Below are 72089 nucleotides of genomic sequence, written 5' to 3' on the forward strand. Positions count from 1 at the left end.
TTTAATAAAACTCAGAGAGCAAAAAGATTTCACTTGAAATACTGTCAAGATTAACCTCCAAGGTACACTTGCTGCTTGTGAGACAGTGGATTGATACATTTTCCATCCAGATGTACCCTCAAGGTATCATTCTGGCTCCACAGCTACATGAAGCAGAAGAAGAAAGATAAGGAAGAATACTGGGGTGAAGAGAACAATGGAGGAGGAGGGAAATGAGGGGAAAGGAAGTGATAGAACATTTGGGATTCTAGTCAGTAAGCTGGTTGGAACTATCAGATAAATTATATCTTGTTTCCTCTTATTTATAATATGAACTTTACATGTACATCATAAACTCTCACAACATTTCAGGGTAACATTGCCCTCAGTTAATATATGGGAAAACTAAGCCTTTATATGATTAAATTGTATTCTGAAGTTTCTATTAAGAGCAAGGAACAGCAATGATCTTTAAATCCATTTATCACTGTCAAAGCCTATGTTTCTTCTAAAAGGATGTGCTTTCTCCCCAGAGCACATTTCCCTCACCAGTATACATAAATCAGTGGACTGTTTCCAAATGTTTTTAAATGTTTAAATTGTTAGAGTAATTTACTTTAATTGATCAATGAAAATCACTCCCAGACTGTGAACTTGAGTGTCATTTACCTGAACCATAGTAATAACTAGCAATTATTCAGTGGTTATTATGCATTTGGCACGATTCTATTTATGTATATGAACTCATTTAATTCTATGAATCATAGAATTATCTAGATTATCTAGATAATATTAGCATTCCTGTTTTACAGTTGAAGAAACCAAGCCCAGAAAGGTTAAATAAATTACTAAAGACCACACTGGCATAGATGTGATCAGAATCCATGCAATCTAGCTACAGGACCCAAGCTATGTTTTACTGCCTCTCAACAATCAGAATAATTGTGCCAAACTCTTCACTTAACTTTGCATGTGGAAAAAAATGTAGAGATCTAATCAATTTCTTTGATATCTGAAGCTACCAAAAACCATTTATGGAAAGCTAAGAAGTGGCAAGTTGGTTGCAGTTAGGCTCCCTGATTACTCATCATGCTGGATCTTTTCCTCCACAAAGATTGAAGATATAAAATCCTGCATGTTACTGTAGATGTCACACTTATCTAAAGAGGATGTATTTGGGGATAAAGTGGAACCACTTCCAAGAAAATAATTTCTCCTACAATAAAGTTAATATTACTTCTCTTCTATCTTGGTAGAAGTTTTAAATTCTGGCAGGAATGGAGTACACTGGAGTCAAAGTTTATCATCTAACTTTACAATAAATTACTTTGCCTACCACTTTGAAAATTTATATGCTATATACCCCAAACCCCATACATTATAACTTTCTGTAGTGAATAACAATAATAAATGAAGTATTTAAATTCTGAAACTCTGGAATGTTTTGTTTTTCTATTGTATGAGTCAGTGTCTGGCACGTGTAAAGTAAAATGAAGAAAGTGAGCTTATAAATCACAGTAATCTCCCTGATAATCGCTACTCATTTACTGAAGGGACAATGTGCTCACTACATGAGGCTTTCTTATAAAAGATGCCAAGCTACAATTAACAATATAGAGATCTCATTTGCTCTGAATTAGTTAGTGTTCTGATTGTAATAAATTCTTGATACCTAAGGACATTATTATTCTGATTATTTTTATCTGTGTTCTTTGCCTGCAGAGAATAGAGAAGGAAATAATTTCTTTCCTGAATGCCAACTGAATGTGTTCTTTTTTCTACATTTCTCATATATCTACATAGGAAGGTATTTTAACCAAAACAATGTCAAAGCACATTCATTTCTTAAAGAAACTGACAATGTTCCCACAAATGTCTTAAACAGAACATATACCCATCATGAAAATTACATAATAAAAGATGTTTAAATTGCCCTTATCTAATAAAAATATCCTAAAGGAATTCTAAATGATAAGAAAAATTATTGCATTTGGCCTTATTTCAAATTATTTATATTATATTATGATCCAAATGTATACTGTGATATTTCAAAAATATTACCTGCCTGCAACATGAATTTACATAAACATAAATGTGATTACCCTAAAGATATGATTTCTTGGGCAGAATAGAAAATATCACTTCATTTCCCATAACAAAATAAATATTATTTCACTATTCCTGGCAGGCATTAAGCCTTAATAAATGCAAAGTGTAAAAATTGCCAAAGGGCTCAAGCTTGAGACACAGAAGAATGAATCTAAAATGGATTTCAGACTCATAACATTCATTAAGTTAAATTCAGAGAAAACCTTTTTCCATGTTGTATGTATATATCTCAAGCAAAGATCCAAAGATGAAGTATTTAAATTAAAATAATGCAATTAGCTCTCTGCCTCAGCACCATCTTCCTTGAAACTCTGGCATCATGAGAGTGAAGTGAAGGAAGAAGGAGCAAATATGCAGACTGAAGTGCAAGAAAGGAAAGATGAGGCCAAGGTCCAAATAATTTACCTTATGTAGGCATCAAGGCTGAATAAGCAGAAATTAGGGATGTTGAAGGCCTGGACACTGGTACAAGTTGTTGGACTGTCTACTACTGTTGGTAATAAGTCTCAATGGATCTGGGACATCACCATCTGTTCAATAAGACCACCTGAGAGACTGCCTGTCTTCTGTACAAACAAAACAATCACACTTGTCCTCTACCTGGAACCTATGGCATTCTGAACTAGTTCTGTTCTCACTGATGGCCAAGTGTAACTCAAATACAATAAATCGTCTTTTTCAATATCTGAGCTGGAAAAAAAAAGAATACTTCTACTGGAGCTCAAGACTTAAAAGATTAATCTTGATAAAGATTTAGGCAGGATGGAGTTCTCATCCTGAAAGTATCTCTCCCTTTAAGTAAGGCTGAGAGGAACATAACCTTAAGTCTAGGTCATCCTAGGCATAAGGCAAAGGTCATCCTAACTGTAAATCATTAGAGCCAAGGTCTTTAATATAAAAACAGAATAAGGACTTAGTTGAAGATCTCTCAAAAATTTCTTAGAGTAAAAAATGTCACTTTGGAAAGTGTCCCAAAACTTAGTTACTGCTGACTGGAGTCTCTAAAAATATAGTTGATGATTACCTGTACCCAGTTATGGGTGTCTCCATCTAGCACACTATAGTAGACACTAGGGAGAAATAAAGTCATTATACAATATGGAAATTTAAGTTTCATCCTGACAAAAGTCCATTCAAATCCTAGAATGGGCACAAAGGACAAGGGACCATGTGGATAGGCAGAAAGCCCAAGTATATCAACACATGGGCACAGCACAGATAAGATCACATCTCTGGGCTTATGAGATAACTGGGAGGGAAGACAATAAAGGTGATTGTTTTCAAGCCTGAAGACATGAGTTCTATCCCAGTGCCCACATGGTAAAAGGAAAGAAGAGTCTCCTACTAGTTATTCTCTGGCCTTCACACAAGCATGTGTGTGTGGGGGGGTGTCTGTGTGTGTCTGTGTGTGTGAGTGTCTGGGTGTGTATGTCTGTGTGTGTGTGTCTGTGTGTGCGTGTCTGTGTCCATGTATGTATTGTGTCTGTGTGTTTGTGTGTGTGTGTAGGTGTGGAAGCGATAGAGGGAGGGGAAGATGGAAGACTGAAGAGAGGGAGAGAGAAAGAGAGAAAACAAATGTAATAATTTTTTAAAATCCTATCTCACATAGTGGGAAGACTGCTATGAAAAGCCCTTCTTGTGGCACCTGTGACATTAAAAGGCGTTCTTTGCAGAACACTGAAAGGCAGCAGTTCATTAAAGACATTTTTTTTACCACACCCTACCAAACAGCAATTAAAATGCATCTGCCAGGCAGATAAAGAAAAGACATTTTTTCGTGGTTTTTTTTTTTGTATGAGATGTGAGCTCACATCATAGTAAAAGTAATTGGAGCATTGAGCAATTTCAGTCCCAAACAAAAAGATACTCTTTTTCTGCTTTCTCACATAAAACATTAATGAAATGAATTTAATCTAGTCTTGATGAAGAACATTCTGAATATCAAGAGTCAGTCTTCTACTTCTTTTAGGCTCTCCTATATCTTCCTCTAACATAGAAAGCAAATGGTCACTTCTCACCACTGCTGTTTTTATATCTCTATACCTTCCAGAATAGGCTTCTCCGTTACCATATGTAAGGTAAAAACCATATGCAAATGCATTAAATTAGCATATTTAAATACATCAATATTGGAATAAAGTTACACATTTGTTTTGACATTATGCCCTCTATTTTCCTTACTTGTTTCTTTGCTTGGAGGCTTTAAAATTTCTCATTACCAGCACTGGTTTGTTCTAATGTTTTAAAAAATGCATGGCAATTTGCGCAGCAAAATAAGACAAAAATAAAATTGAAAAAAGGACAAAAACACATAATAACACCAAATAAAATATAAATTAGATTTGATGGATAAACTCAAATGTACAAAAGTGTAGAAAACATCCAACCAGAAAAACAAACAAATTGAAACTCAATGACCTGTCAGATAATACCATGTGGTAGCTTAGTACATTAACATTAATTGGCATTCCAAAAGAAAAGTCATAGGGGGATAAATATAAAAATCATTCAAATTTTTCCTGGACAGACCTAGGCACTCTGGATATATTTTAATTTAAATTAGAAACAACTTGCTTCACATGTCACTCCCAGCTCCTTTTCCCTACCCTCTTCCCAAGCCCCCCCACCAGCCCTGTGCCCTCCCCAACCAATCCCAACTCCATTCCCCAGGGATGGTGAGCCTAGGCCCTCCCCCAAGAGTCCAGGCTGAGAGAGCATCCCTCATTGTGGGATGGGCACCCAAAGTCCATTGGTATGCCAGGGATAAATACTGATCTACTCCCAGAGCCCCGTAGATTGCCAAGGTCTCCACACTGACACCCACATTCAGGGGGTCTTGATCAGTACCATGATGGATTCCTAGCCATCAGTCTGGGGTTCAAGAGCTACCACTTGTTGAGGTCAGCTGTTTCTGTTGATTAAACAAGCCAAGTCTTGACCCCTATGCTCATCAATCCTCCTTCTCTGTCACTGGATTCCTTGAGTTCAGCTCAGTGATTAGCTGAGGATATCTGCCTCTGTTTCCCTCAGTCATTGGTTGAAGGTTCTGTTTCCCAGACTCTCTGGCAGTGGGATTGTAGACTGGCACGCCCATGATCCATGTCTAATATCAATATTTGAGTGAATACATATCATGTTTGTCTTTTTGTGCCTGGGTTACCTCACTCAGGATGGTTTATTCTTGTGCCATCAATTTGCCTGAAAACTTCAAGATTCCATTGTTTTTTTTTTCCCTGAATAGTACTCCATTGTGTAAAACTACAACATTTTCTATATCCATCCTTCAGTTGAGGAGCATCTAGATTGCTTCCAGGTTCTGACTATTACAAATAATGCTGCTAAGAATACAGTAGAACAGACGTCCTTGTTGTATGAATGTGCATCTTTTAGGTATATGCCTAAGAGTGGAGTTGCTGGGTCTTGTGGTAGGTTTGTTCCCATTCTCCTGAGGAATCTCCATACTGATTTCCAAAGTGGCTGCACGAGTTGGCACTCCCACCAGGAGTGGAGGAGTGTTCACCTTTCTCCACATCCTCTCTAGCATAAACTGTCATTGGTGTTTTTGATTTTAGCCATTCTGACAAGAGTAAGATGGTATCTCAGAGTTGTTTTGATTTGCATTTCCCTGATGGCTAGGGATATTGAACACTTTCTTAAGTGTCTCTCAGCCATTTAGACTCCTCTATTGAGAATTCTCTATTTAGTTTTGTAGCCCACTTTTTAGTTGGATCCTTTGGTGTTTTGGAGACTTGCTTCTTGTGTTCTTTGTAAATTTTGGAGATCAGCCCTCTGTCAGATGTGGAGTTAGCGAATATCTTTTCCCATTTTTTTGTCTATATGACTGTGTCCTTTGCTTTAGAGAAGCTTCTCAGTTTCAGAAGGCCCCATGTATTAATTGTAGATGTCAGTGTCTGTACTACTGGTATTGTGTTCTGGAAGCATACTTCTGCATAATTTTGTTCAAGGGTACCTTGAAATTTCTCTTCTAAGAAGTTCAGTATGGCTTGATTTATCTTGAGGACTTTGATCCATTTAGATTTAGCTTTTGTGCATGGAAATAGACATGGATCTATCTGCAGCCTTCTACATGCCAGCATCCAGTTCTGCCAGCACCATTTGTTGAAGATGCTTTCTTTTTTCCATTGTACAATTTCAGCTTCTTTGTCAAAGATCAGCTGTTTATACATGTATGTGTTAATATCAGGGTATTAAATTTGATTTCATTGGTCTACCTGTCTATTTTTATGCCAATACCAAGCTGTTTTCAGGACTATAGCTCTATAATAGAGCTTGAAGTAAAGGATGGTGATGCCTCCAGATGTTGCTTTGTTGAACAGGTTTGTTTTGGCTATCCTGGGTCTTTTGTTTTTCCATATAAAGTTGATTATTTTTCATTCAAGGTCTGTGAGTAATTCTGCTAGGATTTTAAAGGGGATTGCATTGAATCTATAGATTGCTTTTGTCAGGATTGCCATTTTTACTGCATTGATCCTACCTATGCAAGAGCAGGGGAAATCTTTCCATTTTCTGAAGTCTTCTTTAATTTCTTTCTTTAAAGACTCAAAGTTCTTAAGATACATGCCTTTCACGTGGTTGGTTAGCATTACCCCAAGGTATTTTACGTAGTTTGTGGCAATTGTAAAGGGTGATGTTACTCTGATTTCTTTCTCAGTCCTTTTATTGTCTGTATATAGTAGGGCTACTGATTTTGTTGAGCTGATCTTGCATCCTGCCACATTGTTGAAGGTACTTATCAGCTGCAGGAGTTCCTGTGTAGAGTTTTTTTGGGGGGTCTCTTATGAAAACTATTGTATCATCTGCAAATGGTGAAAGTTTGATCTCTTCCTTTCCAATCTGTATCCTCTTGATCTCCTTTTGTTATCTTATTGCTCTAGCTAGAACTTCAAGTACAATATTGAAGATGTATGGAGAGACTGAAAAGCCTTGTCTTGTTCTTGATTTTAGAGGAATCACGTTGAGTTTCTCTCCATTTAGTTTGATGTTGGTTGTTGGTTTGCTGTATACATCTTTCATTATTTTTAGGTATGTTCCTCTTATCCTGGATCTCTCCAAGAACTTTATCTTGAAGGGGTGTTGGATTTTGTTATAGTCTTTTTCAGCATCTAGTGAGAGGACCATGCGATTTTTGTTTCTCGGCTTGTTTATATGGTGGATTACATTGATGTATTTATGTTGAACCATCCCTTGGATGAAACCTACTTGAGCATGGTGGATGATTTGTTTGAGTGTTCCTGGATCCAATTTCCCAGTATTTTATTGAGTATTTTTGCATCAAATTTCATGAGGGATATTGATCTTAAGTTCTCTTTCCTAGTAGATTCTTTGTGTGGCTTGGGTATCATAAAAAGTGTTTGGCAAAGACTCTTCTGCTTCTATTGCATGGAATATTTTGAGAAGATTGGGATAAGCTGTTCTTTGAATTTCTGGTATAATTCTGCAATGAGGCCATCTGGACCTATGCTTTTTTTTTGGTGGGGAGACTTTTGATGACTGCTCCTATTTCCTTGGGGGCTATAGGTATATTGAAATTTCTTATCTCTTCTTGATTTAATTTGAGCAAGTGTTATCCATCCAGAAAAATGTCCATTTCCTTCAAAGTGTAACCAGATAATTCTCTGGATTTTCTCAGTGTCCATTATTATGTCCCCCTTTTCATTTTTGATTTTGTTAATTTGCATGTTCACACTGCTGTTTGGTAACTTTGGATAAAGGTTTGTCTATCTTGTTGATTTTCTCAAAGAACCAACTCTTCGTTACATTTATTCTTTGTATTGTCTTCCTAGTTTCTACTTTATTGATTTCAGCCCTTAATTTGATTATTTCCTGGCATTTACTCCTCCAGGGTGAGTTTGCTTCTATGTCTTCTAGAGCTTTCAATTGTCCTGGTAATTCTCTAGTGTGACTATTCTCCAGTTTCTTCATGTGGGCACTTAGTGCTATGAACTTTCCCTTTATCACTGCTTGCAAAGTGTCCCATAATTTTTGGGTATGCTGGGTCTTCATTCTCATTAAAGTCTTGGAAGTCTTTAATTTCTTTTTTATTTTTTCTTTTACCCAAGAATGGTGCAATTGGGCATATTCAATTTCCAAGAGTTTGTAGGATTTCTGTAATGTGTGTTGTTGTTGAATTCTAACTTTAATGTATGGTGGTCTGATAAGATACATGGAGTTATTCCAATATTTTTGTACCTGTTGAGGTTTGATATGTTACCAAGTATCTGGTCAATTTTTGAGAAGGGTCCATGTGGAACTGAGAAGGAGGTATATTCTTTTGTATTTGGATGGAATGTTCTATAGATGTCTGTTAAACCCAATTGGGTCATAACTTCTATTAGTTCCTTTGGTTCTTTGTTAAGTTTCTGTCTGGTAGTCCTGTCCAATCATAAGAGTGGAGTTTTGATGACTCCCACTGTAAGTGTTCGGGGCTTTATATATTATTTGAGTTTTAGTAATGTTTCTTTTTACATACATGAATGTCTTTGCATTTGGGGCATAGATGTTCAGAATTGAGACTTCGTCTTGTTGGATTTCTCCTGTAATGACTATGAAATTACCTCATTCATCTTTAGTGATTGATTTTAGATAAATTCTAATTTATTAGATATTAGGATTGCTACCCCTGCTTGTTTCATGGTTCCATATGATTGGAAAAATCTTTTTTCAACCCTTAACTCTGAGGAAATATCTGTCTTTGAGGCTGAGGTATGTTTCTTGTGTGCAGCAGAAGGAAGGCTTCTGTCTTTGAATTCATTCTGTTAGCCCATGTCTTTTATGGGCAATTTAAGACCATTAATATTGAGGGATATTAATGACCATTGACTGCTCATTCTTGTTTGTTTTGGAATGGTTGGTTGTGGTGGAATTATATGTGGATTTCCACCCCTTTTTACTTTTGTCTGTTGGTAAAGTTGGGTTTTTTTATTCCCTATGTTTTGCTGGTTGTAGTTAACTTCCATGGGTTGGCGTTTTCCTTCCAGAACTTTCTGTAGGGCTGGGTTATTGGATATGTATTGTTTAAATCTATTTTGTCATGCAATATCTTGTTTTTTCCATCTATAGTTATTGAAAGCTTTGCTGGGTATTGCAGTCTGGTCTCTTGTGTTGGCAGAATATCTATCCAGGACCTTCTGGAGTTCAGAGTTTCCATGAAAAAATCAGGTGTAATTCTGATAGGTTTTCTTTTATCTGCTACTTGACATTTTTCCTTAGCTATTCTTAATATTTTTTCTTTATTCTGTATGTTTGGGATCTTGATTATTATGTGCCGAGGAGATTTTTTGTGGTTCACCCTATTTGGTATTCTGTAAGCTTCTTGTACCTTCATTGGCTTGCCTTTAGGTTGGAAAAGTTCTCTTCTATGATTTTTGAGTATGTTTTCTTCTCCTTTGAGGTGGTTTTCTTTACCTTCTTCTATACCTATTATTCTTAGGTTTGGCCTTTTCATGATGTCCGTATTTCCTGGATATTTTGTGTTATGGATTTGTTGGACTTAAGATTTTCTTTGGTCAATGAATGTGTTTCTCCAAGTGTATCTTTAACACCCGAGATTCTCTCTTCCATCTCTTGTATTCTGTTGGGTATGCTTGCATCTGTAGTATCTGATTGTTTGCCCAGCTTTTCTATTTCCAGTATTCCTTCAGACTATGTTTTTTATTGTCTCTGTTTCAGCTTTCAACCCTTGCACTGTTTGAAATGCTTCTTGCAATCTTTGCTTTATCTTTTCCTCCATTTCTTGCATTTTTAAAGACTTTTTGGTTTGTTTTTTCTTCCATTGCTTGCATTTTTGATTTGTTCTTTCTTCTAACTCTTTAAGGGATTTTTCCATATCTGCTTTGAGGGCCTCTATCATTTTCATGAAGTTGTTTTTAAGGTCATTCTCTTCTGCTTCATTTACATTGAAATGTTCTAGTCTTGCTGTTTTGGAGTTTCTAGTCTCTAGCAGTGTCATATTTGTTTCTCTGTTACTGAGTGTATTTTTGTATTTTCTCCTTCCCATCCTGTCTTTTGGTGGGTGCAGAAAGAGCCTCTTCCTGCCTTGGTGGGTAGGGAACCAGGGTTCCCTATCAGTGGGTGCAAGCAAGTCCAATATTCTGGTAGTTCTCCTCTTCTTGGTCCTAGTCCTCATCCCTGTGGGTGGAGAAGGAGACCAGGAAGGTGGGGTTCATTGACTTCCTCAGGGAGGGGAGACCCTCTTGTGGGACTCTTAACAATGGTAACAGGGGCTGTCTCTGATTCTGTTACCTGCTTTGGGGACCCTATTCCTCATACTGGTCACCTTGCCCAGCCTTAATACATCAGGAGGTGCTTAGTCTTAATGCAACTTGATATGCCATGTTTTATTCATATTTAAGGGAGACCTGCCCTTTCCTAAACAGAAACAGAGGAAGAGTGGATTAGAGGGTGGGAACAGAGGGATTTGAGGGAAGGGACTGGGAAGAGAGGAGGGAGGGGAAACTGCAGTCAGGATGTAAAATAAAGAAAAGTATCTATTCAAGCCTAAACGCAATAGAAGTATGTCTTTAAAGCATTTAAAGAAAAACCTAATAAAGATATCTTTCATGAATCAAAATGGAAGTGATCAAGTTTCAGCTCCAACATGTAAAGAGCTTAAAAGTCATCATTTCTATCCTTCCAACAAGACAATGGTGAACAAATTAAAAACCAAGACTCTTTGTAGCTCCATCATTTTTGCTGAGATCACAAGGGCAAGCTAGCACTTTGAAATATGGAGAAAGGGGTACCTGCAAGAGATATTGAACCTCCAAACCAGTAGGAATAATGGTAGTCTTGACAGGTTGAGGTGGTACTAAGTGTTGGACTGAGATGAGAGCACAAAATTTCTGGGAGTTAGGAGTTAGAGAAACTCACATTCTTGTGAGATTTTATCTTCAGCAAGCTCACCCACTTCTCACATGAAAATTCAAGATAAACCCATTCATGACTCTAGCAGAAGGACAGAGGTACAGACAAGGTTAGTATGAGAAATGTCTACAGTCCTCCCAGTAATGAAAGCCTACTCTCAGTACATAAAGGTATTTCCAGAGCTGCTCCCTGCCACCCCTTACTGAGACATCTCTAGCTGTCCTGGAACTCTCTCTGTAGTCCAGGCTGGCCTTGAACTCACAGAGTCTCTGCCTCCCGAGTGCTGGAATTAAAGGTGTGTGCCACCACTGCCCAGTTCCTTTCCAGAGCCCTAACACACCTAGGCAAAGACATTTCTCCAATTTCAACCCCTTTTATTATCATATCTCACCTAAATGATGATCTTTTTTTGCCCGAAAGGCCTTATTTTCATTGGGTTCAACTCTGTGAGGAGGCACCAATCTATTTAAAAATTTGTGTAGTGCCTGGAGACAGAGGCTCAGACCAAGGTCCTAGGACCAGCAGCTAGAGGACCCACTAAAGGTTACTGGGGTTCAGACCTCCTAGTGATGTATGAGTGTGAAACTTTTTAAAAGACAAGTCTAGTCTATAGTGACAAAAAGCAGAGATGTGTATGAGTGTGAAACTTTTTAAAAGACAAGTCTAGTCTATAGTGACAAAAAGCAGAGATTCAGAAATTTGATGCAAAAAATGAACACAAGGAGATATTTTTAGGCACAGAAAAAAATTAACAATTAATATTGCTGTATTTGAACAACATTTAAGCAGTGATTGGGTATTGAATATTGAACATTTTAAATATAAAATTTGTTTGCTTATCAAGCAATAATAGTTCATCTTATTCTTTCTTTTAAAAACTATTCTTCATTATGCTTATCTCTCCTTAACCAAATGATTTCTAGACTTAAAGATACTAACCCAGTAATCCCACATCCCTCTCCCCTTGAAGTAAAGCAAGGGGAGTTACATTAATCTTTGTTATTCCTTGCATTTTCAAACCCTTAAATTATTTTGATTGCTTTCTTTGTATTACCACCATAAATTAGAATTTGTGGAGCCCACGGGGTGCTTTGAAAATTCCTGTCTATTGTTTTTTCATACCAGGAGTAGATATCTTATTTTAAATTATTTATTTAAATGAACACACTATAATTTTTTAAATGATCTTAAATTATATGTAAAAGTACCAAGAGGCAGCCAAGATATTGTTCTCTGTCATGTCTAAAAGCATGTATTGTTTTTTACATTAAGTTAAAATTCACAATTTTTGTGGAAGAAACTCATTTCATCTTCACCAAAGAAACTTTATAAGCAATCCATTTTAGTTGGTTGATTTGGATTTTTGAGATGCCTAGACCAAAGCCCAAGGCCTCTTACACTCTAGGCAACTAAGTGCTCAATGCAGAACTGAGCTATACACCCCCAGCTCCTGCTAAACAGTCTCCTACTTCCTATCTCTGGATTCTGTTCCAGTATTGGGTTCTTTTGTTCAGCAAAAAAGAAATTAAGAGGAAAAAGCAGTTTTTGCCCACAAAGACTTTATCTTTCCTTTTGAAATCAAACCTTTCCCTAACCCCTTTCTTGCCTGTTTATTAAAAGTGAACAAGTGGGAGCTCGTGGACTCCAGACTGACAGCTGGGGAATCAGCATAGGATCGAACCAGGTCTCTTGAACTTAGGTGTCAGTTGGGGGGTTGGGCAGTCTATGGGGCCTCTGGTAGTGGAAGCAGTATTTATCCCTAGTATATGAATGGACTTTGAGAGCCAGTTCCCTATGGAGGGATATTCTCTCGGCCTAGATACATGGTGGAGGGCCTAGGTTCTGCTCCAAAGGATGTAACAGACTTTGATGATCCTCCAAGTTAGGCCTCACCCTCCCTGAGAAGTGGATGGGGGTGTGATGGGAGAATGGTGGCCAGAATGGCAGGACAGGAGGGAGAGGGAACTGGGATTGGTGTATAAAATAAGATTGTTTTTAATTTAAATAAAGTTAATTTTTAAAAAAGCAAAAAAAGAAGGCCCCTTAACTGAAGAGACTAGCTCTTTACCTGCCACTACATTTATCACTGCTCTTTAATTTATTTTTTCATAAATAATGGTAATGAGTTAATGGTAATGAGCTCATAAATAAGGGTCTTCCCTCTATTCCAATGACTGTATGTCATTTATGTTGAGTCAAAGGCAACTAGTGATTATCTACTGCTTGATGTGTAAATGACACTTCTTAATGAAGGTGATGATAAAAATCAAATGTCCATTCCATATCCTAAAGCCAACCACATGTTGCATGCTCTTAAGGCAATCACTAGTTACCATTAGCTAAATAGATACTAATTTATATAATTCTTATAGTCACCTCGCTACATAACTGTGTATAGTGTCTTTATAGAGCACAATGTACATCCAGAGCCTATGAAAAGAAATGAAAGTAACCCTTTATTCAATCTGCCAAGGAACTATGGAACCTTGTAATTATCTGGCTTTAGATAGAAGAGATACATTGCAATTGGGTACACACAAGGGCACAGGTTTATGCCTCTGATGACAGATGATGGGGAAGAAACTCCAGAGTGCAAGCTTTCTACCAGACCCTTTTAATTTATTTTCCCCAAATGGATCTCATTTTAATGCTGGCTCTCTGACCCAGTATGTTAACTTTTTTATGAACTTATGATTAACTAGTAGCATAGTTATAACAGTGAAATTTTCTTCCATTTAAAACTAAATTTTACTCATAAAAGTTATAACCCCTAAACACTGGGCGACAACAACCAAATGAGAAATGAAGGTATTTTAAAAGGACAAATGAGAACAGAAAAATGTAGTCTAGTACTATAGATACTGGAATATCTTGTATTCCATGCACCAAATTTAGTCAGTTTTAGTACCGGACAATTCATCTGAAAAGCAAGGTTCAAGAATTCACCATAGAACCTACTGCCAAAGAGCTTCATCCCCCAAATACAGATGATATTCTCAAGCCTCTCTTTCAAACCACATGGTAGCCTAAGTTATAGTGATAACATAGGGAACACAAGAATTACTTTTACATTCTATGAGATGAAGTACTGTGACTCAGGTGCCTAAATTATGTCAGTTGAATGTGTAGTTCCAAATACATGGCAAGAATTATGGTTTATCATGAAAAAGGAGCTGGGGTAAGTTGTCAAACATAAGGTAGGCTTCTGGCCAGACAGTTTCAGTCATTTTGAACACTCTTTCTAGTTACCATGAAAAGAATTTGGAAAAATGGCTGATATATGTCACAAATATAGCATGACTAAAAATCTTTCCATGTGGGCAACAGATTATTGCATAATTTTAAGGAAAAACATTACTATTGAAATTGAACAAAGGACCCGTGATGTGCCTCAGTGGGTACAGGTGCTTGCTGTCAAGGATGATGACCTGAGTTTGATTCCTAGATCCCACATACTAGAAGGAAAGAACCAACTCCTACAAGTTGTCCTCTCTGACCGCCACAAGTATACTATCACACACCCACACACAAACACACACACACACGCACATACACACTGAACAAATAAATAAATGTGTTTATGTATGTCAAAAAATGAATGAGTTCCAAATGAACTGATCTTTCACTATTTTATTATCATTTTAGTCTGTTTGCTAGTGACAGTAATATACACATCAATGCCTCAATCAATGCTAGTCCCTACCATCAATTCCAGTACAACTCATTTCTCAACCTATTTTCTTTTTTTTAAAAAAAGTCCTTTCATATAATTATATTTTTATCGCAAAACTCAAAAATTAAGGTCTTTTCATGGGTTAGTAAATGTTTTGAAATTAAATTTCCTCTCAATAATAATAACAGTATCATATTAAAATTTAAAAGAGAGTTCTATCCTAGAATTCCTAAGAATATTTAACAAGCTTTGGTATTTATTTTGTAAAAATTTTCTATCAGGCTTTACAAGGAAGTTAGATATGTTCAGTGTTCATCATAAATGAATTATCTCAAATTCTCTTATGTTGCTCAGTTTTGCTGTGATCTCTACACCCACAGAATTCAAACAATATTTACTATAATTTTATCATTTTCGTGTAAATTTAAATATATAATAGATATTAAATATTTTTGTTTACCAGGGGTATGAAAATAAATACATGGTTTCTGTCTTAAGTAACTCTCTATCTTAAAGTACGTAGCAGGTATAAACAATTAGGTATTTATGATACTACATAGTGGTGCCATGTCATTCTCATCATTGCTGCCATGAGGTATTCAGTCCTTGACTGCATACCAGGCACTAGTCTAAGAACATTAACTATACAACTTTTAGCTGCACGCTCACTCTAGTCTTAAGACATAGGTTAACATTTCACAAAGACGTGAATGAGAACATGGACAGAACAAGTAATACATTGAAAGAAACCTAATTGGTGCATCCATTAGAGCCTGACTTTAAACTCTAAAAGCCATGATTACAAAAGTCCAAATTCAAAACTACTAGACAATTATGTGTCTCATAACTCACAGTTAATTCTGTTAGTGGCTTAGGATAAGAGTTCCAGAAAAGGTGACATTTGTTATGGATAATTCAAGGACAACCTGGACCTTGAATCTGCAGCCATATTTTTATATTCAACTAACTTCTTAAATTTCATTTTTGTTTTGTAGTGTTTTTAGATTATACAAATAATTAAAAATTAATTAATTAAAGTTTTAAAATTTAAATAGGAAAAAAGATCAAAGGGAAGTCATATTGTATTCTCATTTATTTCTGAAGAAAAATAAATGGACAGAAGTGTAAGAGGAAGAAAAGCATGATGTATGATGTCCCAATGAAATCTACACTAAATAAAAACTTCTGTAGTATGTGAGGATTCATAATCAACATACTTTAAGAAGGCAATATTTAAAACAGTTCACCTTAATTCTATATATACGTTCCCAGCTGTTCCACTGTGAGGTCTAATATTTGAATGTATTTCCATGCCTACCTGTTCTTACAGGAATATTCTCTTTGCCTGAGTCTGTCTTCAGACTCTCTTCTCAGTTGAAGATCTGGGACATGATTTGTATTCATTCTGAAATCACTGGCAATAATTGCTTTACTGCTTTCTGATTACTGTGTCAGCAAAGTAATATAATTTAAATTCTAGAAGGAAGGGATTCCTACTTGGCAAGAGTTAACTAATTCAGGGTGAAAAATGGAGAGGAAGGGTCCGTGTAAATTATATGGTAAGCTTTTAATAAAGATCATCTTAAATTTATTCTTGATTTCTTATTAATAAGCTGAGTTTTAATCCATAATTTAAAAAATTAATCTCACTTTTTTCATACATTAAAAATAATAATTGAAAATACCTGTTTAGTGGTAACTTAACATTTTTATTATACAGAGAACTATTGCTAACTTGACTTAGAAATTATATTTCATTTTCCTTGTTTTAAAACAAAACCACATGAAAAACCACTAATGCAGAAGTTTCTTAAAATATAAGCATATGCATATATAAAGATAATTTAACTTGAGTTACTCTAAAATGGGGCAACAATTTTCCTACTAGATGTCACACACTAACAACAACAAAAAATTTTCTGATATCAGAAATGGGTTACCTCTATTGGAGTTCTTGGTCAGTGATGCCTGCTGGTCTCTCAGATATTACATGCTATTTCCATTACTATTGCTTACTCACCAGAACACTAAGACCCTAAGTCTGAAGACACCACATACTTGATTCATAGATCATGGAGAAATCAAGCTAGTATTGATCTGGAAGGTTCATCCCCTACTGGCTAATTTTCACAGTGCTGGGAAGTGCTTACATGCTACCAGAAAAGGAATTTTCAGTCTTACCAAATGTGAACACTATGAGTGACAATTACAATATGTCTGCTAAGATATGCCCACTGGTACAATAGTGACATGAATATCATGGGAGTAACCAACTACTGGTTGAATTTAAGCCCTGCTCCACAACATGTAATCACAGCTCACACAGTTATTGGGGCCAAGAACATAGGGGCAGATAGGTTATAGGTGAGAACCAACTACAACTACTCTGCAAATGGGACATAGTATTAAACTAACTTATTGCACATGTAGACTAATTCATCTTTCAAACCTGATCATAAAAATCTTCCTTTTGGACTAGATTGTGATTGAAACAGAAACCCAGAACTGATAAAGGTGCTAAGAATAATGACTGCAGAGTGTTAACATATTAATTAATAAGACATCTAGATCATACCCCATCAGCCTAAGGTTCGGGGATCATTGTAGAAGAAGATAAAGAAAGAGCCAGAGGAGTTGGATAACTACAGGAAAACAATGTTTTCTGAACACAATAGTATGTAAGAACTCACAGCAGTTGTGACAGAATGCACAAAATATGCACAAGTTCAAGCCAGACAAAAATACCAGTATGGAAGGGTAAGGAATATTAGTTGATGATGTGCTACATTTGTTTATGATGTGGAACATTTCTTTAATGATGCAAAGATGGGTTTCATTCTTTTATGTTGCATTTGCTTAAATGTATGAAGCTGTGTTACTTTGCCTGCATCTGATTGGACTAATAAAGAGCCAAATGGCAAATAGCTAGGCAGGAGAAAGGATAGGTAAGGATGGCAGTCAGAAACAATAAATAGGAGAAATTTGGGAAGAGAGATTGATGAGCAAGGAGAGGAATATGTCAGGTGCCCGCCACCCAGCTACACATCATGCCACGACGTAAGAAGTAAAGATAGTTATATTAAGATACAAGCCCAAAGGCAAAAGATAGATGGAATAATTTAAGTTAAGAAAAGTTGGCAAGAAATAAGCTAAGCTAAGGCCAGGTATTCATAAGTAAGAATAAAACTACATCCATGTGTTTATTTGGGAGCTAGGTGGCAGCCCCCCAAGATCAGAGAGCAAAGAGTATATAACCAACTACATAAAAGCCTCACCCACAACTGAATATTGGTAATTGATAGTCACCAGAAAAAGAATAATTATTTTTCTTTAAAGATGTGGTTCCTGTGAGGTCTAACATACCTCAGTTGATGTTCATGTACCTAAGAGTACGCAGGTAACACCAATAGGAATCAATTGATTTTCAAAAATAAAGATACAAACTTTGTTAAGTATGGATATGAGAGAAGATGGGTACGAAATTAAAATGTTCAAAATACAAAATATGAAATTTTTGAAGAATTAATAAGAACATTTCTTTATAAAAATCCAGATAGTTCCAGAAAGAAGACTCAGTGAATAAGAATCCAAGCCTGATGAGTTTGATCTGAGTTTGATTCATGGAACCTACATATTAAAGAAAATCTAAATCTAGTGGTAAGTTTCTGTCATCCCAACACTCCCTCTCATGTTGGTTGTGGGAAGTAGAGATAGGCAAATCAATGGCAAGCTCGTATGTGCAGTTCAACACCATATACAAGACAGATCCTTCCTCAAAGCTGAGGTAGAAGGAGAGAACTAACTCCCAAAATAGTTGTCCTCTGACCACTAGACACATAGGGAAAAATAATCATTTACAAAAATTCAGGTTAACTTACCTTTGCATTTCCATGATATATTTGTCAAAATGAAAAGACCAACATAGAAACACTGCTAGTTATTAAAAATCTTTAAACATCCACTGCATCCATGAACTGTTGGAGCATGTGAAGGCGACAAACATACATATCCAAAACAGCAGGATCTCCAGGACACAGGACAACAACAGGTCATCCAAGAGGAGCCCCAGTGAGAGTCCATTATCTGTGGTGTGTAGCAGAAACCAGAGGTCCTGAACCAGACGAATGACTCATAACAATGAATTCATAACAAGTAAAAGTGAATGGAATAAAGGGTAAATTGTGTGAATCAAGAGGCCACGCTACAGCTTCCACAATGAGATTCATCTCCTTTTATATTTTTGGTTTGTTTGTTTGATTTTTTTCTTTTAAAATTTCTTTGTTTTGTGGAGAAGTTGCATGGGCAGAGTGCAGATGCGAGGGATGGGAGATAAGTGGGATTGGGATGCAAGATGTGAAATCCACAAAGACTGGATAAAAATTAAATAAAAATTATTCAGATCTTATTACTATTTCTGATAATAGCCTCGTTCTTTTCCAGAATCATCCCCTAATACCAAGCTAAATTAGTTACTTGCCAACTCTTACCAGTCTCTGGATTCTTAACAGCTATTTTATTCTATTTTGATTTTTTCTTGATTTCATATTGGCCTGATATCCTATAGAAAGCACCTCAAAGAAGATTTGTCTGTTTCTCTCATGACAAGACTAGGGTTAGGTATTGGGGGGAGGACTATCATAATGTCTTCAAAATTGTGATCAAACTTCTATAGACCACAGTGAAGTCAAAATATAAAACACTGCTGATGATTTACCTTCATATCACAGTTGTTCTCAGAATCAAAAACTGTAATTTATTTATTTACTTTTTGGTTTTTAAAGACAGAGTTACCCTGTAGCTTTGGAGACTGTCCTGGAACTCACTCTGGAGATCAGGCTGGCCTCAAACTCACAGAGATCTGCCTGCCTCTGCCCCCCAAGTGCTGGGATTAAAGGCTTGGCCCAGCTTTTTTTTTTTGAAAAACTGTAATTTGTACAATGAAGTACTATTCAGCAGAAAAAAAAAACAATGTAATCTTGAAATTTGCAGGCAAAGGGACGGCACTAGAAGAAACCATACTGAGTGAGGTAAACCAGTCACAAAAAGAGAAACATGGTATTTACTCACTAATATATGGATTTTAGGCAATCTATGGAGCCTTGGATAGTATTTATCCCTGGCATACAAATGGACTTCGGGTGCCCATGCCACAATGAGGGATGCTATCTCAGCCTGGACTCGTGGAGGAGGGCCTAGTCCCTGCCCTGGATGAAATAATAGACTCTGGAGATCCCCCATGCAGGGCTTTGCCCTCCCTGGGGATAGGAGTGGGGATTGGGAAGGAAGCTGGGAGGCCTGGTGGAGGGGATGGGGGAGGAGAGGAGGGAGAGGGAGCTGGGACTGACATATGAAGCAAGCTTGCTTATAATTTAAATAAAAAAGAATAGAAAAAAACAAACAAAAAAGAAAAACTGTAATTTTTTAATTCATAAATTAAATAAGAGTTACAAGCTCTTTCTCATTAAAATATATGTAATATGCATAATTTTTCAACTATTGGTAAAATTCTCACCCTTGAGTCTCCACACTCATATTCCTAAAATGTTAAGTCATTACTTTTAATGTTTGACAGTTTTTCAGTGAAGTAAGCTTCCAGAAAAGCAAAGCAAAACATAAGAGGCTTATCTCAGTTTGCTGAAGGCCAGCCATTATGTGAAATCACAAAAATTTATGAGTCCATAAAGGTTGTTATTCCAAACTCACCTAACCCATCAAATGTCTAGCCTACAAACCCATACCATTATGCAGTGGTTCTCAAACTTCCTAATGCTTTGACCATGGTGTGGTGATACTCAACCATAAAATTAAGTCATTGCTACTTCACAATTATAATTTTACTACTGTTATTAATCATAATGTAAATGTCTGCTAAGCCACCTCCAAAGGGGTTGTGACCTAAGGTTGAGAAATGCTGCCATAGTGGCAGGTATTTGAGTATGACTGGGTAAGAAGTGAGCTCATATAGACAAAAGGACTGTAGTTGTCTTGTTTCCAGAATTTGAAGAAATGTAGGCGATGCTGATGGAACCACCACTACTACTACTGCATGATTTCTTTTGTAAAACATGTGGGATGTATGTGTTGTCAGGACATAAAGTATGTGAAACTATTCTATGTGGTACTATAATAATGCGCCCATGTCCAAACCCAAAAGACATGCTGTCTCAGGAGGAAGCCTTAATGTAAACCGTGGACTATGGGTGATAATGATGTATCAGTTTAAGCTCAGACAATTATGATAAAATACCATTCTAGTGTGGAAATGGTGTTAGTAAGAGGAGGTTCTGCATGTTGGGGAAGAGGATCAATGGGGGTCTCTGACTCCCATTCAATTTTCTGGCAATCAAAAACTGTTCCCTTAAAAAGAAAATCTCCCCCCCCCAAAGAAAACAAAAGCCTGTGGGCATATAATACTGTATGAGATAAAGAGATTTACTTTAAATTTTACTTGATAACTGTAATGCCTAATAAACCCTTCTTTTCCAATTTTTTTAAAAATTAATGTTTGTTATTCTTTAGACTCCGCCCATAGAGGGCATGCATTTTAAGACTTCATCTGTCAATGCCTGTCTGATGAATTCATTGCATTTAAATACTAACAGTATATTTATTCTGACATCTTCCTCCCCACTATTCTTCCACCTTCTTGTCTCCTCTTCCAAGCCAAGAAGGTCACTCATGGTCTTTTTCTTTACCTTAGTGTTAGTCACTGTATTAGTCATTTCCATTCCTTGAAACAATATTGAAACCTTCATTACCATATCCATTACCTGCTATGACTAGAACTGAAATCATCACATCTCGACTGCTAGGCCTGCCAAATTCTCAACCCAATAACTTACTAGATATATATGTGAAATGGAGTATGCCCACAGGACAGAAAATAGCATATAGAAACAAGTGACACAGTATACTATTGCAACGCTGCTGAGCATAATCCCTCATCAGGAAGAAATTTTCTTTCCTCTGCACAATTTTCTCAGTGGCTAAGCTACTATTTTGCAAAATTAAATAAGAGTTATGCTTTTTTAAAAGAACAAACTGAGCGTTTCATTGATCAGCAAGATATGGGTATTGTGACACACAGTGGCATTTAAAAAAAAAAGAATCATCCCCATACCACTCCCTCTTCCTATAACCCCAAACAATATGATTGTTTCAGAGGAGATGTTTGCATTTCAATTTCTTCCCAAGACACAGTGGAAAAAATTGTAAAACTGGAGCCTGAAACCAGAAATTCATGCAGGGCTTTGTGTGGGCTTTGAAGGGAAAGGGAAAGCGATGAACAGAAAGGAAGCAGAAACCCATTGTGCTGCTCTGGGCTGCAGCCAAACCACCCCACTTTCTCCTGTTTCTGGTGCCTCAGGGAGTTTGTTTTGTTTTGTTTTTTCAAGCCTTTGTGGCAAAAAGAAAAATGTATTTGGAAATAGGGGAAATCTATTTTGCAAAATAATATTATTTAGTCCAATTCTAGCAATTGGTGATACTACAAAAGTGAAGGCACGAGACTTGACTTTTAGAAAATGGTATATGAAAGACTTTCATGTGTAATTGTTGTATCCACTAAAGATCAAATAACAGTTATTTACACTAAAAATTAGCTTTTAATTTTTCCTCAACAACTAAATGAGAGTCTTTTGTCCCCACTTTGCATATTTTCAAGTAGAAGAAACGGTTTTCCTGGACTTTCTAGGAGTGAGTCACATGGAGTTACTTGCTTTATAAATTCATAGTAGGACACAGGAGTGCCATGTTGAAATACCTAAGGCCAGCAATGAGCATGAGCATTACAAAAGGTCATCTATCAGCCTGCTGATTCCTCTAAAAGCCAAGACCTTCTGTTTAGGACAATTCTGTAATCCTAGAAAACTGAGACGTTTCAAAAGTCATCTAGCTCTGTCATATATGAAACTAGGGTTTTTTGTAGGAAAAAATAATGGATTAGCCATTTACACATTCCAAATAAATGTTATTAGAAAATAACAATAATATAAAAAGAATCATTTCTTTAGTCTTTCCTACAGTAACCTCTCTGGAAAGATGGTAAATGTACAAATATATAAATATACATATACATGTATATATGTACTCAAACATTTACCTATATGATAATTTATAGCAAATATCTGTTATAATTTATAGCAAATATCTGTTATATACCGCCATACAATCTACATCCAACTTGGTATCCATTATTCATACATATATATACATATAATTGCATTTCAAGCATCTAGCAATAATTTAACAACTTCCAATTTTCTCAAATGTATGAAAATGTGGACAAAATTATGTGAAATATGACTAAACTATAACTTGGTGGTAGAGTACATGCCGAGCATATATGAGGCTGTGGGTTCTATCCTCAGTATAACAAAATTATGCAGATCATTTCTAGTGAGCACAAAAAAACACTGATGGAAATTTACTTTGTATTTCTATGAATGCACTATTATATAACGAGCAAATAAGAGATACTTTACATTTAGGTAAACAAAATAAGGTAAAACAACACAGAATCTCTACAGATGAAACATTTAATTTGTATATGCTTATTGTCAGAGAGCTTACTGTTATTCTAACAGATGCTCCATTGTTAGATAAGTGGAGCCTTCCTATACACAAATGAGTTAGCTACATTTCAAAACATCAACTGTCCAGTGTGCACACTTTCACATAAAACACCAGGAAGTAGCTCAAGATAATGTAGACAAATATGTGTCATTTTGAGTAGATTTAATTAATGACAGTATTTTCTTTTTAAAATAATTTATTTTATGTGCATTGGTGTAAAGGTGTCAGATCCCCTGGAACTGGAGTTGCAGACAGTTGTGAGCTGCATGTGGGTGCTGAGAATTGAATCTGGGTCCTCTGGAAGAGCAACTAATGCTCTTAATCACTGAACCATCTCTCCAGCCCCTAATGCCAATATTTTTGGGGGTATAGAAACACAATAAACCATGTGTCAGTCACAGAGATTAAGTTAACTTCACCAAAATAATTGTTCATTCATTCACCCTTTCTCTAATACCTAAAACATGCCATATGCCATGCCATATTTGACCTAAACTTTGTCCTTCAATGTTTTAGTTAAACCGATTTATTTTTTCTATTGGGTTCTACTGAGCACTTGAGAAGCTGTAAAATTATAATGAAACAAAATAACATTTTTTCTATTTGATTTGTCATTACTTATGTCATAAATTCTTTATGTAGAACATTTATATCATTAGGAACCCCTTTAACCTTCAACCTTTCTTCCTTATAATAACTTTTTAAGATGGATCTCTTCAAGACCACTTTATTTTAGCTTTTCTAGAATAGCTGTGATATCGTTTTTCACTTATCCCTTTCGAATCCATCCTGAGGAAGTTATCAAAACCTTGGCTCCTTATCTTGTGAAATTCTGCACAAATAGAAATATATGCAAACTGAGTAACTATAGGAATATTGGCTTTTGATTCTAGAATTGAGAATACCGCACTTGAAAAATAAATAAGGACATTTTCCACCCTGTTTCTGAAGCAAGTTCAGAATATGACACAAGAAATCAGAGTCAACAGAATGAGCCACTAGGCTACTTTAAAAGTAATTTTAATGGAAAACTTACTAGTCTACACCCATTCAAGAAGTATTCTAGAAGTAGAAAACCAAAGAAGGGGACTTGAAAAGTCATAAAAGTTCGACGCATTCACCTGTCCCAGAAGAAGACTTTGTCATGGCTGGGAATCTCAATTACTGGATCTTTAAAAAGGCCTTTGCCTGCTTTGGGGACTCTTTTCCTCCTATTGTGTTGCCTCATCAAGGCTTGATATGAGGGTATATGCCTAGTCTTATTGTAACTTGTTATTCCATGTTTGGTTGATATTTCAGGGAAGCCTTCTCTTTTACAAAGGGAAATAGAAGGGCACTGAATCTAGGAGAGAGAGGATGTGGGCAAAGGGACTGGGAGGATGGGAGGAATGGGAAACTGGTCATGATGTATTATCTTAGAGAAGGAAGATGGAAGGAAGGACAGAAGGGAAGGAGGGAGGGAGGGAGGGAGGGAGGGAGGAAGGAAGGAAGGAAGGTAGGAAGGAAGGAAGGTAGGAAGGAAGGAAGGCAAGCCAGTCCCCATAGGCTTTTTTAAGGTCACAAAGACACTGAAATAGTGACATTTTACTTTATTGTCTACTGATAAACTTACCTCTTCACATATATTAAAAAGTCATCTGCTTCAAATGTCAGACCCACTACCACTGTTAGAACTTCCTGCCTTATGGACTTTGCCTGCTATGTTGTCCAGAATCTATTGACTTTTCTTTCTATATCATCCATTTGACCTTTCCCAATCTTTCTGCACCAACTTACGTTGTGTCTGTGTTATCAGAATTAGTATGAGCCAAATTCATGTGTGTACTAATCTGATTTTCAAGAATATGGAAAGACTCAATTTGGGGCTTACAGAACTACCAAGTGTATAAAGCTTTCTATACACACAAGTCAGAGCTTTAAGTTAGATGTGTGCTGGAGCAATATTCCCAGATAAAGCAGAGTTTCAATCCCTAGTCTGAATAGATAAACAGTTTCAATCTCTAGTCTGAATAGATAAACAGGGTCAAAAGAACATGAGATAAATATACTAATGATGTCCTCAAATAGTTTAGCTTGCTATGTTGGCCAATCTCACTGGCCTTAACAGCACACATGTTAAAGGTAAATTTTCACTTTCTAGTCTTTGGTTGTTACAGAATAGGCCGTTGTTCCTAAATCTTTTTAGCATGTCTAATAGAGAAGGATTTAAGTTTAGTTTATTATCTCTTTAATGCAGAAGTCTGGGAAATGAAGAGGCTAGACCAGAGAGACTCAATCCAGCTAGCATTTCTTTTTGTTTTTCAAGCTGCCCTGACAATAATGCGGCAGGGTGAAAAGATCAGGAGCACTTTATACACATTGTGCTAATTACTGCAAGTACTTAAAGTTGTAATTAGCTTATTATACTGCAGAGATCCTAACATGGCATGTCTTTCAAAAGAATTTCTCTCCAGATCATTAGTGGGAAAGCTAACAACATCTGCTTCAAATAAAATCAACCAATTAGCACAGGCAACTCCACATAGTTTGCAATCAGAGAATTATATTGTGCCAAGTGCTAATTTCAATGTGAATGCTATCTCCTTCTCATATCCCACGCTTCTCTGCCAGCACAGCTGGTGTTTAACACCACTGACTTCAGCGAAGTCTCCAAAAACTTATGTTAATTTGAAATAACCTAATCAGAAGTGTGCAATACATACTGAGGTTGATCTCCGCTTAATTAAAACTGACCTTGTCATTTCACTGCCTGTAAAACACCATTATCTCACCATTTATCACTCAACTACCACAAATATGCCATTTACGTGAAAAACCTAGGAAGATGGGTCCCAAGCCACTGGAGCTATTTTCAGGAGTACTGTGAGCACTGGAGCTTAATGGAAGGAGAGGTCTGCCTATAAGTATGGGGTAACAATAAAAGTAATTCAGCAGACTCAAAATAACTTGTCAGCCCTACCCATGAAGGCTGCTTCTGCCCACTTCCGTTGGCTCGAATGACATATTCACTCCAGAGACTGACAGGCATTAGCAGATGTGAAGGCTTTCATTTTAAAATTAATATCTCACCCAGTACCTTTCAGTGAGCTGAATCGTTCAATCAATAAGCATGACATGGCAGGTGTGATGTGTACAAGGCACTAAATTCTTCTGCCAAAGGTACTAGAAAACATCTGCTCACATGCGTGTGTATGCATGTCAATGGATGAACTGCTGAGAAAAATGATTGCGAGTAGAATATGGAATATGCTTGCACTCACTGAAATAAAATTAAAAATAAAGTAAAAACACATTTTTGGTGCATACATGCCATCAAATACACTTTGTTTAAGCTGCCTTAAGTGCCTAACCCTGCATTGTTTTGTGTGTGTTTGGTCAACTGTCTGTCAAATTAAGCAGCTGCCATTCTGGTTTTCTGCACATTAATAGGAGTTTAAAAGTGGTTTCAGGTTCTCATTCAAGGTTTTGTTTTAATGTTTCCTTACAATCTCAGCCAAAGCCATATTGAAGGCAAGGCTAAAAAAAGCACTAAAAATCCTGTTTGTGAAACCATTATAATCAGAAATAGCTTTTTATTTGTCTTTAAATCACATGCTTACCACCACCAATATAATTGCTTTTATTTTCTTCCACTAAAGGAAATAGAGTTTTGGTTTTGTTCTACCCACAGTCAACCTAATCCCATATCATCATTGACCATATCAACTCTAACCCTGTAGCATTTATTTACTAGATTCATCTTTTTAATACAGATATTAACTGTCTTGAATTGTTTAATGTGTGGCAGTTTCTGTTTATTTTATATGTATGAGTTTTTGTCTGCAAGCATGTCTGTATCACTTGTGTGCCTGGTACATATGGGGGCTTAATGCCGAAATATTAAGCTACACAAAATAGGGATGTCCTATGATATTTTGTTGAGGGAGAAATCACTTACGTTTGAAGCCAAGAAAGTTGAGAACCAAAGGTCCCCACGCTGTTCTCTGGCCAAAACCGGAACCCAAAGAGAAAGCTTCTTCTCCCCCTAGCTCTTTTATCTACCTTACATTCTATGTAACTGTGACCACACCCAAATGGGCGTGGTCAGCTCTACTGGTACATGGATCTCTCCCTACAGGGGCTACAAGAACACATCAAATCCTCTGGAAGTATAGTTACAGACAGTTGTAAGTGACCATCTGGGTGCTGGGAACTGAACCTGGGTCTTCTGCTAGAACAGCCAGAGCTCGTCGTTAACTGCTGAGCTCATGTGGCAATTTTATCTTAGCCACGCTATAGGGAGAATACTCTTATTTATAAGAATATATTCTGTTCGTGGTAGACAAATAATGATCATTGTAAATAATATTTGAATATAATTCTTCTGTGTCTACAACCTTAAACAAGTGTGATCTTAAGTCATATGTCAAAATTTTCCAAGTTCAAATTTGTACATGAGACGCATGATATTCACTTTAGACTGTTAAAGATTTGAAAAGAATTGTAATAAATGTGAAAGTGCTCCATGGATACTTACTGAATGAGACTTGTAGAAAGCAGCCAAACATTCAGTGAAATATAAAAGAAAAAGTAAAAGATAACTTAAAAAGAAATCTTGTAAGTGAAAAATAAGTAGCCATTTCACATCATATACAATATAAGCCTACAGTCAAAAAAGGAATTATATACGTTGAATACACTATTTTTAAGCTGGACATGGTAGTGCATGCCTTTGATCCCAGCACTTAAGAGGTGAAGGCAAGACAAACAGGAATTCAAACTCATCCTAGATTCATAGTGACTTTCAGGTCAGCCTTGGCCACATTGGGATCCTGTCTCAAGCAAATGACAAAAACATCCACTGTTTTTAAAGTAGAAGAGTGTTATTCAGGCTCAAAGGTATCATTAAAAATACCAGTATGATTTCATCAAGTACAAATAAGTCAACATTCTCATTATGCTCAGTAGATAACAGCCCTGTGAGGAGAAATTATTATAACTGGTAGAATGTATTGTAATGCTAATGGATAGCTTTCCTGAAAGAAGACTATATGAACAGCTTCTGATTCCTTCCAAAGAGAAGTTAGAGTTACTTAGGACATCCTATTGGATAATGTAATATGAATCACATGGTAACTCAAGACATTGTAATTAGATGGTGAGATATTTCAACTCTCGTTTTATGAATGTTATATGATCCCTTTCATTAAATATTTTCTGTTTTCTGTCTCTGTGATCCTGGAAAACTTGTTTCCTAAATTTTTAGTCTACTTCTAATAGCATCATCTATCACTCTCATTAGTAGATAAGAAAATAGTCCATGTCAAGTATTCAGTATTTTGCTCCTGGCAAAAAGCTACTGTTGCTATTTTTTGCTATGTCTACCCCTGCTGTGACAAAACAGTAATGTTTCCTAGAATAATCCTAAGCATTGCTCCTTTGTCACATATAGATATCAGCCTCTCTGTGTGTTCTCCCTCTAGGCTGGATTATTCATCCTCTCTTTTACTTTGCAGAACTCTGTGTATATTTTTTACTGAAGGGTTTTGTCACAATTTGTGTAATAGTTTTTTTCATGTCACTGCTTTCCTGCCAAATTTTTTGAACTATTCAAGAGAAGGGATTTTTGTCTCAGTAATAATTTTGTCCTTAATGTTGATCAACTATTTCACATAGTAGAAATTCAATAAATATTTATTGAGTAAAGAAATGGATGGGTAAATATATCAATGTGATATATAAAGATACATAAGCATTAAACGCATACTTTGAAACTAAATTCTTCATAATACCAATCTCAGAAATTCAAGAATTTAAACTATATACAAGGTGCAGATTAACCCTGAGAAATTTCAAGTTTTCCCCCAGTATTGTACTTCTTTTAGAATTCTTTGTGAACTCAATGAAGCGCTCCATCAAAGGGATGATCTTGAAGTTTTTCATGCTTGCTGCCATTAAGACAATTAAATAAAGGACTTTCCTACATGATAATTTCTTTCCTCAAAAAGTCTAATTTTGTGAGTGTAAAACAAGTCTATACATGAACAAAACAAATAATACGCAGACTGGGTAATTCTGTTTTCACTGACAGTCAATCAGTCAGTCAATATGTTATTTTTACTATGAATATTATTGTGGTTACTGTTATCATATTTTAGGTTACCTTAGAATTCCATAGAATGAACTCTAAATCACAAATTAAGAACTTGAAACTATCTCCGTTTCCTTCCTCTCCCTCTATATTAAGTTACCTCCTCCCTCTATGGTTCCCTTTACTTTCCTTGTTTCTATGTATATATCAGGTTGTTTACTCAAATCTAAGTATTTAGACCCAGGATCTCCAAATAAGAGAGAACAGGAGGTGCTTGTTTTTCTTGGCGTAGTTTACATAAGTCAGTATAATATTAATATTTTCCAGTCCTATCTCTAAATAGACTCAGTAGAATGTGTGCATTGTGTAAAACAATAGTTGAATAAGAGCTTGAACTTGAGATGGATTGAGAAGGACATGGAAAGAATTGAAATGGGAGATTAAGGAATAGAAATGAAACACAGTATTATGAAATTCTCAAAAATATTCAATTAAAAAAAGAATTTGCAACTAGCCTATCTCCAGAGAAAATCTTCATCATTTTCAGGGAGTCAATTAGACATCAATTAGACAAATAGTACAACTGCAATTAGGGTAAAATAATATTTGTTTTTAGTGCTGGCTATAGAAACTAGAATATTGTACATCATCACAAACATACAATTTCACTAAGCTACAGTTCCAGGCTTTGCACTGAAGTTTGTTTTCAAAACTGTACCTATTGAATCAAAATTCATACAGAAATTCACAAACTAAAATATCCCAAAATTTAAATATATTTTAAATATTGATCATATGACCTCAAGGTCTTCAAACCACCAGAAAAAAACTGTGTTCTGTATTTTGAGACCTAAGGTATTTAATAATATACTACTAATATTAATGATTAAAATGTGTGTAACTGAACTGAAGGGTAACTATTGTGGCTTTTCCAGGACTGTCTGAATTTTCGTGTTCTTTCGTTGCCTAAGGAGGTAAAAATATTCCAATTCAAAATATAAAACCTTGAATGTTCATATATAATTGCAAGTCATCAATTAGCTAGAATAAGCAATGAAACTGAAATTCTATTTCCAGTTATTGTACCTCTAAACTTAAAATCTGATTTATGGTTTTAAAACAATTATTTGTGGACCACCTGTATGACACTACATCTATGGATTCACCCCCAAATAGCAGGAATTCTCAACAATTGATTTAGGCCAATATTTCTTCAGCACGGATTGGTGATGGTAATAACCTCCTAATGTCTTTTCCTTCATCTTATTAGCTCTCTTTTTCCTTCCATTTCTCTCACTGCATGGTAGACCTTCTTACTGCCTATGTTATAGCAACTTCCATTCCAAAAACCTCAGACAATGGATAATGTTTACTTTTTGTTTGCAAACAACAGAATCCGCAGTATTGCCAGCAGATGCCCTTCTTTCACAGTGAATGAGGAAGGGAATTATAGGAAATCAGTGCATATTGTGTGTCCAGCTGAGATGGATGCTAGCAGAGTAGACTTGAGGAAATATTTTAGAGCACAAATATGTATCTCCAAGGCCTTTCTCACTCTAAGACAACTCTTTGAAGGTGACCATCTCTTTCACACTTTTGTTCAATATATATCCACCTTTCAACTCTTAAAAATAATCTTTCATTTATTTGAGACCTTCTGTGCTACTTCATCAGACAAAATTAAGATAAGATAACTAAGGCCATACTTTCAGATAATGTTATGGTTCGTTAAAGAACATCTGGAGGTTTAAGATCCAAAACATAAGCAATGAGTTTCTAATGATTTTTTCAAATAACTCACAGCTCTCAAGTCAGTGAAGAAGTATTTAGCAAGAACAATGAAAGGTATGAGATTTTTTTTACCCACTTACAAGCCAACAAAGTAGTTTGTTATGGTTTCTCAAATGCTGGCAGAAGACAAGAGACTCCTGAATCAGAGACAAAAATAATTTGGCCTAGCTAATGTGTTTCAGGTTTATATCAATTCCCCTTCATAAGCAAGTCACATAATGTGACACAGAGGAGTGTCATATACTTCACCACCTGCAGTGAGTGTTCAGAATGACTGAGGAACACTGGGCACAGGGAACCTGAATTTTTTGTTTATTTGATTCCTTAATTATTTTACACTTTTTATTATGTATTTAAATTAGGAACAAGCTTGCTTCACATGTCAGTCCTAGCTCTCTCTCCCTCACTTCCATGCCCACCCAGTCCCCCACCCAATCCCCACTGAATTTTTATGATGAGAAGCATAAGGTCTGTAAATCATGAAAGACAAAAAGAGAATTATCTATCCACTGTATAAGGAAGAGACTTTTACAGGTGATTCAAATATTATCTTATTATTTGATACTATCTACTGTAAAACCAATAAATATGTATATACATGGACCACAACCACTGAGGTATGAGTTCTGTGGATCTGACAACACGCATTTGTAAAACATCCCAAGTAGAGGTGATACTGGTACTTTCAACAATAACCTTTCTTCCGTGTCATAAAAGATTTTTTTCATTTATTTGTAAGGAAAAATAGAATTAGAATTAAAGCTGACATAGTTCACATACAGAACAAAGGCAAAGAAATAAAAAAGAACTGACCCCCACTCATATTCATAGTGAACAATACTGGCATGTGACTTCCAAGTCTGTTCACAAGACATGAGTTCCTACTTTTTTACTTTCAGCAAGGAAATAAAATGGTTACTTCATTTAGTGACTTGTGAATTGCAATATAAATATCTAATATGCAGGATAATTTATATGCAAACCTTGTCCCTTCTAGAAGGGTTGTACCACCACCAAAGGGGTCACAACCCACAGGCTGAGAACCACTGTCTTAAAATCTAATTAAAATTATAGTGAATCACTATTTGTATAATGATAAAATGAGGAAGAAACAATATCATAACATTTTTGTACATAGAATTTAATATAGCTGCAGCCCAGTATGAGGAAAAGGGTCCCAAGAGTAGACAAAAGAGTCAGAGACACACCCACTCCCACTGTCAGGAGTCCCACAATAACACCAAGCTAACAGCCATACTATATCTGCATAGGACCTGGTATAGACCCATGGAAGCCCCATGCTTGCTGCTTCAGTCTCTGTGATTTCATAACATCCATATTCTATGATCAAGATGTCAGTAACAGCTTCTAATATGCATAGAGTCAGTCTTAGGAGAGATTTAAATTCTTACTCTATAGAATATCAACTAACAGGGGTAGGATAATATTTCCTAATTTTTTATGTGTTGCTAATTTGAAAATACTCATATAAATAAAAGGAAACATTCATGAAAAAAAGAAGGTAAGAATAAGATAAGCAGGATAAGCAAACTGGACATAGGAAGTACTTGTTGATTCATGGCAAAAACACTAGCCCACCAGAATAGATGATTTCAACATCTTCCGTATGATACGCTCCTGACACACTTGGTTCATACCTTTAATTTTTCTTCATATTATTTAACTCTTTTGACCCTGATCTTAGAGCAATGGGTCTTTAAATTTTTAACCCCCCTATATTGACCCCCCAAGCATGGCAATGCCACAGGGGCTGGCATCACTTGAAATTTTGCTTCTACTCACTGTAACTTCCTTCTTTTCCTGTTCCTTGACACATTCTATACCTCAGTCATACCTGACTTTTCTTTAACTGTTTCTTCAGTATCTAATACTTTGTCATCCTTTCAGGGAACCCACTAAAATATCTAATAGATGTATATACTAAAACTGGATATTCACTTTTAAATTAATTTTTATTTAAATTAAAAACAATCTTATTTTACATATCAATCCCAGTTCCCTCTCCTTTCTGTCTACCCATTTCCCCCATCATCTCCCCATCCATTCCTCTGGAAGGGTGTGGCCTCCCATGGGGTATCATCAAAGTCTGCACATCATATGGGGCAAGACCTAGGCCTTCCCTCTTATACCTAGGCTGAGAGTGTAGCTCTCCATAGGGAATGGGCTCTCAAATCCCATTTGTACACTAGGGATAAATACTGTAGAACCTGGATATTCTTGTTTTATTATATACCTCTCATATCTACTGAAATATTTACTAATCTCTAAAAAGTACAGTTTGCCATTTTTTGTTTCGTGTTCATAGTATAAAACTCTTGGCCTAACACAAATGAAGGGCAAATAAACAGGAAAAGATGTCCAATACCATGTGTCATTAGAGATGTGTAAATTATATCCATAATGACATATCACTACATGTTTATTAGGATGAACTTAAAAACAAAATAAAATAGACAAGGATGCAGAGTAGCTAGAATTCTCATCATTGTACACATTAGTGATACACTTCTGTTCTAGAAAATAGATCAACACTTCCTTATATAGTTACCATATAACTTTTAAATATGTACTCAAGTGGGTATATTTTTGTGTATACAGAAATACCAAAAGAATCTTTATTGAGAACCACCAAAATAAACTGTCAAAATACCTTCATCTGGAAAATGAGCAAATAGGCCTAGGTATTCATTTCAGAGGGAGTGGAAATTGGTTTTTGTAATAGTTAGTGCACTGTTAGCCTTCTCTTCTATTTTTCTTGTAAATAAGGTCTCATTTTATATGCCATAATGGATTGTAACATACAATATTCCAGTATCTACCTCCTGCATGTTAGAATTGCAGATGTGTGCTACTTGCTTAGGCATTGATTGCTCTTAATTTGACAAACTTGTCATCAGTTCTATGAATCCAGCAAATTCATTTTTGTTATCATAGCCTGACCTGTTTTATATTTAACAAAATCAAGAACCGTAAGATTCAAAGCCCAACCCAAATGCAGAAGCCTCCTTCAACACCTATAGACCAAACATCTTCCAAACCATTAACACTCAAACATGGCATTACATTTACAACTTTATCGTACTTACTACCCTGTCATTTCTATCTCTTTAACATGTCAAACACCTGTCTGAAATAAATGCATATCTCTGTGAAATTACAGCACTAGACAAACTTGTTTAAATCTCATTCAGCTTTTGAAAACTAATTCAACATCAGCTCTTGCCCTTGTGCCATCTTTTATATCTTGCTAGATAAAGCCGTGCCTCATTTTGAACTTTTATATCACAAGTTCCCTGTTTACTTGCCCTTATTAATACATTTGAATAATTTTTACTGTTTAACTGTCAGGTGTTGGAACTTTTTTTCTTAGATCTGGAAATATAGAAAAAAAGCAAGTAGGCATCACCCACAGTCTAGTGGGGAGACAGACAATGAACAAAATGGGAAGGACACTGCATAGGAGGATAAACGGTGATAGCCACTAAAGAGGAAAAAGCAAACAGAGAAGATGCTGAAAATGTTATGAAGTGCACCGCTACAGAAAAGAAAAGCACAAAGGGGTTGATAGAAGAGATAACTTTTAGAAAATACAAGATGCAAGTGAGGTAGCAGACCAAGTAGTTGTCATAGAAATATCATTCAAGGCAAAGGAAATAGCAAGTACAAAGTGCCAAAGTTTGAAAAAGTCTACATTTGTTATGGAATAATGGAGAACCAGAGAGAGAAGCGGAGAAGAACAGGAGGAAAGGTAAAAGAGGTAAGATTGTGAAGGACCTTACTTATGCTGGTAAGGATCTTGGATTTTCTCTGAATTAGGTTGTGAGTCATTGAAGAGTCTTCCATGAAAGTAGTCTAACATAGCTTTACTGCATCATCCTATATCTAGAGTACACTGTGGTATATGAATACAGAAGGAAGGAGGCAAGAGCTTATCACACTATATCAAGAAATTGATGGAAATTGCATAGGTTTTAAAGTTTCTTGATCTTTCAAAAGTAGGAAAAGCAACTAGGATAAAATATGAAAAAAGAAGAAAGCTAATGGATTCAGGCCATGTCACTAACATTGTAAGAAATGTCTTTCCCTTAGGCAAGAATATAGTATGGCAGCAAGGGAAATGTGGGAAATGGAAGCTTCACAGAAATTTGGGGAAGACATGGAGATTTCTATTAGTTCTGGGAGCAAGGGAGGACAAACATTGCCATAAATAATTACAGAAGATGAGAGGAGTGCAGGTGGTTTCAGGTATTGGATAGCCAAGCCCAATAGGGCCTCTGAGAATGCAAAAAAAAAACACTACACTAAGGACAAAGAAGAAACTTCAGACTAAAGAATAAAACAAGAAACCAAATAGAGAAGGAAGTGTGGTGCCAGAGGAAGCCAATAGATGCACACTTCGAGAATAGTTGAAGAGACAAGAGAGGGGTCTACCAAGAGACCATGTTTCTTGTTGTTTTTGTTGTTTGCAACACTCCCAAAATAACACTAGAAAAAGAAGCTAGAGGTGGAAAATCACTGAGGTCCAATCCTCAGGTACAATTACATATATCTTACCTAAACATGAAGCACAGAAATGAGTGCTTTCAATATGACATAAAAAATACTGGAGATTCCTCAGAAAAATGGGAATCAGTCTACCACAAGACCCAGCAATTCCACTCTTAGGTATATACCCAAAAGGTGCACATTCATACAAGAATGTCTGTTCCACTGTATTCATAGCAGCCATATTTGTAATAGCCAGAACCTGAAAGGAACCCAGATGTCCCTCAACTGAAGAGTGGATAGAGAAAATGTGGTACATTTACACAATGGAGTATTGCTCAGCAGAAAAAAACAATAAAATATTGAAATTTGCAGGCAAATAGATGGCACTAGAAGAAACCATCCTGAGTGAGGTAACCCAGTCACAAAAAGACAAACATAGTATGTACTCACTCATATATGGATTTCAGATGTGGATCAGGTGAATGCCAGCCTACAATCCCATTGCCAGAGAGTCTGGGAAACAGGAAAGAACATAAGAGAGATATGCATGGTACCCCAGAGAAGGGGAATGAGGCAAGATATCTGATTGGGAGCACTGGGTGGGGGAGTGGGAGCTGGGACAAAGAGAGGGGGAGGAGAGAAGAGGACATGGGGGAAGAGGAAGGTTGAGTAGGGGGAAGAATAGGGGAGAACAGGATGAGAAATACCATAATAGAGGGAGTCATTATAAGTTTGAGAAGAGATCTGGCACCAGTGAGATCTCTAGTGATCTACAAGGATGACACCAACTGGCAAACTAAGCAATAGTGGATAGACTTCCTTAAATGCCCATCCCTGATCATGAGTTTGACGTCTACCTTATATGCCATCCTAGAACCTTCATTCAGTGACTGATGGAAGCAGAGGCAAACACCCACAGCTAAACACTGAGCTGAACTCCTGGAACTTGGTTGCAGAGAGGCAGGAATAATGAGCAAAGCAGTGAAGACTGGGCTGTCAAACCCACAAAAACAGCTGACCTGACAAGGGTTAGCTCTTGAATCCCAGACTGATGGCTGGGAATCCAGCATGGAACTGATCCAGAACCCCTGAATATGGGTGTCAGCGAGGAGGCCTAGGTAATCTATTGAGCCTTGGGTAGCAGATCAGTATTTATCCCTGGCATACAAATGAACTTTGACCACTCATCCCACAATGAGGGATGGTCTGTCAGCCTGTACTCTTTGGGGAGGGCCTAAGCTCCTAAGCTCTGCCCTGAATGAAATGACAGACTCTGGATATCCACCATGAAGGGCCTCACCCTCCCCTCCCTGGGGATCAGAGTGGGGGCCTGGTGTGGGGAGGCAGAGGAGGAGGGGAGGGAGAGGGTGCTGGGATTGACATGTGAAGCAAGCTTGTTGCTAATTCATATTTAAAAAAATAAAAATACTGGATTCAGTGTTTTTTCTCACTTTGGTGGAGATATAGGTGGTAGGATAGCAGTCATATGCTCATGAATACACATGTAGTAAAACTATTAATGTGGGAGGGAGGGAAGAAGGAAGGGAGGAAGCTTAACTGTAAGACAAGCTAAAGAAGCTTGTTGATTTCATTATATGGACAGAAGAAAATAAGTCTAGAATTGACTTTCTGGAGGAAAACAAGAAGACAAAACAATGTTACTATCTAATTGAAAGTTGCTCCTGGAGAAGCTGCCAAAACCTCTGTGCCTCTGGAATATAGAGGCAGTGATCTACTTCCAGATGACCTTGAGAGCCTCTGAAAGTACCATAACAACAAGGTCAGAACTGTCTAAGTCACATCCTAGATCAGCAAGTCAAATTCAAAAACACTCAAACAACATGGAAAAAGTGATCTTGGTGAGGTAAGGAATTCACACTATGCTGAGGAGAAACCATATGTAAAGCATTAGGGCACAAGAGGCAGTGTTTATTATGAAAGCATATGGAAGTGTGGCAGGACCAGCTCCTCCATATGCTTCTAGGAGATTTCATATAAATGATTTGCAGAGAAGACAAAAATCTGTTACATAGAAAACAATGTGTTTTTATCACAGGAGGTATTAATAGCATGAGCAAAAGGTAGAATGGCTGGATAGGAGAAATGTGGGCTTAAAATTGAACAGACTTAATTTGAGTTACAGTGGATAAATTTCTCACCTTCCATGAACTTCTAATCTTCCTTTTTCTACAAGATAAAATACACACACACACACACACACACACACACACACACAACAGTATCTTTGTTAGCAAAAGTATGCTGAGCTATCATATATATCCAAGTCTTCCCTCTTCCTGTAACCACTGTTTTTTGCTGGATTTTTTGGTTTTTTACATCCTGGGTGCAGTTTATTTTCCCCCCTCTTCTCCCAGTCCCCCTCTACACCCTACTCCTCTGTTTCCACAATTCATTCCTCCTCTATTTCTGTTCAGGGAAGGACTAGCCTACCATAGATATCAACAAAATATGTCATATCAAGTTCAGTAAGACTAAGTACTTTCCCATGTATTAAGACTGGGCAAGGCAATCCAATATGAGGTGCAGGGTCCCAAAAGCCAGTAAAAGAGTCAGAGACAGCCACTGTTCCTGCTGTGAGGAGTCGTACAAGAAGACCAAGGTACACAGCTGTCACATATATGCACAGTGCCTAGGTCAGTCCCATGCAGGCTTTCTGGTTGTCAGTTCAGTCTCTGTGAGCCCCTATGAGTCCAGGTTAGTTGGTTCTGTGAGTTATTTTGTGGTGTCCTTGACCCCTCTAGATCCAACAATCCTTTATCCCTTTCTTCAGCAGGATTTCCTGAGCTCTGCCTAGTATTTAGCTGTGGGTCTGCATCTGCTTCCATCAGTTAGTAGATGAAGCCTCTCTAGTGACAATTGGGCTAGACACCTATCTATGAGTATAACAATATCATTGGGCATCATCACATTGACGTTTTGTGTTGTTCTTCAGCTCTGTCTCATTCTATCCTATGTCTCTGGGTCATCCAGCCTCTGGATCTTAGTGTTCCAGGCAGTGTCAGAGGTAGGCTTACTCTCCTGGCATGGGTTTTAGACTAGACCAGCAATTGGCTGGCCACTTCCTCAATCTCTTGGCCGTTCATACCCCCAGCACATTCCATAGGCAGGACAGACTACAGGGTGAAGATTATGTGGCTGTGTTGGTTTCCTATTGCCTCCAATTAAAGTTTTACCTGGTCACAGATGATGGTCAGTTCAGGCTCCATATCCTCCATTTCTAGAAGTCTTAGCTGGAGCCATCCTTGTAGATTCCTTGGAGATTCCCATGCACTAGATTTTTACCTGACGTGGAAATGCCCCTCTTTCCAGTCATCTCTTTCAGTACTCTCCCCAAAACCTGATTGTTCATGTTTTCATCCCCACCTGCCCTAGTCCACCTGCAAAATCTATTCTATTTCCCATTCCCATGGAAACACACATGTTCCCCTTGGAGCCCTCCTTATTAATTAGTCATTCTGGGTCTCTGTATTCTAAAATGATTAATGTTTACTTAGCAGTCAATATCCACTAATATGTGATTAAATACCATGTTTGTCTTTCTGGATCTGAGTTACCTAACTCAGGATGGCTTTTTTCTAGTTCCATCCATTTGCCTACAAATTTCATGGTATCATTTTTAACAGATTTTTAAGCTGAGTAATATTAAATTGTGTGAATGTATCCTATTTTCTTTATCCATTCTTTGGTTGAGGGGCAGCTAGGTTGCTTCCAAGTTCTGACTATTTTGAATAACGCTGCTGTAAACATAATAGAGAAAGTGTCCTTGTGGTATGATTGAATATACTTTCAGTTTATTCTTACGAGTGGTGTAGCTGGATCTTGAAGTAGCTTGATTCCCAGTTTCCTGATGAACTGCCACACTGATTTCCAAAGTGGCTGTACAAGTCTGTACTCGCACAAGCAATGGAGGAGTGTTCCCCTTGCTCCACATCCTCACTAGCAAGAGCTGTCACTTTTGTTTTTTATCTTAGCCATTCTGACAGGTATAAGATAGAATCTCAGAGTAGTTTTGATTTGCATTTCCCTGATTGCTAAGGATGTTGAACATTTCTTTTTTTTTCATTTAGGTTAGAAACAATCTTGTTTCACATGTCAATCCCAGCTCCCTCTCCCTCACCTTCTACCCCTCCCTCCCCACCAGGTCTCCCAGTCCCACACCCAATCTCCACTCAGATCCCTAAGGAGGGTGAGGCACTCCATGGTGGATCTCCAGTAACTGACATTTCATCCAGGCTGAGATTGCCTCCCATATTGTGGCATGGGCACTCAAAGTCTATTTGTACACCAGGGATAAAAACTACCCAAGGCCACATAGATTACCTAGGCCTCCTCACTGACACCCACATTCAGGGGGTCTGAGTCAGTCCCATGCTTTCCACACAGCCATCAATCTGGAGTCCAAGAGCTCCCCCTTGTTCAGGTCAACTGTTTCTGTGGGTTAAATCAGCCCATTTCTCAGTCATTGGAGATTCCTCTGTTCAGAGTTACCTGTTTAGATCTATATCCCATTTTTAATTGTATTATCTGGTTTGTATGTATCTAGTTTCTTGAGGTCTTTATATATTTTGGAAACCAGCCCTCTGACAGATGTTGAGTTGGTGAAAAACATTTCCTATTCTGTAGGCTGCTGTTTGTACTATGGGCTGTGTCCTTTCTTTACAGAAACTTGTCAGTTTCATGAGGTCTCGTTTATTAAGTTTGACCTTAGTGTCTGTGCTAAGTGTACTGTTCAGGAAGCTGTCTCTTATACCAATGCATTCAAGGCTATTTCCCACTTTCTCTTCTATCATGTTCAGCTTATCTGGATTTATGTTGATTTCTTTGATTCACTTGGACTTGAGTTTTGTGCAGGGTGATAGATGTGGATCTATTTGCATTTTTCTATTTGCCAGCATCCAGTTATGCCACCACCATTTGTTAAAGGTACTATCTTTTTGTCCATTGTATAATTTTGGCTTCTGTGTTGAAAATCAGGTGTCCATAGTTATGTAGATTTACATCTGGATCTTCAATTCAATTCCATTGATCCATTTTCTGTTTTTATGCCAATACCATTCGGTTTTATTACTATACCTCTGTAGTAGAGCTTGATATTAGGGATAATGATAACACCCGCCCCTGGAGTTCTTTTATTATACAAGATTGTTTTAACAATCCTGGTTGAATATTGTTCTTTCAAGGTCTGTAAATAATTGTGTTAGGCATATAGCAAAAGATGCACATTCATACAAGGATGTGTGTTCCACTACGTTCATAGCAGCATTATTTGTAATACCCAGAATCTGGAAGCAACCTAGATGCCCCTCAGCTGAAGAGTGGATAGAGAAAATGTGGTACATTTATACAATGGAGTACTATTCAGAGGAAAAAAACAATGGAATCTTGAAATTTGCAGGCAAATGGAAGGCACTAGAAGAAACCATACTGAGTGAGGTAACCCACAAAAAGACAAACATGGTATGTACTCAATCATTTATGGATTTTAGACATGAATCAGGGGAGTGCCAGCATACAATCCCACTGCCAGAGAGTCTAGGAACCAGAACCTTCATCCAGCAACTAACGAAAGCTGAGGCAGATACCCACAGACAAACACTGAACTGAAATACTGGAATCCAGTGTCAAAAAGAGAGAACTGATGGGCAAAGGAGTTAAGAGTGTGCTGGTTTAGCCCACAGAAACAGCTGACCTGAACAAGGGGGAGCTCTTGGACTCCAGATTGATGGCTGTGTGGAAAGCATGGGACTGACCCAGACCCCCTGAATGTGGCTGTCAGTGAGGAGGCCTAGGTAATCTATGGGGCCTTGGGTAGGATTTATCCCTGGTATACAAATAGAACTCGAGTGCCCATGCCACAATATGGGAGGCTCTCTCAGCCAGGACTCTTGGGGGAGGGCCTAGGTCCTGCCCTGGAAGAAATGTCAGTTACTGTATATCCACCATGGAGTGCCTCACCCTCTTTGGGGATCAGAATGGAGATTGGGTGTGGGACTGGGAGACCTGGTGGGGAGGGAGGGGTAGGAGGTAAGGGAGAGGGAGCTGGGATTGACATGTGAAACAAGATTGTTTCTAACCTAAATAAAAAAATTGTGTTGGGATTTCAATGGGAATTGCATTGAATATTCAGCTTCCTTTTGGAAAGATGGCCATTTTTATTATGTCAATCCAACTCCTATACCCCTTTTTAAAGGATACTGAAATTAACACGCATAACTATATCATGACACTTTGGGCAACCACTCTTCGATCTGTCCTCAGTGCTTAAAACAGGTAGCTCTCACTCTCAGAAGACTTAGTTTTTAAAAACTTCAACCCTGCTTGTTAAATAATACTTGCTATTTAAGATAAATGTGAATGCTGATTTTAAGAGCTTTTTATAGCTCCTGATACACAGTGTTTTGCTATAGACCATTAAACAGCTGTTAATGTGATTAAAGTGATTCCTTTTGTGATTAAAGACATTTTTACTTTACTTTTACTGTGTCATCTTGGTTGCCAGATCATGTGTAGAAACACTGGACAAAAGGCCCCTCATCAATGCAAGACATTAATATTCTATCTTTTCTGAAGAAGAGTTTTGGGCATGTAGAATCGAACCTCATTAAGGGAATTTGCATCATTCAGTCCTAGCAAAAGCAAGGCTGTCATTCTGTCACATTAATTTCATTCTGTCACTTTAATGTTTAATGGCTGGAACTCCAAATCTAGGCTGCTTGGCCATGTAGGAGAAGAGTAAGGAAGATGATGAAAATAATATCATCATTTAACTCATACTTGTTGACTCCATATACTCAGCTCTCATAGTATTTACACAGTCGTAATAATCCAATAGCCTAGTTATCCACAATGTAGTACAGCTCCAAGAGATAAGAAAACTGCCTTCTGTAGACAAATACAAAAACAGACTAATTAAGGGAAATCAGAGCCAATGAGACCTTTTGCTGGCTTTACAATAAAAGAAGAGAATCAAAGATTTGCCAGATAACAACAAACCACCATATCTACCTTGAAGAAATTGATATTTGCAAATAAGCACATTATCATTACAGGGACTAAATATACTTCTCCACAAAAGCCAAGTTTCCATAACCCATTGACATAACTGTTGAACCAGAATCCTTAGTATGTTTGACTTACAACATGGATTTGAACTTTAGGTCTATTGTCTAATGATAAATGACAACAAATCCAGGCCTGTATGTCAGGAACCAGCAAGAATTGGTAAGGCTAGAGTAAAAGAGAGGGTGCAAGAACTGCCTGTCCCAGGGTAGTAGTGCCTCTCCCGGTTCTATCTCATCTATTCCAAGTAAACCTACTATAGTACTGCAAGAGGATTCTGGCTGTTCAAGAGATTGCAAAAAGCCAGATTTATTTCTTTTCGAGACAGGGTTTCCATGTATCTTTGGAGCCTTTTCTTGAACTCACTCTCTAGACCGGGCCGGCTTTGACCCCACAGAAAAGTACCTGTCTCTGCCTCCTGAGGTCTGGGATTAAGGGTGTGTGTCACCACAGCTTGACTGTAAGACATATTTTTAAATACTGCCTAAGCCAAAATTAGAAACAAATGCAGATCACCATTTTATAAATTTTACAATGTCAAAAGAAGAATTTAGAGAAGGACAGAAGCAGATGGAGGGAGAATGAAAGGTGGGAGGAGGGCAAAAGAAGGGAGGGAAAGAATATTTCTTCTTATTTAAATTAGAAACAACCTTGTTTTGAATATCAATTCCAGTTCCCTCTCCCTCCCTTCCTGCCATGCCCCCCCACTGACCCCCTATCTAATCCATTTTCAGTTTCCAGGGAGGGTGAGGCCTTCCAGTGGGGATATTCAAAGTCTGTCATATCATTTGGAGCAGGGCCTAGGCCCTACCCTGTGTGTCTAGGCTAAGAAAGTATCCCTCTATGTGGAATGGGCTCCCAAAGTCCATTCATGTACTAGGGATAAATACTGAGCCACTACCAGAGGTCCCATAGAGTAACCAGACCTCCAAACTGACATCCTCGTTCAGGGAGTCTGGAACAGTCCTATGCTGGTTACCCAACTATCAGTCTGGGGTCCATGAGCTCCCTCTTGTTCAGGTCAGCTGTTTCTGTGAGATTCTCCAGCCTGGTCTTGACTCCTTTGCTCATCACTCCTCCCTCTCTGCAACTGGATTCCAGAGATCAGCTCATAGTTTAACTGTGGCTGTCTGCTTCTGCTTCTATCGGGTACTAGATGAAGGCTCTAGGATGGCATATAAGGTATATACCATCTTGGAGAAGGGCATTTAAGGTAGCCCTTCCAGTATTGCTTAGATTGTTAGTTGGGGTCATCCTTGTAGATCTCTGGATATTTCCCTAGTGCCAGATTTCTCTTTAAACCTATAAGGGCACCCTGTACTCTGTATTATGGTATCTCTTTTATTGCTCTCCTCTATTCTTACCCTGACTCAATCTTCCTGCTCTCTCCTGTCCTCCTCTTCTCCCCTTCTCTTTCTCCTAACTCCCTCTCTCCTCCCTCAATGCTCCCAATCAGTTCAGGAGATCTTGTTCCTTTCTCCTTCTCCAAGGGACCATGTATGTCTCATTCTTGGGGTGCTCCTTGTTTCCTAGCTTCTCTGGCAATGTGAATTGTAGGCTAGTAATCCTTTACTCTATGTCTAAAATCCATATATAAGTGAGTACATACTATGCTTGTCTTTTTGTGACTGGGTTACCTCACTCAGGATCGTTTCTTCTAGTGCGTGCGATCCATTTGCCAGCAACTTTCAAGATTCCATTGTTTCTTCCCACTGAGTAGTACTCCATTGTGTAAATGGATCCACTCTTCAGTTGAGGGGCATCTAGGTTGCTTCCAGGATCTAGCTATTACGTATAATGCTGCAATGAACATAGTGAAACAGACATCCTTGTTGTGTCAATGGGTGTCTTTTGGGTATATGGCTAAGTGTGGAATTGCTAGATCTTGGGGTAGATTGATTCCCATTTTCCTGAGGAATCTCCATACTGATTTCCAAAGTGGCTGTATGAGTTGGCTCTCCCACCAGCAGTGGAAAAGTGTTCCCCCTCTTTCCACATCCTCTCCAGCATAATTTGTCATTGGTAATTTTGATTTTAGCCATTCTGACAAGAGTATCTTAGAGTTATTTTGATTTGCTTTTCCCTGATGGCTAAGAATGTTGAGCACTTTCTCAAGTATCTCTCAGCCATTTTAAACTCCTCTATTGAGAATTCCTTATTTAGTTCTGTGCCCCACTTTTTAATTGGATCCTTTGGTGTTTTGGAGACTTGCTTCTTGAGTTCTTTGTAAATTATGGAGATCAGCCCTCTGTCAGATGTGGGGTTAGTGAATATCTTTTCCCATTCTGTGAGCTGCTTTTTTGTCTTGTTGACTATTTCCTTTGCCTTATAGAAGCATCTCAGTTTCAGGAGGTCCCATTTATTAATTGTTGATATCAGTATTTGTGCTACTGGTGTTATGTTCAAGAAGTGGTCTATTGTACCAAGTCGTTCAAGGGTACCTCCCACTTTCTCTTCTAAGTTTCAGTGTGGCTGGATTTATGTTGGGGTCTTTGATCCATTTGGACTTAAGTTTTGTGCATGACAATAGAAATGGGTCTAACTGCAGTCTTCCACATGCCAATATCCAGTTATGCCAGCACCATTTGTTAAAGATTCTGTCTTTTTTCCAATGCATAATTTTAGCTTCTTTGTCAAAAATCAAGTGTTCATATTTGTGTGGGTTTTTATCAGGGTTTTTAATTGGATTCCATTGGTCTACCTATCTATTTTTGTGCCAATATTAATCTGTTTTCAGGACTATTGCTCTATAATAGAGATTGAAGTCAGGGATGGCGATGCCTCCAGAAGTTCCTTTATTGTACAGAGTTGTTTTGGCTATTCTGATTCTTTTGTTTTTCCATATAAAATTGAGTTTTGTTCTTTCAAGGTCTGAAAAAACTGTGCTGGTATTTTGATGGGGATTGCATTGAATCTGTAGATTTCTTTTGGCAAGATTGCCATTTTTACTATGTTAATCCTACCAATCCAAGAGCACGGGAGATCTTTCCATTTTCTGGAATCTTCTTTAATTTCTTTCTTTAAAGACTCAAAGTTGTTGCTGTACAGGTCCTTCACTTCTTTGGTTAGCGTTATCCCCAAATATTTTATGTTGTTTGGGCTATTGTAAAAAAAGGGTGATGTTTCTCTGATTTCTTTCTCAGCCCACTGAGTATTTTTTTTTTATTTTCCATTTTAAATTTAGATAAGAAACAAGGTTGCTTCACAAGTCAGTACGAGGTCCCTCTCCCTTTCCCTCCCCTCCTCCCGTGCCCTCCCCCCCATCCCCCCCCCGTTATCCACTCATTCCCCCAGGGAGGGTGAGGCCCTCCATGGGGGTGTCCATAGTCTGTCATTTCATATAGGGCAGGGCCTAGACCCTTCCCCAAGAGTTCAGGGTGAGAGTGCACCTCACATTGTTCTATGGGAGTCCAGAGACCGTGTGTATACTTGGGATGGGTACTGATCTGCTGTCCAAGGCTCAATAGATTACCTAGGCCTCCTCACTGACACCCAGATTCAGGGGGTCTTGATCAGTCCCATGCTGGATTCCCAGGCTGATGCCTGGGATTCAAGAGTTAACCTTTGTCTGGTCAGCTGTTTCTGGGGGTTCAACCAGCCCAGTCTTAATCCCTTTGATCATCAGTCCTCCCTCTCTGATACTGGCTTTCTTGAGTTCAGCTCAGTACTTAACCAGCCAGTAAATGAAGTTTCTGTTTCCCAGACTCTCTGGCAATAGGATTGTAGGCTGGCACTCCCCAGATCTATGTCTAAAATCCATATATGAGAGAGTACATGCCATGTTTCTCTTTTTGTGACTGGGTTACCTCACTCAGGATGGTTTCTTCTAGTGTCATCCATTTGCCTGCGAATCTCATGATTCCATTATTTTTTTCTGCTGAATAGTACTCCATTGTGTAGATGTACCACATTTTCTCTATCCATTCTTCGGGTGAGGGACATCTAGGTTGCTTCCAAGTTCTGGCTATTACAAATAAAGCTGCTATGAACATAGTGGAACAGACATCTTTGTTATATGAATGGGCATCTTTTGGATATATGCCTAAGGGTGCAGTTGCTGGGTCTTGTGGTAGGTTTATTCCCATTTTTCTGAGGAATCTCCATACTGCTTTCCAAAGTGGCTGAACCAGTTGGCACTCCCACCAGCAATGGAGGAGTGTCCCCCTTTCACCACATCCTCTCCAGCATAAATTGTCATTGGTGTTTTTGATTTTAGCCATTCTGACAGGAGTGAGATGGTATCTCAGAGTTGCTTTGATTTGCATTTCCCGGATGGCTAAGGATGTTGAGCACTTTCTCAAGTGCCTCTCAGCCATTTTAGACTCCTCTATTGAAAACTCTCTATTTAGTTCTGCAGCCCACTTCTTAATTGGGTCCTTTGCTGTTTTGGAGACTTGCTTCTTGAGTTCTTTGTAAATTTTGGAGATCAACCCTCTGTCAGATGTGGGATTAGTGAATATTTTTTCCCATTCTGTGGGCTGCGTTTTTGTCTTGCTGACTGTGTCCTTTGCCTTACAGAAGCTTCTCAGTTTCAGTAGGTCCCATTTATTAATTGTTGATCTCACTGTCTGTGCTACTGGTGTTATGTTCAGGAAGCTGTCTCCTGTACCAATTCTTTCAAGGGTACCACCCACTTTCTCTTCTAAGAGGTTCAGTGTGGCTGGATTTATGTTGAGGTCTTTGATCCATTTGGACTTAAGTTTTGTGCATGGCGATAAACATGGATCGATCCGCATTTTTCTACATGCCAGTCTCCAATTATGCCAGCACCATTTGTTGAAGATGCTTTCTTTATTCCATTGTATATTTTTAGCTTCTTTGTCAAAGATCAGATGTTCGTACGTGTGTGGGTTAATACCCGGATTTTCAATTCGATTCCATTGGTCTGCCTGTCTATTTTTGTGCCAATACCAAGCTGTTTTCAGGACTATAGCTCTATAATAGAGCTTGAGGTCAGGGATAGTGATGCCTCCGGACGTTGCCTTGTTGAACAGGGTTGTTTTGGCTATCCTGGGTCTTTTGTTTTTCCATACAAAATTGATTATTGTTCTTTCAAGGTCTGTGAAGAATTGTGCTGGGATTTTAATGGGGATAGCATTGAATCTGTAGATTGCTTTTGGCAGGATTGCCATTTTTACTACATTGATCCTACCTATCCAAGAGCATGGGAGATCTTTCCATTTTCTGAAGGCTTCTTTAATTTCTTTCTTTAAAGATTCAAAGTTCTTACGATACAGGTTTTCACTTGTTTGGTTAGCGTTACCCCAAGGTATTTTATGTTGTTTGTGGCAATTGTAAAGGGTGATGTTTCTCTGATTTCTCTTTCAGCCCTTTTATCATCTGTATATAGTAGGGCTACTGACTTTCTTGAGTTGATCTTGTAACCTGCCACTTTGCTGAAGGTGTTAACTATCATATCGTCTGCAAACAGTGAAAGTTTGACTTCTTCCTTCCCAATTTGTATCCCCTTGATCCCCCTTTGTTGTCGTATGGCTATAGCTAGAACTTCAAGTACCATGTTGAAAAGGTATGGAGAGAGTGGACAGCCTTGTTTTGTTCCTGATTTTAGAGGAATTGCGTTGAGTTTCTGTCCATTTAGTTTGATGTTGGCTGTTGGTTTACTGTATATGGCTTTTATTATGTTTAAGTATGTCCCTGTTATCCCAGATCTCTCCAAGACCTTTATCATGAAGGGGTGTTGGATTTTGTCAAAGGCTTTTTCAGCATCTAGTGAGATGATCATGTGATTTTTGTTTTTCAGCTTGTTTATATGGTGGATTACGTTGATGGATTTTCGTATGTTGAACCATCCCTGCATCCCTGGGATGAAACCTACTTGATCATGGTGAATGATTGTTTTGATGTGTTCTTGGATCCGATTTGCCAGTATTTTATTGAGTATTTTTGCATCAATATTCATGAGGGAGATTGGTCTGAAGTTCTCTTTCTTGGTTGTATCTTTGTGTGGCTTAGGGATCAAGGTTATTGAAGCCTCATAGAAAGAGTTTGGCAAAGACCCTTCTGCTTCTATTGTGTGGAACACTTTGAGAAGAATTGGTATAAGCTGTTCTTTGAATTTGTGGTAGAATTCTGCACTGAGGCCATCTGGACCTGGACTTTTTTTGGTTGGGAGAGTTTTGATGACAGCTTCTATTTCCATAGGGGTTATAGGTCTATTTAAATTGCTTATCTGTTCTTGATTTAGTTTTGGCAAATGATAGCTGTCCAGGAAGTCATCCATTTCCTTTAAATTTTCGAATTTTGTGGAGTACAGGTTTTCAAAGTATGACCTAATGATTCTCTGGATTTCCTCAGAGTCTGTTGTTATGTCCCCCTTTTCATTTCTGATTTTGTTAATTTGCGTGTTCACTCTCTGCTGTTTGGTAAGTTTGGACAAAGGTTTGTCTATCTTGTTGATTTTCTCAAAGAACCAACTCTTCGTTGCATTGATTCTTTGTATTGTTTTCCTGGTTTCTACTTTGTTGATTTCAGCCCTCAATTTGATTATTTCCTGGCGTCTACTCCTCCTGGGGGAGTTTGCTTCTTTGTGTTCTAGAGCTTTTAGCTGTGATGTTAATTCTCTGGTATAACTGTTTTCCTGTTTCTTCATGTGAGCACTTAGTGCTATGAACTTCCCCGTAGCACTGCTTTCAAAGTGTCCCATAGGTTTGGGTATGTTGTGTCTTCATTCTCATTGAATTCGAGGAAGTCTTTAATTTCTTTTTTTATTTCCTCTTTGACCCAGGGATGGTGCAGTTGAGCATTATTCAATTTCCATGAGTTTGTAGGTTTTCTGCAATTTGTGTTGTTGTTGAATTCTAATTTTAAGGCATGGTGGTCTGATAAGATGCATGGAGTTATTCCAATTTTTTGTAGCTGCTGAGGTTTGATATGTTGCCAAGTATGTGGTCGATTTTTGAGAAGGTTCCATGTGGTGGTGAGAAGAAGGTATATTCTTTTTTATGTGGATGAAATGTTCTATAGATATCTGTTAATCCCAGTTGGGTCATTACTTCTATTAGACCCTTTGCTTCTTTGTTGAGTTCCTGTCTGGTATTCTTGTCTAGTGGTGAGAGTGGTGTGTTGAAATCTCCCACTATAACTGTGTGGGGCTTTAGATGAGATTTAAGTTCTAATAATGTTTCTTTAACGAATGTGGATGCCTTTGTATTGGGGGCATAGATGTTCAGGATAGACACTTCGTCTTGGTGGGTTTCACCTGTGATGAGTATGTAATGACCTCCTTCATCTCTTTTGATTGATTTTATTTTAAAGTCTAGTTTGTTAGATATTAGGATTGCTACCCCTGCTTGTTTCTTGGGTCCATTTGATTGAAAAATTTTTTCCCAACCTTTAACTCTCAAGTAATGTCTGTCTTTGAGGGTGAGGTGTGTTTCTTGTATGCAGCAGAAGGAAGGGTTCTGTCTTCGAATCCATTCTGCTAGTCTGTGTCTTTTTATGGGTGAGTTAAGGCCGTTAATATTGAGGGATATTAATGACCATTGATTGCTCATCCTTCTTCGATTTGCGATGGTTGTTGTTGGTGGAATTATGGGTGGAATTTCGCCCCTTTGTTCTTTTGGCTGTTGGTAGAGAGGATTCTCTAATGCTTATGTTTTTCTGATTGTAGTTAGCTTCCTTGGGTTGGAGTTTTCCTTCCAAAATATTCTGTAGGGCTGGGTTAGTGGACACATATTGCTTGAATCTAGTTTTGTCATGGAATATCTTGTTTTCTCCGTCTATAGTGATTGAGAGCTTTGCCAGTTATAGTAGTCTGAGCTGGCATCCATGGTCTCTTAGTGTAGGTAGAATATCTATCCAGGACCTTCTGGCTTTCAGAGTTTCCATGGTTAAATCAGGTGTAATTCTTATAGGTCTGCCTTTATATGTTACTTGACCTTTTTCCTTAGCTGCTCTTAATATTCTTTCTTTATTCTGTATGTTTGGGGTCTTGATTATTATGTGGCGAGGGATTTTTTTGTGGTCCACTCTATTTGGTGTTCTGTAGGCTTCTTGTACCTTCATTGGCATGTCTTTCTTAAGGTTGGGAAAGTTTTCTTCTATGATTTTGTTGAATATGCCTTCTGCCCCTTTGAGGTGGATTTCTTCTCCTTCTTCTATACCTATTATTCTTAGGTTTGGTCTTTTCATGGTGTCCCATAATTCCTGGATGTTTTGTGTTAAGGATTTGTTGGATTTAAGGTTTTCTTTGGTTGATAAATCCATTTCTCCTAATGTATCTTCAACACTTGAGATTCTCTCTTCCATCTCTTCTATTCTGTTGGTAATGCTTGTATTGGTAGTGCCTGACTGTTTGTCCAGCTTTTCTATTTTCTGCCTTTCTTCAGATTGTGTTTTTTTTAGTGTCTCTATTTCAGTTTTCAACCCTTGCAGCGTTTGCATTGCTTCTTGCAATTTTCTGTTTATCTGTTCGTCCGTTTGTTGCCTTTTATGAATTTTTTGGTTTGTTCTTTCTTCCATTTCTTGCATTTTTTGGTTTGCTTTTTGTTCCATTTCTTGGATTTTGTGCTTTGTTTCTTCTTCCATTTCCTGCCTTTTTTGGTTTGTTTCTTCCTCCATTTTTTTCATTTTTTGCTTTGTTTTTTCTACCATTTCTTGCATTTTTTGCTTTGTTTCTTCTTCCATTTCCTGCCTTATTTGGTATGTTTCTTCTTCTAATTCTTGCATTTTTTGCTTTGCTTTTTCTTCCATTTCTTGCATTTTTTGCTTCATTTCTTCTTCCATTTCGTGCCTTTTTTGGTTTGTTTTTTCTTCCATTTCTTGCATTTTTTGGTTTGTTTTTTCTTCCATTTCTTTGAGGGATTTTCCAATATCCTCTTTTAGGGCCTCTATCATTTTCATGAAAGTGCTTTTAAGGTCGTTCTCTTCTGCTTCCTTCGCGTTGGACTATTGGGGTCTTGCTGGTGTGGAGTCTCTAGAATCTGGCGGTGTCATATTTGTTTTTCTGTTGCTGACTGTGTTTTTGTATTGTCTCTTTCCCATCTCTTCTTTTAGTGGGTGCAGAAAGAGCCCCTTCCTGGTCTGGGGACCAGAGTTCCCTTTTGGTGGGTGCTAGTAAGTCCAGTAATCTGGTGGTTCTTCTATGCCTTGTCCAACTGCTGGTCCGTGGGTAGAGAAGAAGAACAGGAATCTGGGGCGCTTAGCCTCCTACCTGGTCCCCTGGACCCTATGCTGGGTCCTGTTGTACCTGATCCGGAACAGCTACTCCCCTGGTCTCCCTGGCTCCTGTAGTTTCCTGGTCTCTTTGGTGGGAGAGAAGATCTGGAGTCTGGGGTGCTTGGCTCCCGCTGGGATTGGGAGCTCTGTGCAGTTCCCAGGCGATCTGCAGGCTCTGGAACACAGGCCGGGAAGCTGGCCTGTTTACCTGATGATCCCGCCGGGATTGGGAGCTCTGTGCAGTTCCCAGGCGATCTGCAGGCTCTGCCCCACTGAGTATTTTTAAGCACCATATTTTTTTGTGGTTACATTTTATACATTGAAATCCAGGAGAGGTAAAATGCAATAATTTTGTTTTTATCAACTTCACCATGTAAATATAAATAACAAGCCAACCCTTGTAAAGATAAGGATTCTTACCAATTCTCATTAATGAACTTTTTAGAGCTGAATGATTTGGTATGAAATATTGACCTAAATGTGCCACTTAGTATATTATGCAACAGTATATGTTAAAGCTGTAATACATTGCTACATTTTTAAAAACTTGTTTCCTTTCCCTTTTCTTCAGGGCTGAGCTTTGGTTTTTATTTACTTTTATTTTAGGTGTATGGGTGTTATACTGGCATGTACTTTGTACATGACTCATGTCCACAGAGGCCAAAAGAGAGTGTCAGAAACCTTATAACTGGAGATACAGATGGTTGTGAGTTGCCCTGTAGGTGCTAGGAATCAAATTCAGATCCTCTAGAAAACCAGCTAGTACTCTTGCCTGTTGAGTCATCACTTTAGCCTCAAAATTCATATTCATTGAGCAAACACCTCCACTCAGATGACAGTAACCACTATTTTACCCCTCTGTGGTGGATTGCATGAGAATGGTCCCCATAGACTCATATGTTTGAATGTTGAATGTTTGGTCCTCAGTAGAACTGTTTGGGAAGGATTAGGAAGTGTGGCCTTGTTGGATTAGGTATGTCCCTGGGATTGGATTTGAGGTTTCAAAAGCCCATGTCAGACCTAGTCAGTCAGTCTCTCTCTCTCTCTCTCTCTCTCTCTCTCTCTCTCTCTCTCTCTCTCTCTCTCTCTCTCTCTCTCTCTCTCTCTCTCTCATTCCTTGAAAGTTGCAGACCAGATGTGAGCTCTCAGTTACTCTGCAGCATCATGCCTGACTGATACCCACCATGATGGTCATGGAATAACTTTCTGAAACTGTAAGCAAGCTCCCAGTTGTTTTACTTTATAAATATTACCTTGGTCATGGTGTCTCCTTATGGCAATATAACAATAAATAAGATGCCCTGTTTCTTTGAATTTGACTATATTCACTTCTTCTTAATGAACAATAAAATGCAATATTTGTCCTTTTATATATAGTCATCTCACTTAAAATACTATCACCCATATTCATCCATGTTGTCCCAAATAACATGATTTATTCCCTTTTAATAGATCGATAATATCTACTGTATGTATCATATTTTCTTTGTTAAATTTTCTGTTGATAGACAATTAGATTGTTTCTAAATATGGCTTTAAAATTATTTCAATGAACACAGGTGTGCCACAATACCTCTTTCAGTTCCTGGTATCTATTTCTTTGGATATTTATTCAAGAGTGAATTTTCTTCTGGGTATAGTAATACAAACCTTTAATCCCAGAACATAATGCAGAGGCAGGTGTCAGTTGAGGAAAGCTGGGTCTCCATAGAAAGTTCTAGGCTATCCAACGTTATACAATGATACTGTCTAAAAAAAACGAGAGTAGGATTGCTGAAATAAATGTATATTTTGTTTTTGATATCTTAAAGGAAGGATCAGATGTCAGTGCTATCTTTGCTATTCTTGAAGGTTATGAAGCTCTTTTTTTGCGGATACTCTTAACATTAATTCTTTTTTATGTTTCTCGAAACTTCTGCTGTGACATATATTAAGATAGTTTTCTTTACATTTAAATTTACTGGCATTTGTATAATTTATTTGTTCAAGGATTGATATGTTTTATCATTTAATCAATATTTGAATTTTCTACCCAAGTGTCTGTCCCTATTCTGTACCTTCTCTCCCCTGAAACTATATATTTTTTCTTAATTTCTTATATATACAATTTCCACTTAATATGGTTAATACTCTTTTCTATCCATGCTTTATTTTAAATATTTTTAAAGTAATGCTGCATTTAACTACTATAATTTTCTGTTTCATAGTATCTAATCTGCCAGGATATTCATTCATTGAATTATCTATTTCAGCTATTATAGTTTTTCATTTCTAGTATTTATATACATATGAATATATATATGCTCTTTTCTGAAGGGAAGAACAGTGAATATGGAGGAGAAAGGAGGTGGGGTGTGGCCTAGGAGGTGTGAAGGGAGGGGAGTTGCAGTTGGGATATATTGTACAAGACAACATAAAAAGAAAAAGTGCTGGAAGTCTCCTCCTAATTGAATGGTTGTGTCACCCTAGAACTTCTTTGATCCACAAGCTCAAGAAATTCAGAGCCAAGACTGCAAGACTATACACAGAAACTGAATCCACAGAATATCTCTATGCCATGGGGAAGAAACTTTGTATCAGAACTGCACAGTATTCAGCAACATGGGAGCTTGGAAAAGCCCAAGGACTACAGGAGAACTTTGACAGTACACAGGCCCGAAGCCATGCATGGAACACTGGGAAGAACCACCCAGAGTTCTGACCAGAATTCACCCAACAAGGGAAGCTTCTGTGATCCCACCTTGAAAGTGACTGTCCATGGTGCATCGCTGGAATCCGGGAACCATATAAGGAAAACCATGGTTCAGGAATTGAGTCTGGAATAGGCAAGCAGGCAAGAGACCTCATTAAAACTCTATACCACAATCCAGCTCTCACTACTTCATATTAGCCCTCCTCTATTGACTGTCCAGTGCCATTTAGCAGGCCAGCTCAGTCCAGTTCTGTTCTCATTTTTTCTCCCTTGATTTTTTCCTCCTTTTTTTCCTTTGTTTTTTAATACCACACTAGTCTCAATATTTCTCAGCACATTTAGCAAGGAATTAATACTTTCAAATTACCCAGGATGCTATAATAGAATATTTTCCTCACAAAATTAGCAGGCCAATAAAATTCATGACATGAAAATAATCTGATCAAGCATATCAAAAATGTTTAAAACTATTCATCTGATAAGAGATTAATATTAATATCTCAAAAAACTGAGGAAGGAAAAAGAGCAATGGATGAATGGAGTTCAAGGAGATGGCTCAGTGGGTAAAAATAATTTCTGTACAAGCTTGACAATCTAAGTTAGACTTCCAGGACCCACATAAAAGGTACATGTGGCAGTACACCTCTGTAATCCAAGAACTCCTGTGGTGAGATGGAAGGCAGAAAAAACAAATATTTCCAGGTCAGCTAGCCATTGGTATGCAGCATAGCAGCAAAAACAACAGAAACATTGATTCAGCAAGGTAGAAGGAAAGAACCTGCCTCCTGAAATATTGCTATTAATCTGCACATAGCACATTTTCACAGACATGCTTACATACATACTCATTACACAAGATAGATACATAGATAGAGAGATAATTTTAAATGGATAAGTTATCTTAACAGCAGACATTTTTCACAAAAGATACATTAATAACAAGTTTATGAAAATTTAAACATATTAATCTATAGTGTGCTATATTAAGACAAAAATGTTGATGAGCTTATGAAGACAGAAGGAAGCTACACATATTGTTTATGAATGGTAATTAATATGTGCATTATGAAATGCAACATAGAAGCTCCTCAAAATTCTAAAAGTTTATCTATCATGTGAATCCAGGTATCCTACTCCTGGAGATTATATGTATATATCTAAAATAAACCACATCAGTATATCTATTAGGTATATCTGCACCTCCATGTTTACTGCAAGGTCACAATTGCTAAGATATAATCAACCTAGATAACTCCATCAATGGACAAGTGGATTTTAAAGGTGACATACCCACACAATGGAATCTATTCAATTAAAAGAAAATAAAAAATCTTGTCATTTGCATCAAATGAATATACCTAAGAGATCTTATGTTAAGTGTAATAAGCCAGGGACAACAAAACTAATGTACAATATAAGGAAGCTAAGAAAGTTGATCTCATAGAAGAAAATAGTATAATGGTGATCATTGGATGCTAGAAATGATGCAGGCAGAGAGGGAAGAGGAATGCTGAATAATAGGTATAAGATACAATTAGAAAGGAGGAAACAATCTTACATAACAGAGTGACTATAGTTTTAAATGATCTCAACAGAACCAAATGATAGCTTAAACACATAGAAATAACAATTACCCTGACTATATCATTACATATTGTGCACATACATTACCCTATAAATATATGTAACTATTCAGTACAAATTTTAAATATAAAGTATTATAGGAAAGCAAGTAGGCTAACTGCAGATATTCACCTCTCCCTACTTTCCTCCAAATCCAATTCCCCAGTCTCATCTCCAGCTCTGTAGCAAATCACCTGCTGTAGTCTCTTCCTCTCTGATCCCATCCCCAAAGGATCATTTAGACCTTCTCCTCCAAACTTCCTTCCTCCTACTCATTCCATTATCCCAGCTCCCAACACCAGGAGGCAGTCCCTACAAACAGGTCATCCAAGTCTACCGGAAAAGGAATTAGGCCAACATAACATGTAGGCAGGCTTTAACTCTTCAGTCTCCATATTCTCTGACAAATCCAGTCCCCTAGTCTCATCCACAGCTCTGTGGCAGATTGCATGTGTGACCTCTCCTCATAGTATGCCCCTATACCAAGGGACTAAGTAGACAATGGTGGGACACCCTGCTTTCGTCCTTCCTGTGGACTCTCTCAAGCCCTCCCCTCCTAGCCTGTTCCCATTCCTAATTGTCAGCTCTCAATACCAAGAAACATATTTTACCTGGAACCAAAGTGGCCACACCTATCAGGATCCTAGAAGAATTCCCTACCAGGCAACACATAACTACACCATACTAAGAACAGAGAAGGCACCAGAAACAAGGGGACAAAATAGCCACCCAACAAAAACAAGACCAGATATCAGCACCTCAAATTACAGTCTTGCCAAACCAAGATTCCTAGGTGTCACCATAAAAATATAACAACAGCCAGGAAAATATGTCTCCCCTACAGTCCAGCAGGCATATCACATTAGGCCATGAGAATTGCAACATAGCTTAAGCATATGAAAAAGACCTTAAAATCGCATTTTGAATATAACATAGATCATTAAAGAGGAAATGAGTAAGTCTCTTAAATATACCTATGAAGACACAGAGTGAAAGGAAATGAATAAAACAGTTCAAGACCTAAAAGTGGAAATAGATTCAAGAAAGAAAACACTAACAGAGGGAAATATGGAAATGAAAAATTTAGCAATTCAAACTGTAGCCTTAGAGGTGAGGATCACCAACAGAATACAAGAGATAGAAGAAAGAACCTCGTGCATTGAAGATGAGATAGAAGAAAACAGTGGCAGTGCTGATCATGGACATCAACTTTGTTTCCAGCAGCAGCATGGATCATGGATATTGGCATGGTCCACAGTAGACCAAGAACATATGTTGACGTACTTGATCCCTGCTGCATGTGTAACCTGTCCTCACAGTCTGGATATCATGGATATCAGCATGGTCCACAGTGGACCAACGACATATGTTGACGTACTTGATCCCTGCTGCTGCCAGAAGCCATATCGAATCTCATTGTCTGTGCTGCCAATAGTAACCATGTAGAAGTCCATGATCCCTGCTGCTGTTGGCTGCTATGGTCAAGGAAGCTTCTTTTGCAGTGGTATCAATGACTGCAGACTCAGAACTGAGAATGAGAGACACTGAAGGCCTGCCTATGGGAAAAAAGTCTCCCCAGCCAAAGAAAGAAAGAAAGAAAGAAAGAAAGAAAGAAAGAAAGAAAGAAAGAAAGAAAGAAAGAAAGAAAGAAAGAAAGAAAGAAAGAAAGAAAGAAAGAAAGAAAGAAAGGAAGAAAGAAAGAACAAAAACAGTACAGACAGGAAGCTTTTGAAAAGAGTCCTTAAAAACTGATAAAGATGCTGAAGTGTAGCTCTTCACAGCTGATGACTTATTGTGGGAGACCTGTTTTCATTAAGGGACTAGTCACTGAGAGTTTGACCATGATCCAGTGAGTATAAGGACAACACAAATTGGACTTGGGTTTTTTTTTCATTTGTGGTAGGGGGAAGGGGGATCAAGGGTAGAAAGATGGACCAGGGAGGAATGGGAAGCAAGGTGCATTGCATGAAATTTCCAAATATTTAACAAAAGTATTATGATAGGGGAAAATAGAAGGAATGGATACCTCAGTCAAACAAAATGTTGAATATAAAAAACAATCCAAGAATAAAACTTCTAGGAAATCTTGGGAACTATAAAAAGATCAAATTGAATAAAAGGAATAGATAAAAGACAAAAAACCCAGATTGATGGTACAGAAAATATTTTTTAACAAAATTAAACAAGAAAATTTCCCAAACCCAAAGAAGGAGACGATGGACAAGATACAAGAAGCATACTAGAGAACACCAAATAAACTATAACAGACATGAAATTTCCCTTGACACATAGTAATCAAAACACTGATGAATAAAACAAAGAAAGAATATTAAAAGCTGCAAAGGAAAAGACCAAGTAATATATAAAGGCATACCTATTCGAATAACACAAGTTTTCTCAATGGAGACTTAAAAACCAGAAGAGTCTTGACAGATGTTCTACATACTTTAAGAAACCACAGATGTCTGACAAGACTACTATATCCAGTACAACTTTCAATCTCAATATAGAAAATAAGATATTCCATGATGAAACCAAATTTAAGCAATATCTATCTATAAATATTGCCATACAGAAGGCTCTAGAAGGAGTTCAAATCTAAAAAGTCTAACCTAACCCAAGAAAGCACAAAAAATAAATAATCCAAGACAAGAAAAGAGAATTCTCAATAGAGGAGGCTAAAATGGCCAAGAGACACTTAAGAAAGTGCTCAACATCCTTAGCAATCAGGGAAATGCAAATCAAAACAACTTTGAGATACCATCTTACTCCTGGCAGAATGGCTAAAATCAAAAACACCGAAGACAATTTATGCTGGAGAGGATGTGGAGAGAGGGGAACACTCCTCCACTGCTGGTGGGAGTGCCGACTCTTACAGCCACTTTGGAAATCAGTATGGAGATTCCTCAGGAAAATGGGAATCAATCTACCATAAGACCCAGCAATTCCAATCTTAGGCATGTATCCAAATGAGGCAAATTCATTCAACAAGGGCATCTGCTCCACTATGTTCATAGCAGCATTATTTGTAATAGCCAGAACCTGGAAGCAACCTAGATGCCCCTCAACTGAAGAGTGGATAGAGAAAATGTGGTACATTTACACAATGGGGTATTAACTCAGCAGGTAAATAGATGGCACTGGAAGAAACCATCCTGAGTGAGGTAACCCAGTCACAAAAAGACAAACATGGTATGTACTCACTCATATATGGAATCTAGACATGGATCAAGACAGTGCCAGTCTGCACTTCCACTGACAGAGAATCTGGGAAACAGGAAAGAATCTAAGAGATATGCATGGTACCCCAGAGAAGAGGAATGAGGCAAGATCTTCTGAACAGATGGGGAACACGGCAAGGGGGGGGAGTGGGAGCTGGGAAGAAGAGAGGGGGAGAAGATAAAGAGAGAGTAGGTCATAGGGGAACAGAAAGGTTGAGTGGGGGGGTAGACTAGGGGTAAGAGGGAATCATAGGTTAGAAGACAGATCAGGTACCAGTTTGACCTCTAGTGATCTAAAGGGATGGCACCAACTGGCAAGCTAAGCAATAGTGGAGAAACCACCTCGAATGCCCATTCCTGATAATGAACTTGATGTCTATAACCATCCGGGAGCCTTCATCCTGTGACTGATGGAAGCAGAGGCAAACACCTACAGTTAAACACTGAACTGAACCCATGGAACCCAGTGACAGAGAAAGAGAGGAGCGATGACTAAATTGGCAAAGAATGGGCTGGCAAAACCAGCAGAGACAGCTGATCTGAACAGGGGAGAGCTCTTGGACCTCAGACCGACAGCTGGGAGGCCAGCATGGGACTGATCCAGACTCACTGAATGTGAGAGTCAGTGAGGAGGCCTGGGCAACCTATGAGGCCCTGGGCAGTGGATCAGTGTTTATCCCTCGAATACAAACAGACATCGTGTGTCCATAACACAAAGAGGGATGCTCTCTCAGCCTGGACTCTTAGGGGAGTGCCTGGACCCTGCCCTGAGTGAAATGACAGACCCTAGATATCCCCTATGTGGAAGGAAATGGCAATAGGGTGGGAGGCTGGGGGGATGGTGAGGGGGTGCGGGAGGAGGGGAGGGAGAGGGAACTGGGATTGACATGTAAAACAAGCTATTTAAAATTAAAATAATAAAAAAAGAAAATCAAGAGGAGAAACACGCATACATATGCCAACAAGCCCACAGGAGTCAACAAATACTGTTCATTTGATATTTCTCCATATCAATGGTATTAATTCCCCAATTAAAAAGCAGAATAACAGAACAGATTCAAAAACAAGATCCATCCTTCTGCTTCATACAAAACACACAACTGCATTTGCTCACCGTAATAATGCCTGACTGTTTGATACCACAAGGCACTGGATAGACCCAGGTTTTCTCCTCCCTGGTCAGGCCAGGCCACCCTGGGCAGGCATGGGCGTCACCATCTCCTACTCAGTCTTAATGGTGCGGAGCAAGGTCATATTTTCCTCCTGGATCATTTTTATGATATGATTTTTAATGTTTCTTTTGTATTTTATTTTTATGCTTTGAAAATTTTATATATAAGTATTATATTTACATAATTTCTACCCCTGGCTCTACTGTCTCCATCTTCTCCCACACTGAACCTCTTAGAAGAGAAAGTGGGTGGTACCCTTGAACGAATTGGTACAGGAGACAGCTTCCTGAACATAACACCAGTAGCACAGGCAGTAAGATCAACAATTAATAAATGGGACCTCCTGAAACTGAGAAGCTTCTGTAAGGCAAAGGACACAGTCAGCAAGACAAAAAGGCAGCCCACAGAATGGGAAAAAATAATTCACTAATTCCACATCTGACAGAGGGTTGATCTCCAAAATTTACAAAGAACTCAAGAAGCAAGTCTCCAAAACACCAAAGGACCCTATTAAAAAGTGGGCTGCAGAACTAAATAGAGAGTTTTCAATAGAGGAGTCTAAAATGGCTGAAAGGCACTTGAGAAAGTGCTCAACATACTTAGCCATCCGGGAAATGCAAATCAAAACAACTCTCAGATACCATCTCACCCCTGTCAGAATGGCTAAAATCAAAAACACCAATGACAATTTATGCTGGAGAGGATGTGGTGAAAGGGGGACACTCCTCCATTGCTGGTGGGAGTGCCAACTGGTTCAGCCACTTTGGAAATCAGTGTGGAGATTCCTCAGAAAAATGGGAATAAACCTACCACAAGACCCAGCAACTCCACTCTTAGGCATATATCCAAAAGATGCCCATTCATACAACAAAGATGTCTGTTCCACTATGTTCATAGCAGCTTTATTTGTAATTGCCAGAACGTGTAAGCAACCTAGATGTCCCTCACCTGAAGAGTGGATAGAGAAAATGTGGTACATCTACACAATGGAGTACTATTCAGCAGAAAAAAATAATGGAATCATGAGATTCGCAGGCAAATGGATGACACTAGAAGAAACCATCCTGAGTGAGGTAACCCAGTCACAAAAAGAGAAACATGGCATGTACTCTCTCATATATGGATTTTAGACATAGATCTGGGGAGTGCCAGCCTACAATCCTATGGCCAGAGAGTCTGGGAAACAGAAACTTTATTTAGTGGCTGATCGAAGAAGAGGCAGACTCCCTTGGTTAAGTACTGAGCTGAACTCAAGAAAGCCAGTAACAGAGAGGGAGGACTGATGATCAAAGGGATTAAGACTGGGCTGGTTTAACCCCCAGAAACAGCTGTCCAGACAAAGGTTAACTCTTGAATCCCAGGCATTAGCCTGGGAAGCCAGCATGGGACTAATCAAGACCCCCTGAATCTGGGTGTCAGTGAAGAGGCCTAGGGAATCTATTGAGCATTGGGCAGCAGATCAGTACCCATCCCAAGTATACACACGGACTTTGGACTCCCATAGAACAATGTGAGGTGCACTCTCACCCTGAACTCTTGGGGAAGGGTCTAGGCCCTGCCCTATATGAAATGACACACTATGCACACCCCCATGGAGGGCCTCACCCTCCCTGGAGAAATGAGGGGATAACGGGGGGGGGGGAGGGCACGGGAGGAAGGGAGGGAATGGGAGAGGGACCTGGAACTGACTTGTGAAGCAACCTTGTTTCTTATCTAAATTTAAACTGGAAAATAAAATTTAAAAAAATGAAAAAAAACAAAACACAAAACACACATCTCAGCATCAGAGATAGACATCACCTCAGAATCAGGGGTTGGAAAAACATTTTCAAAGCAAATGGCCCTAAGAAGCAAGCTAGTACAACAATTCTAAAATATAACAAAATAGACTTCAAACCCAAACCAGTCAGAAGAGATAGGGAAGAATACTACAAAAAAAGGAAAATCATTCAAGAGGATATCACATTTTTTGACATCTATGCACCAAACATAAGGGTATACAAGTTTGTAAAGGAAACACTACTACAGTTGAAACCACATACTGACCTTCGCACACTAATGGTGGAAGACTTCAATATCCAACTCTTATAGATGTGTCGTCCAGACAAAAACTAAAGAGAGAAATGCTGGAGCTAATTGATGTTACAAACAAAATGGACCTAACACATATTTACAGAAGATTTCACCCAAACACAAAAGAATATACCTTCTACTCAGAACCTCATGGAAATTTTTCTAAAACAGTCCACATACTAAAACACAAAGCAAGTCTCAACATATTAAAACAAAATTAAAGAAACACCCTGTATCCTATCAGACCACCAAGATTAAAGCTTGATATCAACAAAAAAGAAACAAAAGAAAGCTTACAAACTCACGGAAACTGAACAACTCACAACTGAATAAAAAAGGGTCAAGATAAAAATTAAGAAGACTTTCTAGAATTGAATGAAAATGAATACACAACACACCCAAACACATGGGACGCAATGAAGATGGTTCTATGAGGCAATTTCATAGCACAAAGTGACTACACTTAAAAATTGGAGATATCTCATACTAGTAACTTAACCTTACACCTGAAAACTCTAGAACAAAATGAAGAAATCACACCCAAGAGGAGTAGATGGCAAAAAAATAATTGAACTCTGGGCTGAAAGTAGAAACAAAAAGGAATACAAATAATGAAACAAATAGTTGGTTCTTTAAGAAAATCTATATGATTGACAAACCTTTGTCCAAATTAACTAAAAGGTAGAAAGAAAAGATCCAATTAACAAAAACCATAAATGGAAAGGGAGATATAGCAACAGATACCAAGGAAATGCATAGAATAATAAGGACATACTTTAAAAACCTTGTATTCTGCCAAATTGGAAAAACTAAAGAAATGTATATTCTTTTCAATACCACTTACCAAAGTTAAATCAAGATCAGATATGCAATTGAAACAGAACTACAGTCCTTATTTAAATAGAAGCAATCATTAAAATCAGGTCTGAGGAGATGGATCAGTCGTTATAGAGGCACTGACTGCTCTTTTACCTAGGTTTAATTCCCAGCATCCACATGGCAACCCACAACTCTCTGTAACTCCGGTTCCAGGGCACCCAACACCAATGCACACAAAATAATTTTTTTTTAATTTTTTATAAAAGCCTCCCAACCAACAAAGCCCAGTACCAGGTGGTATTAGCACAGAATTCTACCAGATTTTCAATGAATAGTTAATACCAATACTCCTCAAAATTTTCCACAAAATAGAAACAAAAGGAACATTGCCAAATCCATTTTGCAAGGCTATAGTTACCCTGATACCAAACCACATAAAGACCCAACAAAGACAGTATATCCCTTAGTTCATATATCTTTACTTGTAAGTGTTCATTGCAGAGAGTCATTGGTCTGGTTCAAGGCCTCTGCTATAGTTTCTGCTATACTGTTCTATCAACACTGTGTCTTCACTGGGACTCCTCTTTGATATCCCGTTGTTTCCCTATGTTGTGGAAAATCTTGCAGCATTGGATCTGCAGGACCTGCCCCTGCACATGCTCCAGCAAATCATACAAGGAAGAATGTTAGGGTGGGCCATTTTATAGGTGTGTTTCTGAGCCTGTGTGGTTGCTGGGTTAGTCAGCCTTCCAGCTTTCCCCATCCTTATCACCAAGGTGAGCTCTCCAACATTTCCCAAGCTAGTTCACTCTATGTATCAAGGAGCAAGGGGCGGGACCATTTCTCTTGCTTTCACATCCTCAAGGATGGCTCACCCACCTATGCCACCAGGGCCAGCTCCACTGTATTGCCCCAGATGAGGTGCAGGGGTCACACTCCCTAGTTCTTAAGCTGGTGAGGGGCAGGAACAGCTCTCCAGCTCTCATGACCTCAGGGTTAACTCTCCTACCCGCCACAGTCAGTGAAGGCCTTGGGGGAGGAAGGCATCTCTCCCTCACCAATGCAACCATATGGCAGAAGAGGGGCAGGGCCAGATCTCTAGGGACTGGCTTCCTCACATCCCTGTGAACAGGGCCCGCTCTCCTGAGTGTTGCAGCTGGTGAGGGGCTGGATCAGCTTCCCTGCTTGTGGAAAGAGGTGAGGGGGAAAGTCATCTTTCCCTCACCCACACCAGCACACGGCAGCCCTCAAGGCCAGCTCACCTGCACCACCACAAACAGGGTCAGCCCTGAGACAAAGTGTAAGGCCCACTCTTCAGAGTGCTGCAACCAATAAGGGGGCAGAGCCAGTTCTCCTTAGGGTTGCAGCCAGTGAGGGGCAGAGCCAACTCTGTGTGTCCCTGTGCTCTCTGCTTTTGATGGTAACAAGAGCCCTGGACATCATCACAGACCACAGCTGCAGCAGGGCCATGGACCCAGACAGAATATCTGCAGCAGCCCAGGCCAGAACATCATGATACTCAGGGCAAGCAAGTCACCCATCTCATCCCACTCCTCACCACCTTCACCTTTTCAGATCTGCCTCTCTCTATAGGACATGAACCATTCTCTCTCTCTCTCTCTCTCTCTCTCTCTCTCTCTCTCTCTCTCTCTCTCTCTCTCTCTCTCTCTCTCTCTCTTTCTCCCATATCCTACAACTGCATTTGCTCACCGTAATAATGCCTGACTGTTTGATACCACAAGGCACTGGATAGACCCAGGTTTTCTCCTCCCTGGTCAGGCCAGGCCACCCTGGGCAGGCATGGGCGTCACCATCTCCTACTCAGTCTTAATGGTGCGGAGCAAGGTCATATTTTCCTCCTGGATCATTTTTATGATATGATTTTTAATGTTTCTTTTGTATTTTATTTTTATGCTTTGAAAATTTTATATATAAGTATTATATTTACATAATTTCTACCCCTGGCTCTACTGTCTCCATCTTCTCCCACACTGAACCTCTTAGAAGAGAAAGTGGGTGGTACCCTTGAACGAATTGGTACAGGAGACAGCTTCCTGAACATAACACCAGTAGCACAGGCAGTAAGATCAACAATTAATAAATGGGACCTCCTGAAACTGAGAAGCTTCTGTAAGGCAAAGGACACAGTCAGCAAGACAAAAAGGCAGCCCACAGAATGGGAAAAAATAATTCACTAATTCCACATCTGACAGAGGGTTGATCTCCAAAATTTACAAAGAACTCAAGAAGCAAGTCTCCAAAACACCAAAGGACCCTATTAAAAAGTGGGCTGCAGAACTAAATAGAGAGTTTTCAATAGAGGAGTCTAAAATGGCTGAAAGGCACTTGAGAAAGTGCTCAACATACTTAGCCATCCGGGAAATGCAAATCAAAACAACTCTCAGATACCATCTCACCCCTGTCAGAATGGCTAAAATCAAAAACACCAATGACAATTTATGCTGGAGAGGATGTGGTGAAAGGGGGACACTCCTCCATTGCTGGTGGGAGTGCCAACTGGTTCAGCCACTTTGGAAATCAGTGTGGAGATTCCTCAGAAAAATGGGAATAAACCTACCACAAGACCCAGCAACTCCACTCTTAGGCATATATCCAAAAGATGCCCATTCATACAACAAAGATGTCTGTTCCACTATGTTCATAGCAGCTTTATTTGTAATTGCCAGAACGTGTAAGCAACCTAGATGTCCCTCACCTGAAGAGTGGATAGAGAAAATGTGGTACATCTACACAATGGAGTACTATTCAGCAGAAAAAAATAATGGAATCATGAGATTCGCAGGCAAATGGATGACACTAGAAGAAACCATCCTGAGTGAGGTAACCCAGTCACAAAAAGAGAAACATGGCATGTACTCTCTCATATATGGATTTTAGACATAGATCTGGGGAGTGCCAGCCTACAATCCTATGGCCAGAGAGTCTGGGAAACAGAAACTTTATTTAGTGGCTGATCGAAGAAGAGGCAGACTCCCTTGGTTAAGTACTGAGCTGAACTCAAGAAAGCCAGTAACAGAGAGGGAGGACTGATGATCAAAGGGATTAAGACTGGGCTGGTTTAACCCCAGAAACAGCTGTCCAGACAAAGGTTAACTCTTGAATCCCAGGCATTAGCCTGGGAAGCCAGCATGGGACTAATCAAGACCCCCTGAATCTGGGTGTCAGTGAAGAGGCCTAGGGAATCTATTGAGCATTGGGCAGCAGATCAGTACCCATCCCAAGTATACACACGGACTTTGGACTCCCATAGAACAATGTGAGGTGCACTCTCACCCTGAACTCTTGGGGAAGGGTCTAGGCCCTGCCCTGTATGAAATGACACACTATGCACACCCCCATGGAGGGCCTCACCCTCCCTGGAGAAATGAGGGGATAACGGGGGGGGGGGGGAGGGCACGGGAGGAAGGGAGGGAATGGGAGAGGGACCTGGAACTGACTTGTGAAGCAACCTTGTTTCTTATCTAAATTTAAACTGGAAAATAAAATTTAAAAAAATGAAAAAAAACAAAACACAAAACACACATCTCAGCATCAGAGATAGACATCACCTCAGAATCAGGGGTTGGAAAAACATTTTCAAAGCAAATGGCCCTAAGAAGCAAGCTAGTACAACAATTCTAAAATATAACAAAATAGACTTCAAACCCAAACCAGTCAGAAGAGATAGGGAAGAATACTACAAAAAAAGGAAAATCATTCAAGAGGATATCACATTTTTTGACATCTATGCACCAAACATAAGGGTATACAAGTTTGTAAAGGAAACACTACTACAGTTGAAACCACATACTGACCTTCGCACACTAATGGTGGAAGACTTCAATATCCAACTCTTATAGATGTGTCGTCCAGACAAAAACTAAAGAGAGAAATGCTGGAGCTAATTGATGTTACAAACAAAATGGACCTAACACATATTTACAGAAGATTTCACCCAAACACAAAAGAATATACCTTCTACTCAGAACCTCATGGAAATTTTTCTAAAACAGTCCACATACTAAAACACAAAGCAAGTCTCAACATATTAAAACAAAATTAAAGAAACACCCTGTATCCTATCAGACCACCAAGATTAAAGCTTGATATCAACAAAAAAGAAACAAAAGAAAGCTTACAAACTCACGGAAACTGAACAACTCACAACTGAATAAAAAAGGGTCAAGATAAAAATTAAGAAGACTTTCTAGAATTGAATGAAAATGAATACACAACACACCCAAACACATGGGACGCAATGAAGATGGTTCTATGAGGCAATTTCATAGCACAAAGTGACTACACTTAAAAATTGGAGATATCTCATACTAGTAACTTAACCTTACACCTGAAAACTCTAGAACAAAATGAAGAAATCACACCCAAGAGGAGTAGATGGCAAAAAAATAATTGAACTCTGGGCTGAAAGTAGAAACAAAAAGGAATACAAATAATGAAACAAATAGTTGGTTCTTTAAGAAAATCTATATGATTGACAAACCTTTGTCCAAATTAACTAAAAGGTAGAAAGAAAAGATCCAATTAACAAAAACCATAAATGGAAAGGGAGATATAGCAACAGATACCAAGGAAATGCATAGAATAATAAGGACATACTTTAAAAACCTTGTATTCTGCCAAATTGGAAAAACTAAAGAAATGTATATTCTTTTCAATACCACTTACCAAAGTTAAATCAAGATCAGATATGCAATTGAAACAGAACTACAGTCCTTATTTAAATAGAAGCAATCATTAAAATCAGGTCTGAGGAGATGGATCAGTCGTTATAGAGGCACTGACTGCTCTTTTACCTAGGTTTAATTCCCAGCATCCACATGGCAACCCACAACTCTCTGTAACTCCGGTTCCAGGGCACCCAACACCAATGCACACAAAATAATTTTTTTTTAATTTTTTATAAAAGCCTCCCAACCAACAAAGCCCAGTACCAGGTGGTATTAGCACAGAATTCTACCAGATTTTCAATGAATAGTTAATACCAATACTCCTCAAAATTTTCCACAAAATAGAAACAAAAGGAACATTGCCAAATCCATTTTGCAAGGCTATAGTTACCCTGATACCAAACCACATAAAGACCCAACAAAGACAGTATATCCCTTAGTTCATATATCTTTACTTGTAAGTGTTCATTGCAGAGAGTCATTGGTCTGGTTCAAGGCCTCTGCTATAGTTTCTGCTATACTGTTCTATCAACACTGTGTCTTCACTGGGACTCCTCTTTGATATCCCGTTGTTTCCCTATGTTGTGGAAAATCTTGCAGCATTGGATCTGCAGGACCTGCCCCTGCACATGCTCCAGCAAATCATACAAGGAAGAATGTTAGGGTGGGCCATTTTATAGGTGTGTTTCTGAGCCTGTGTGGTTGCTGGGTTAGTCAGCCTTCCAGCTTTCCCCATCCTTATCACCAAGGTGAGCTCTCCAACATTTCCCAAGCTAGTTCACTCTATGTATCAAGGAGCAAGGGGCGGGACCATTTCTCTTGCTTTCACATCCTCAAGGATGGCTCACCCACCTATGCCACCAGGGCCAGCTCCACTGTATTGCCCCAGATGAGGTGCAGGGGTCACACTCCCTAGTTCTTAAGCTGGTGAGGGGCAGGAACAGCTCTCCAGCTCTCATGACCTCAGGGTTAACTCTCCTACCCGCCACAGTCAGTGAAGGCCTTGGGGGAGGAAGGCATCTCTCCCTCACCAATGCAACCATATGGCAGAAGAGGGGCAGGGCCAGATCTCTAGGGACTGGCTTCCTCACATCCCTGTGAACAGGGCCCGCTCTCCTGAGTGTTGCAGCTGGTGAGGGGCTGGATCAGCTTCCCTGCTTGTGGAAAGAGGTGAGGGGAAAGTCATCTTTCCCTCACCCACACCAGCACACGGCAGCCCTCAAGGCCAGCTCACCTGCACCACCACAAACAGGGTCAGCCCTGAGACAAAGTGTAAGGCCCACTCTTCAGAGTGCTGCAACCAATAAGGGGGCAGAGCCAGTTCTCCTTAGGGTTGCAGCCAGTGAGGGGCAGAGCCAACTCTGTGTGTCCCTGTGCTCTCTGCTTTTGATGGTAACAAGAGCCCTGGACATCATCACAGACCACAGCTGCAGCAGGGCCATGGACCCAGACAGAATATCTGCAGCAGCCCAGGCCAGAACATCATGATACTCAGGGCAAGCAAGTCACCCATCTCATCCCACTCCTCACCACCTTCACCTTTTCAGATCTGCCTCTCTCTATAGGACATGAACCATTCTCTCTCTCTCTCTCTCTCTCTCTCTCTCTCTCTCTCTCTCTCTCTCTCTCTCTTTCTCCCATATCCTACAACTGCATTTGCTCACCGTAATAATGCCTGACTGTTTGATACCACAAGGCACTGGATAGACCCAGGTTTTCTCCTCCCTGGTCAGGCCAGGCCACCCTGGGCAGGCATGGGCGTCACCATCTCCTACTCAGTCTTAATGGTGCGGAGCAAGGTCATATTTTCCTCCTGGATCATTTTTATGATATGATTTTTAATGTTTCTTTTGTATTTTATTTTTATGCTTTGAAAATTTTATATATAAGTATTATATTTACATAATTTCTACCCCTGGCTCTACTGTCTCCATCTTCTCCCACACTGAACCTCTTAGAAGAGAAACTGGGTGGTACCCTTGAATGAATTGGTACAGGAGACTGCTTCCTGAACATAACACCAGTAGCGCAGACAGTGAGGTCGACAATTAATAGATGGGACCTCCTGAAACTGAGAAGCTTCTGTAAGGCAAAGGACACAGTCACCAAGACAAAAAGGCAGCCCACAGAATGGGAAAAGATATTCACTAACCCCACATCTGAAGAGGGCTGATCTCTAAAATTTACAAAGAATTCAAGAAGCAAATCTCCAAAACACCAAAGGATCCAATTAAAAAGTGGGGCACAGAACTAAATAGAGAATTCTCAATAGAGGAATCTAAAATGGCTGAGAGACATTTAAGAAAGTGCTCAACATCCTTACCCATCAAGGAAATGCAAATCAAAACAACTCTGAGATACCATCTTACTCCTGTCAGTATGGCTAAAATAAAAAACACCAATGACAATCTATGCTGGAGAGGATATGGAGAAAGAGGAACACTCCTCCATTACTGATGAGAGTGCAAACTTGTATGACCACTTTGGAAATCAGTATGGCAGTTTCTCAGGAAAATGGGTTTCAGTGTACCTCAAGATCCAGCAATACCTCTCCTGGGCATATACCCACAGAATGAACAATTCATAACACAAGGACTTCTGTTTAACTATGTGCATAGCAGCTTTGTTTGTAATAGTCAGAACCTAGAGCAACCTGGATGCCCCTCAACTGAAGAGTGGATAGAGAAAATGTGGTACATTTACACAATGGAGTACTACTCAGAAGAAAAAATCAATGGAATCTTAAAATTTGCAGACAAATGGATGGCACTAGAAGAAACCATCCTGACTGAGGTAACCCAGTCGCAAAAAGAAAGCATGGTATATACTCACTTATATATGAATTTTAGACATAGAGCAGAGGATTACCAGCCAACAATCCACACTGTCAGAGGAGCTAGGAAACAAGGAGGACCCCAAGAGAAGAATGCATGGTCCTCCAAAGAGGGCAAGGGAGAAAAGTACCCCTGAGCAAATTGGGTGCAGGGGAGTCTGGGAGGAGAGAGATGGTAAGGAGATAGTGAGAGAAGGGGAGGGGAAGGAGGAGAACAGGAGGACTGAGACAGGGGAGGAATAGAGGCGGGAAAGAAAAGAGATGCCTTGATAGAGAGAGCCAGTACAGGTTTGGAGAGAGGTCTGGCACAGGGAAAATGTTAGGGAATCCACATGGATGACCCCAACTAAGAATCTAGGCAGTGATAGAGAGGCTGCCTTTGATGCCCTTCCACTATAATGAGATTAATGACTACCTTGGTTACCATTTCTAGAGTCTTCACCCAGTAGCTGATTGAAGCAGAAAACAGGCACCCGCAGTTAAACACTGAACCATACTCCCGGAATCCAGTTGTGGAGAGGGAGGAGGAATGAGCAAAGGAGCCAAGAAGGTGCTGGAGAAACCCTCAGAAACAGTTGACTTGACCTAGTGAGAGCATGACAACCCTTGTCGTTAAAGTGGGGAACTAGCATTGGACCAAACTAGGCCCTCTGAATGTAGGTACCAGCTAGGAGGCCAAGGCAGTCTATGGAACCTCTAACAGTGGAGCCAGTATTTATCCCTAGATCACAAACGGACTTTGGGAGCCCATTCCCTATGGAGGGATACTATTGGAGCCCAGATACAGGAAGGAGAGCCTGGGCCCTCCCCCAAATGATGTGAAGGACTTGGATGATCCCCCATGGAGGGCCTCACTATCCCTGGGGGGTGGGTTGGAGGATCAGTGGGAAACATGGGAGGATGGAAGGGCTAGGGAATGGGGGCATGGATATGTAAATAAGAGTGCTTTTAAAATAAATAAATAAAAAAGAAACAGATTCTTCCATATTCCTAACCCTAAAAGAGATTCTGGAACCCCTTTTATTTAGTCTTTCAATTATCAACTCTGATGTCCCTCTCTCAGAGTAGATTTCCTTTTCTCCCCAACCCAAATAATCTAAAATAGTTGGTTAATTTGTTTACT

Source organism: Mesocricetus auratus, unplaced genomic scaffold (genome assembly GCF_017639785.1).
Source record: "Mesocricetus auratus isolate SY011 unplaced genomic scaffold, BCM_Maur_2.0 Super-Scaffold_100003, whole genome shotgun sequence".
Lineage (NCBI taxonomy): Eukaryota > Metazoa > Chordata > Mammalia > Rodentia > Cricetidae > Mesocricetus > Mesocricetus auratus.